We start from the raw sequence: 72,089 nt of genomic DNA, 5'->3' as shown, positions 1-72,089 counted from the left end.
ATATTTATTCTATATAGTCAGGGAAAACATTATTACATCATGAAGACGTTATCGCTCCATAGTAGCAGGAAAGTTGTCTAGGAGCCGTCCAATCATTAAGATTCTATACATATGTCTTTTATATAGTCAGGGAAAATATTGTTACATCCTGGAGACGTTATTGTTGTATACTAGCAGGAAAGCTATCTAGGAGCTGTCCAAGCATTTTTTTTATTTTATATAAAAGTGATTACTGAAATTGTTCAGTATTTATGAAATATGTCGTGGTCTCAGTTGAGAGACTGCATGTTCATGTATGCTCTGAGAGGAAATACACTCAGTCAGAGGTTCTTATGGATGATCTGAGAGGCAATACACTCAGTCAGAGATCATCATGGCATGAACTTTCATGCTTAAACGAGATACATGAGTCTCCATACTCGTCTGATTACTGGATCAGGAATATGAAAGGTTATGATTTTACGATTTTAGATTTTGTCAAAAATTAACCATCAACACTCTCGATCTAACACATAGAACTCGACACATCCACAATCCATAATTACCATTAATCTCACACATTCTCAGCTTCCCTCATACATATCGACCCTCATCCTTTTTTATGACCGAATTGACTCTGGAACGACCATTTTCTTGGTTTAGGTCGCAGTCTTACAGATTGATTTGTCGAATTCAAGCTCCCGAGCAGTATATTTGTTAAAGGTTTTAGACGACTTACTTAATCAAGGATGCGCCTATTCCACGACTTTTCACTTTTAATTAAAAATCAGTAAATCGTTTTTTCCCATCAAAAATAGGGTAGATAATTGTTTACTCCTTGTACTTTGGTACGAGTACGACCACCGTAGTTGACTGGTTTCTATCGAACCCGACGAATGATCAAGTTAGGATATAAATAGTGAGAAGATTTAATTTGATACAACGACTAAGAGCATCTCCAATAGAGGGTTATAATTTTATTTTTATATGACACGTAGAATTTTAGACTCCGATTTTAACTAAAACCATCTCGAACAGTAGATCCTATAAATCAGGAGGGGTTCCATAGTAAATAAGGAGGTCTTGAAGAAAATGTTAACTACATCTTTGGATGCACCTCCACGTCATGTTTTCTCTTTTAATAATTAATTCTAAGGAATAAAAATCTCTAGCCCTTGGAGACAGTTTTAGTAATAGAGCCCTAAATTTGCTCTTTGGATAGACCCCATAAATGAAAGAACTAAATAATAAATCCACGTAGGATTTTTTGCACCCTCCATTGGAGATGCTCTAAGGAGCAAATAAAATCAAATATAGGATTTAAAAAAATATGGAATAATAATAAAATTTATTCTTTCCAAAATTGTGTCCCGAGGTATGTGCATTTCTTTGATGTAATATCTAAAGGTTAGAAGGTGAGACCTTATCGTAGCTGAAATGAGTTTGAAACAAAAGGGTGAATCTTCGAATAACATAGCCTTCTTTTCTTGAGATTTGTATAGTATAGATATGACAAGGTTGAAAAACATAACTGGCCTGTCGAGAATATGAGTAGGTATACTTTTCCTTCTAATTCTGATGAGTATTTTAACAATGTGGTTCCTTGCATTTCTGATGAAGAGAATGATCTTTTAACTGCTATCCCCACTCATGATGAAATTAAGAATGTAGTTTTTGGTATGAAGCCTTAGACAACCCCTGGTCCAGATGGCTTTTCACCAGGATTTTACCAAAAAATGTGGCCAACTGTAGGTGAAGACATAGTAAACATGGTTCAGGCTTTTTTTTCATTCTAAACATCTGTTAAAACAGCTTAATCATAATTTTACTACTTTTAATTCCAAAAAAGAACTGCCATGTTTCTGCTGTGGACTTTAGACCTATAAGCCTTTGTAATGTGAGCTACAAAATCTTCTCTAAGATCTTAGTTACTAGGCTGAAACCCCTATTGAACAAATTCATTTCTCCCTTCCAGTCTGCATTTGTACCTGGTATTGATTCAGGATAATATTGTTATGGCTCATGAGTTAATTGATACCATGAAAAAAACAAAGAGTGTGAAAGGGTGGATGGCTCTTAAACTTGATATGAGTAAGGCTTTTGATAGAGTGGAATGGATTTTTGTCTTAAACAGTCTAAATAGCTTAAGTTTTTCTCAGGGATGGTGTGATCTCATTAGTCAATGTATAAAAACTGTTTCTACCTCTATTTTACTGAATGGTTCACCAGGAGAAGTGTACAAACCTCAAAGAGGTTTAATACAAGGAGACCCCCTGTCTCCCTATCCGTTTATTTTGTGTATGGAGTCATTTTCTAGAAGTCTTTTCACTGCGGAAAAAAAAACCTTATTCATGGTTGTACTGTTACTAAATCTTGTCCTTCTGTGAGCCATTTATTTTTTGCAGATGATTTCCTTCTTTTTGCTAGATCTAACCCTGAAGAAGCTTCTAATATTGCTACTATTATTGAGCAATTTAGTAAATACTCAGGTCAATCTGTGAACTTTGAAAAATCAGGTCTAGCTTTCAGTCCTAAGGTTCCAAACAATATAAATTGTGAAATTTCTAACATTTTACATATCCAGAAAATGGCTTTGCAGGATGAGTACTTAGGAGTACCTTTACTGCTTCAGAAGAACAAGGTGGAGTCTTTTAACCCTCTAATGGATAGATTCAGCGACAGACTTTCTCCATGGAAATCCAAGTATATTACTCAACCAGGTAAAACCACTCTTACTCAATCTGTTCTAGGAACCATAGCTAGCCATCATATGGTTGTTTTCCCCATGCCAAAAGCTATCACAGACAAGATGGATGTTGTGCAGAGAAATTTCTTTTGGAACAAAAGAAATGGTGAAAAAGGTCTGAACATCAAAAAATGGAATCATATTGCCTATCCCAAAGACCTAGGTGGCCTTAACATTAGACAATCAGCTATCCTAAATCAAGCTCTTCTTGCTAAATTATCTTGGAGAATGTTAGAGAACCCTGATGCTCCTTGGCATTCTTCTAAGCCATAAATACTTCAATAGTTTTAATCCTATAAAATGTGAACTTTCTAGACAGGGCTCTTGGGTGTGGAAAGGCATTTGTGACGGCTTAGACATCATAAATAAATAATATTGCTGGCAGATTGGTGATGGGAATGACATCTCTATTTGGAAGGGCAATGGATCCCTAGCATGAGTGCCCCCCCTAAATCCAACTTTGTCTCTTCTAGCATCAGCAAAGTCTCACATCTGATTAATCATGAAACAAAAAGTTGAAGGATAAAATTTTTAGAAGCTCTCTTTGATAATGATACTATCAGGGATATTCAAGATATAAGAATTCCAATTTCTGGTAATGATGTCATAAGATGGAAACCAGCAGCCAATGGAAAATTTTCTGTTAAAAGTGCTTATAGGGCCATTTTAGATAATGCTCAACCTATACCCCAAAACAGTGAGGAAATTGTGTGGAAAGATCTGTGGAAAACTAACCTTCCCATTAAGGTGCAATATTTTATTTGGAAAATGCTTCACAGGTGTCTACCTACTAGGGATAAACTTTCTATACATACAAAATATCATGTTACCCATTTCCCTCTTTGTAGAAATCATGATGAAAACATTCAACATCTGTTTCTAGAATGCCCTGTCTTCACTTCTGTCTTAGGAATTATTGATGCAAATTGTTTACAGGTGCTCCAAGGTAAGGATGTTCATCAGTGGTTAAATTCTTGGTTTGACAAAGAAACTAAAAATAGGCCCACTAATGTATCTCAGTTCAAATCTATTTGTTTTACAATGTGGAAAGTTTGGAAGACACGATGTTGTGTTGTTTTTGATAACATGCATGTGGGAATAAACGATGTTATTATGAGTATACAAACTCATCTAGCTGACTGGCAAAGAATTCAAGGGGTTTCTTCTGTGGTTAGGAATGTTCATATTCCTGTGACCAATTCAAAGTCTGGAAAATACCTGAACTTCATGAAACTAAAATCAACTTTGACGTTGCTTTTTGTAAGTTCAATAAACACACAGTATTAGGTCTAATCCATCGTGATTGTGTAGGTGAAAGCAATGGAGCTAGGGGATGTTGTACGAGAGCCTTAGACCCGGAGCAAGCTGAAGCTTTGGCAACCTTTGAAGCTATTCGATGGGCGAAAGTCAAGGGCGTAAGAAAGCTTCACCTAGAGGGAGATAGCCAGAGAGTGGTGAAAGCAATAAATGGTTCCAAAGGAATAGTGAATTGGACTAATGAAGGCATACTAAGAGACTCGATTTCTTCTAAGTAGTTTTAGCTCATGGACATGTACTTTTATCCATCGTGAGGGGAATAATGTCGCAGACACTATAGCGAAAAAAGCTTTATCTTTTACTAGTTCTCAAGATTGGCATTATAATTTGCCAACCTAGTTAAATGCCGCTATTGCAGCTTATGAATCTTTGTTAGCCCCAAACTCTTAAGTTCTTAATATATTCTTTCTTTCATATTAAAAAAAGTAAATATATATCCTGCCGATTTGTTGGTAGCCCCCAAACCATTAAACCATAATTGGCAGGTTTATATGCATGGACCTTGCAGATTATTGCCAGTTTTCCACAAAAGAAATTTATGTGAAAACTGGCAACAACAATCGACAGATAAAGCAACATATTCATCCACAATCGGCAAAGGATTGTCCAACGATTGCTGGTTATTGCCATTTATTGTTAACAAGAGAATTTTGGGGTAATTGCATGCAATCAAATTAAGACTACCAACCTTAATCGGCTAGCTTGTAATTCAAGTCGACCATGCCAACTGCAGATGAAACTGAAAACATCATTTTTTTGTTGGATGGAACAATTTTAAATCTTTTTAAAGCCTCTAAAGCTAATTTAATTGCAACTTGGCTCCAATTATTTCCAACATCCCCCAATTATGCGCGAGGTTTTGAATCTCCTTTGCAAGTTGCAACGTTCCTAAGAGCCATGGCACATCATCAGACGGACATTCCTATGCCACATTTTCCAACTCTTGCCCATGATCTTTTCCATGGCACAGTATTGTTTTTTAACTGGATTTCAACTTTTTTGTAAAATAAAAGAAATATATAAAAGAAGAGAACTTTATCAATTAAGATATTAGGCGTGTAAGTTTCTTAGTTAATATAGTAATAAGTAGCCCACGAAAAAGTGAATTTAAAAGCAGACAAACATCCTAACAGAAAAGAGTAAGGAAAAAGCACAAGAGACAAGAGACATGTACATGTTTATCTTTTTGGTAGAAGAATTTCCAAAGACCATCAGCACTACTCATGAAAAATTATCTTACCCATCCTCCCTGGATCCATACAGTCTTATAAATTATCACCGCAGAATTAAGCTCTGAAGTCTGGAAGGGACACTTGAACTTGAGGAAGGAATGGGTATCAACTGAGCTCGAATGGGGCAAAAATAAAAGTTGAACTTAGGAGATTGGAACGCAAAGTGTATGCTTGGTTCGAGGCTGCAATTTAAAAGCGTGCTTGAGGCCATGCTCTGTTTGAAACTTTGCCAGCCAAATTTTCCAATTAGTCAGACTCGAGAATCCTGCTGCCGGACCAAAATAAGCTTGAAAAATTTGAAAAAAATTACTGGAATTGGTTAGGTATAAGTTGGTGTAATCCCATTGTGCGACTTAAAGTGGAGGATATTATTGCAGGGTGTTTGTAAAGACAAATTTGCGGTGTGTGCCTGGGGGTGGATGCTAAAAACGTAAATGAATGAAAGATCATCATTAGTCTTATGAAAGAAAGAAAGAAGCTTTTGAGGAGTTCAAGTATTCAAGTAAAGTAGGGAAAATAAGCAGCAAAGAAGAAGCTCTCGTGACTATCAAAAAGCAAGAAAAGGTAAAAAGAAGAAACCGAAAAGAGAAGAGCAGAGTCTATAAATCTCATCATCATCGTGAGGTGTGTCCCTTGTTTAGAGGATGCATTCATCAATAATTAACTTCACCTTTGCTTTATTACAACAACAACATGCCTAGCTAGTTACATCTTCATATCGGCCTTAAACTCTCACTCTCTAGCTCTACATGCATTTTTACATACCCTTTCTCACTTTCATTCTCTATCTCCTTCTTTCTGAAACCAAATCTCTCTCTCTCTCCCTCCCTCCCTTTGTCTCTCTATCTCTTTCTCTCTCGCTAGCTAGAACCAGATTGCCAAGACATCACGCAATTGGAGCTATAATGCAGGTGAGTTTGAGTTTGTTGCGAAAACGGCCAACGGTACTGATTATTATGTTCTTCTCATTAGTACTATTGCAACTAGTTGTTGCAGAAGACAGTAATAAGAACGAGGCAAAGGCTACTACTACTGCTGCTGCTGTGAGCATTAAAAATGAAGAGATGCAAGGAATTAGAGATCATTATAAGAGCATGCTATCATATCGACGTCTTCTTCGCCGTCACGTAATTGATGATCATGAGCATGATTTGTTCTCGTCAAGCAAAAGAAGAGTTCCCAACACCGCAGATCCTCTCCACAATCGCTAACGTCACTTCAATCTCTATAAAGAAGATCAATGGAGTCATTTGCTTAGTGATTGAGAAGTGAAGATTAAGAAAATTTAGGAAACAAGTAAGAACAATTTTTTGAAGTCCATATACCTGTTAGTTACCAAAAAAACCATGCGCAGTTCTTGTTCAGTTGTTTGAGCTAAAACTCAACACCTTTTTCTCTGTGTATGTATGTAATTGAGGTGTTTTATTATCATATCTCGTAAATTGCGCTCTTGGTTTTGTTTTAGCATATTTATTCTTCTCTTTATCTTCTTTTGCAAAGTAAATATTTAGTTACAGTATCTTTATATTTTTTCTCTTTTATTTGGAGTTTTCTTTCTTCTCTATCTTTCTTGTCTTCAATTCGATTCCTTCTTCTTTTTGTATGTACTTGGTTGAACATTTCTCTAGCTAAAATCTCAGCTCTGATTTTTATATTTGTATATATACTCTGAAACAAATCTCAACTTTAGTTTGCTTTTGAGGTCAAATTTGTATGTAATGAAATATGTGTAGGAATATATCACTGTTTTGTAGTAATGAGAGTAATGACTATGATCGTGACAAGACCTTGCTTTAGTGGTTACAAGTCCTAGCTTTATTTTGTTACTTCAGGAATATTTCCTGTTAAATAGTACTGCATAGATCTCTATGTACTGCGAAATGTGTGCTTAAAATTACAACTGCGACCCTTTTTTTTTTTTTTAACCGGAACTCATTGATATCACTACTCGTTAATAGTTAGGATAAAATTGAACAAGGAGCACATGATGCATGCTTCCATTTAATTTACGTCCAGATGTGCATCATCTTCAGGTCTCCTCCATACCATGTTTTAGAGTTGGGGTCAGCCTAAGACCATCTCTCCACTTGGGGGTGGATTTGCTCATACGGCAGAGAAATGGTCCCCAAACTGCACCATTTCTGATTGCTCTTCTACCAAAAATTTTAGCTACAGGTCCTTGGCAGGTCTAAGATGTCATGTCACGTTGTAATTGTAGTTGAGGACTCGGTAGTACATTTTGCAGGGTCATGATAACTTAGCAGAAATGCCTTACCTCTCGAAAAAGGAAAACAGATATCAATTTTTGTTCCTTGGCCTTGGTCATATATCGATGAAGCCTATCTTTCTACCCTAGGGATTTACTTCGTACCCACACCTACCTGATAAGGTCCCGGACACCTATAAGCTACCACTAATGATATTCAAGTGTCAGGACTCACAATCAGATCCAGACAGTACGAAGGTATCACAGAAACCATCATGCCATACCGCTAAGTCCAGTCATTTCAGCCCGAATGCCCACATATACCTGTAGTTAATTTGTCATCTGCCACTCGCCTCTTGAAACAAACAAACGAAAAATCTGCTGAATTCATTTTGATCAAAAAACTAAACAAACAAAAAATCTACCTGAATTCATCTGATAATAAGAACATTTTTGCGATTGCAAGCCAGAAAAAAAACACTCTCGAAGTACAATTCTAAGAGCAAGCATAAAGGCTGGAAAATCTTTGTTGGATGGGCAATGGTACATGAAAAACAAGCTTAAGGAAAATGTTTTCTGATTATCTGACACCATAAACAAATATAAGGTGAATTAGACGAACCACCAGTAGTATCAGCTTTTTTTTTTTTTTTGAAAGATCATTTATTGATTAGGATTACACATTACATGTACTAATTTCTTTCGTTCTTAATCGGCCCTTACCAAAGTGCTTTTGTTCCACAAAGATCCATTCATAATAATATAGCGATTGCAGGAGAGCTATTCCACCACATAAGAACCTTCACAAACACCAAAGATCCAAAAATAGCTATGAAGCTAGATATTGAGAAAGTCTATGATAGTCTGGATTAGGGTTTCATTAAAACAACCTTTATTAAGCTGGGATTTCCTCCCATTTTTGGATTATATCATGTTATGCATTTTTCCAGTCTCCTATTCAGTCAACATCAACGGAACACCTCATGGTTTCATCACCCCAACAAGAGGCATTCGACGAGGGGATCCCAAATCATCCTACATCTTCATTAGCTGTGCAGAAATCTTATCAACAAATCTAGGCAACCTAGAGGCAAAAAAGCTGATAGGAGGGCTTCACATTTCGCAAAAAACTCCTCCGATTTTACATTTAATGTATGTCGATGACCTACTAATATCTTACAAAGCAACTCAAGATAGTAACTAACAAATATAGAAAATTCTCCAGTCTTACAGCACCTCAGCATGGCAAATTATAAATACCGCAAAATCCATAATCATACACCACCGACATCTAAATACTCAACAAATTTCTACCCTACAACAATGCTTCAACATGCCAACCACATCAACACCACCGATGTATGTAGGAGTTCAATTCAAACAAGGAAGAACATCTCGACATATTTTTGAACCACTACTTCAAAGGTTGGCTCGCAAAGCACGAGGTTGGATGACAAAATGTCTTACGCCGGCAGGCAGGTTAGTACTTATTAAAATCTCTTTAACTCCGACTTCCAATCACCTTATGCAAACTCATCTTTTTCCCACTCACATCCACAACCAAAAAGATAGAATAGCCAGGAGTTTCTTCTGGGGCCATGATTCTTCTGTTAGGAAACTTAATCCTTTAGGGTGGATCAAGCTAAACAAACCAATTGCCCAGGGAGGTCTAGGAATTAGAAAAAGTAATCACCACAATAAGGCTTTGCTCATGAAACGTATCTGGAACTTACATGAAAAGCCTAACTCAATATGTACCAAACTCTATAATGAGAAATACCTCAATCATCAACCTATTTTTCAAGGTACCATACAAGTACCGAATTCTACCAGTCCACGATGGAAACAAATGTCATCTCCCATTCCCTACTTTAAACAACAAATTTTCATCAAATAGGAAAATGATTAGAAACACTTATCCATGCGAATTGGATACCTTATTATCAAAACCTTGACCCCACCCAATGTTACCCCCTACAAACCGTGGCGGATATCCTTGACCCTATCACCCATAATTGGAACCACGATCAATTAGTCAACCTCCGGCAAACAACACTCCAACATATTATTAACATCCATATCCCTATTAAAAACATCCCAGAAAAAATTGTTTGGCCGCTTTCCAAATCAGGAAACTATATAACAGCTTCTGGATACAATAGTCTGATTCAACATGATATAAGTTCACAACAAATCCACCTACCACCAACCAAATTCATGTGGACGTTACCTTGTCCACCAAAAATTCGGCTTTTCTTGTGGAAATCTATCAACGAAGGTCTCCCAACCTTCTCTCTATTACACCATATCAACCTCGCAAATTCCAATCTGTGTCCAAGATGTAAAACAACACCAGAATCAACAAACCACATGCTATACACTGCCAAATAGCAATAGACACTTGGAATAGGCTAAAAAATCTCATAACACCAACATCAAGCATCGGCAACAACCACCCAATTACAATAACAACACATACAACAATAGCTCATATTATTCAAACTCCAACAAATACGGCTATAATCACAGCCTATTGTTATCTTTTTTGGTCACTATGGACAACCAGAAATGAACTTGTGTTCAAACAGGCCACCTCCTCACCTCAATCCATTCTTTCAAGAGAAATACAACAACAATAATAATTTGAATGGGAAAAAAATTTCTCCCCCCCCCCCCCCCGGTTCTCCCTGGAAAACAACCGATCAGGATTACCTCGGACATCTTAAGGAAAACAACAATAATTTACATAGGCTGGACCAGACCAGAACCAGACTGGATCAAGATAAATACTGACGGAGCAGCTAGAGGACACCCAGGTATAGCAGGAGCATAGATCATATGCAGGAACTCAAGCGCGTTTACGGTTCTGTCTATTGCACAACCATTAGGAATAACGAATGCAATCACCGCTGAGACGTGGGTGACGCTTCTAGCTACCATAACGACAACAGAGAGACAATGGAACAAAGTGCTTTTCGAAACGGATTCAGAAAACTCATGAGATTCATAAAGACGCCAACCGAAGCTCCATGATATATTTCAGAAATGATTGCAGAAATAATGCGCCACATCCCAGTCTGCGATATCCAACACACATATCGAGAAGGAAATCAAGCAGCAGACAGTCTAGCAAATGAAGCGGCAGAAGGAAGCCAATCAGCAAATTTTTCAACCAAAATTTGGGACCAAGCTATCCCTCCGTGCATAAATCAAATTTCTTTAAATGATGCAATGGGTATAAAATTCCCTCGTGTAATAACAGTCTAGTCGTTTTTAAATTTTGCATGCTTCAAAAAAAATAATTAATTTCTCTGTGATCGGGAGTGAAAACATTTGAGAACTCAAAACTTATAGCATTACTTCTAGCTTTTTTGGCTACCAAATCTGCCACTCCATTCTTAAGTCTATTGACCGACTGACAAGAAAAAGAACCTGGACTCTGAAGTAGATACTTAATATCTAGAATAATATTTTGATTTAACCAATGAACATAAGAAGTATCTTCATTTATTGACTTAAGAAGAACTTCACTATCTGACTCAAAGATGAGCCTCTCATAGTTCTTTGACATTTCCCATTCCATAGATTCATGTAAGGCTAGACACTCTAGCTGCTCCACTTCTTAATCTTGGATCGTTCCTCTATTGAAGAACCTTCCTTTGACACCAAGACAATTACCCGCAAAATCCCTGGCAATTAGTCATATAGCTCCAGTTAAGTTATCTTTTAAAAAGGATGCATCAATATTAATTTTGATGGCATCTTTATCTGGGGGGCCCATTCTTTCACTTGCACCTGCACCTGTAAACTGGACCATTGGAATGGTTAGTATCTCTTCTTTTACAACCATCCAACAAATTAAGAATATTATTTTTAGTGAAAGTTCTATTTGGTCTAATATCTTGAAATAAAAAAGTGCACCTATCTTTCCATATAGACCATATAGTAATCATCAGCAAGAATAACGTATGCTTATTATCAGAAGGAATGATATTGGCATTAACAACATTAGGAGAAAACTAACTGAGAACCCAGTTAAAGAGACTAACATGCAAGTTACTTACATGTCTAACATTAACATTAGCGCTAAACCAAATGGATCTAGCGTAGGGGAAATCTAAAAAAATTTGATCAGCTGTTTCTCTACAAGGGACAAAAGCTGTTTGATATGGAGAAATAAGTTTCTCAAGGTAAGGTCTGATCCTATTAGCTAAGATTTTAGAGATAATTTTATAAGAGACATAGTGGTCTAAAATCTGAGGGTTTCTTAGGATCTTTCACTTTTGGAATCAAGCATATGTAAGTTTTGTTAAGATGTTTAGGTATGAGTCCATTTTCAAAAAATTGTTGGACAACATTAATAACAAACATCATTTCATACAATTGATATTGGTAAAATCCAGCTTGGAAACCATTAGGACATGGTGAGCTCCAAGCTGACATAGATTTAACAACACTAACAATTTTCTCAGTAGATGGGACAACATTCAAACCAAAATTTTCATCATCATTAGTAACAACAGGGATAATATCAAAAGCATGATAATTCAAAATAGGTTTACTAGCGCAAGCAATACAGCTATAATGATCTGTGAGAATATTACTAATAGAATCTCTATCTTTATACCAATTACCATCATTATCAAGCAAAGCAGTAATGTTATTTCTGTTAAGTCTCTTGTTTACTAAGGAGTGAAAATAGTTGGTATTATTATCCATATCATGGATATGTTTATCTCTAGATTTCTCTTTATAGAATTTATAGCGCCGTTTCCAGTTTCTGGTAATGGATACCCATTGACATCCCTAGTCCTAATGTTAATGTAAATGAGTGAGTTTGGTTCTGTTGACCTGGTCAAATGTCTGTTTGGTGCCTTTTGCTTTTTATATTACAGTTTGGTCCAAAAATTATTGTTTGGTCCTAGGTTGGACATTACATAATACCCTTTTGATTCCATATATATGATTTATAAAAGAGAAAAAATCATTTGCAGATCTACTTTCTCTCTCCTATATGGTTTTTTGTTCTCTGTGACTGCATTTTACAGATGATGAAAACAACGAAGATTATTTTTTTAAGAAGAAGATTTATTTACAGATTAAGGAGATTGATTTTAAGAGATTAGGAAGTTAATTAGATGATTGAATAGATTATAGATATTACGATATTGATTTGGGGATTTAATTTTAACTTTCTTTGTTGTTGTCAAAGAAGATGAAGATTGATACCGAAGATTTATTTACAGAGAAAAAAATTTGAAGATTGATTTGAAGATCATGAAGATTTGATTTACAGAGATTGAATTGATTTTCTGGTGAGTTTCATTTAATCTCTGTAAATCATCTTTTTGTTCTTCGATTTTTTCAGTAGATTTGTGTTTTTGATTAGTTGTTCATTCGGAAGAATGAACTCTGTTTTATATTCATAATAACGAAGTTTTTTTGTGTGTTCATTTTAAAAGAATGAACTCTGTTCTAGGTTTGAATTACATTGTTTTTGATCCGGTGTTCATTTGAAAAAATGAACTTTGTTTTTTTCTTTTTGTAAGAGCACTGCTTGGTCGAACTCGCAAGCATTGCTATCTCAAGCTTGTTTGCAATTTTAGTTGCCAAAACTATAAGTCTTGATTTCTTGCCTACTTATAGCTAAGTCTCAGATTAGGATAGAAAGTGTAGTTGAGCTTTAAACTTCACAGGGTTCATCGAGTGAAGACAAAGAACTACTCAAGAGAACTTGTGGAACTTCATCAACAAAAGGTATGTGGAGACTTGAACTCATCTATTACTCAAAAGTCTATCTACTCTATCTCCTATTTGAGACAAAAAATCATATTTCTATATACACTTTTGGTATTTCGAGCCGAGGTTATCTCGCTTATCTATTTCTCGAAATGTGTGTTGGTAAGATTTTGATTTAACCAAGTTCATCTTTTATTCTTGACGAAAGTCAAAAGATGATCATGTGAAATCGCTTTGTAACATCTTATATGATTTGTGTGAGACAGTCATTTGATGTAGACTCGGAATGTTTCGTATTGATCATTCGATCACTTGAAAATTGCTTTGAAGCTAATAGTTTGTGTGAGGCAGCTATTGTCGTCTTCCAAGAATGTTTCAATGATTGAAATGAGGGCTTAGAACACATAACCATGATTGGATATAAACATAGTGTGTGTATTCACATTTGTGTAAAGTCCAAAGTTCGTGAACATTGGTATGCGTACCTGTACGCGTACTGGCTGGTTATGGAAGTCCGGGAACCAAGTATGCGTACCCGTACGCATACCGGCGGAAGTTCATGTTCCGCGAATATCTGCTGGAGTTTGAAAGTGTACAAGTATGCGTACTCTTTCCCATACTGGCGCAACCAAACTCAGTCTGGCTACTTAGGTATGCGTACCCGTTTGCATACTTAAGTAGGTTATGTTCTAAAATCGGTTTTTTCATGAACTAATACATTTATATAATAAGGAATGCAATCTTTTGCAAACCATAGTTATAATATTCATGAAATGATTTGAGTGAATCAAAATCGATTTTGCTTCAATTGTGTCTTGTATACTTCTATGAGAATATAGACAATCGAACAACTCTCTAACTAGTTTCATTTAAGCCATTTGAACTAGTTATGATAAAGATGAAACAGGTTAATATGAAAGTGCTCATATGGATAACCATTGGTTAACTATTGTTGAACCAACTAAGTGTACACGTGGTACGGTTACCTTTATCTAAACTAGTATAATACGCATGTGCGATGCGTTTGCCATTCGGCTCAATAATTTTTGAGTCAAAATTATTCTTTTAAACGACAAAATATGCTTCTTATGCATATTTTTACATGATATATTTGAATAGCTTATAATTCATTCAGAATACTTCACAACACGAAGCCTTAGAAAAAACCAAGAAGAGGAAGATATATTCTGACAGCAACTTCAAAACATTTAGTTAAATATAATCCCAACACAACGGCATCTATTATGTTTACTGCATGGTCAATCCTCTCAATTTCATCATCTTTGCATTTCTTAACCACTTGGTTTCATGGCAGTTTTACTGCATGGTCAATCCTCTCAATTTCATCATCTTTGCATTTCTTAACCACTTGGTTTCATGGCAGTGGGGAAAAGGTGTACATCACCTTTCCTTCCTCTGCATGTTCCTACAATGAAAGATATTTTCTTAGTGTTACGCCGATAAAAAAATATTAGGGCAGTTAATATATGAAGGTAACTTCTAACTAAATTCTGCCAAACATAAAATCCAGCATATAATGAAATAAAGAGATCAAATTAAAATAAAAGAATAGTAGCACAACCATTAAACATTGACATATCAAGAGAACCAAAAGTCAATACTCTAAATTCTTGCGAAACAGAGTATTTCCCTTCAAGAAATGCACCGAGAAGCAAGTGTTTTTTATTTATCTAAAATCCCCTATAATTTGGTCGGGTTAACCATCGTTTTCTACACAGATGATTATGTTGGTCACTTGATTGATAGTAAAGATGTGCTCATCTCCAGGTTCAGGAATCATTCTTGGGGGATAATATTGCCCCTTGGTAGTAATGGTAGCTCCAGTGCATTCAGATATTAAACAATAACACAATCATATGACTTCAACGTACCAAGGTCAAGAAATGACTCTGTGCAGCAACCCAATGATCCCATTTCTTTTATTGCTTGTCGGTCTTTAGCTTCTCGGGGTCAGAGTTAGAGTCCTATTTGCACTCCATTGAAACATATTACTTCAGTTTCTGGAAGAAAAAAAAGGTACTATCCCTTTCATTTTATCCTAAAAATAAGCCAAATTGAAAAAGTGATAGTAACACTTTTGAGAACTGAGGGAGTAAATAACTGCTGGACTTTCGGAAAGTCTCTCCCTCGAGGCATGGTTGGTATAACGCCCCCTAAGCTAGCATCTGACTAGTCCAAGAGATTAACTATAAACTGAGGCACTAAGAATCTAAAACATCTAATTAAATACTAAGAAAGAAGTTTCAAACAAAGATTAACTCGAATCTAAACCCTCTCTGAAATAAATACAAGAACTCCTCTCAAGTGGATACATATTTAATAATGAATTGGTTTACAAATAGGATATAAACACAAAAATAAACATAGCGGAGGCTCACCAACTAATGATACCAACTCCTCGAAGCTTTAATCTCCACGCGCACATCTTGATCTGTCTCTGAAACTGAAAGTGGGAATGGGTGAGCCACATCATCCCGAAGGGTGCCCAGTAGAAATAACAACTAACTTTCGAGTAATCACTAGAATGATTTAAAGAAAATGCAGGTTTTGCTAAAAACGATAAAACGCGGAAAAACAGATAAAGCATATTAAAATAATAAGTTGTACTAAAATATAAAGTTCTACCAACCATTAAACCGGCACACGTTCACAACATAAATAATAGTTGAGTGACGTCTTCCTTCGGAGTAGCAATGCATGAATGTTGCGGATTCTTCAATGATCATTAAAGCGCCCATGAGGTTTCCGTCCTCAAGTCATAAACAATATGTACCTTACCAGTACCTTATTCTACACGCACTCTATATATCAAGTATCTAAAGAGATCTGATGGTGACAATATTATATCCGACAGAAGAACTTAATCATGAAGAACCCTATACCTCTCGCAAGACAAGTTCAACAATCATATATAAGATTCTCAACATCATTCTCTCCAAATACCAAAGCATAATATAATATCTTTTGAATGTAATTTAAAAGAACAATAAACATTCATGTATGAGACATGCGTTGTCCGTACAGAAATAGGGAAAATAATATTCAGTGACACGAGTACACACCTAAATAGTTTATTAGTTGGCAACAATTTTCACTCCTTTAGCGCATAAATATAGATATAACTTTTTGGTAACCACATCACACACCAATCAAAAGGAAACCTTCTCCCTTTCATGCTAACAATAAATAAATAATGTAACCACTTTCCAGTCAATGGAAAGAATCACTTTTTGAAAATAAGTAAAAACTCCCAAAACACATATATTAGTTGTTTCTAAAGATCCAATCTCATCCCAAAATGTAAAAAAAACTAGTTTTTATTACACACATATAATACATTCATACACTATCATATAGTAACAAAGATATGCATGGATTTCACAAAAGATAGATTTGTAAAACAATATTGAATACAAGAGAGTTCGTTATCGATTCCCACCTCTTTTGATGACAAACCTCGCATACCTGGAGATCCATAATCCATTGGTTCATCCTTTGAATCGATCTTTGTTAATACAGACTAATTGTTAATCACACAAGCACTCTAAAGATTAGCCAAAAGGCTCATACAAGGCTTATAACACAATCTCATACAATTTTCTAGTTATAATCTAAGTGAACTATTTAATGGTTCTAAGTCCATTTATGGTTATACCCTTTTTCAGTATCTATCTTTAGCATATCCAACATTTACTAATTCAATTAGATTGGTACTATAGTTCATTAGATATGTCTTATGAATATCTACAACTTTGTAGAAAGAACCAAAGTCTAGTTCTGTCCATAAGGGTCCAAAGCATCAAACTAAGAAAACATGGCACTAATCCCAAGTCCACTAAACAAGCCCATTAACTTCAGATCCAATCCATCTGAGTCGACTAACGGTCAAACTGACGGTTACAGGTCAACTAACAGTCAATGTATATAGTTAAGTCAAAGTCAGGTCAATAGTCAAGGTCAGGTCAACTGAGACCAAGGTTCACTGAGTCAAATAGGAAATGGGTGAGTTAACTCAGTCAGCAAAACTGGTTCAGATTACACATGCCAAGACTAAAGCATAGAGCAAGACAGAACATACCAAAACTCAAATACATACTTCATTCATTTATTAGTCTGTACAACATCTAAAATTCTCATTACACTAACAAAGCCATCACCACAACTAATACCAGTTCCATTCATCATACTAATGATACCATCTGAGCATCTATAATTTCATTTCTGCTCCATTAACACCAATAAATGGTTTATAATCTTCACAGGTAACTTGAACTACATCCGTGACAATCCAAATCAACTTCTTTACTCTATCCCCAATTCCAGAAATCTTCTACAATTAATTCATACTACTTTAACCACACTTCCATATTCACTGCAATACTTTAGTTCAATTTGGTTCTTCATTGACTAACACACAATCATTCTCATAAAATCCATACTAATAGCTTCAACACGTCTTTACATATCGTTTCAATTCTGCACAACCTCTGTTACCAATTCAGCACCACTAAGATTGCACCACTACCATAACTTCATTAGCTGAACCTCAACACAACACCCTGACTTATTCTCATTTACATTTCCTGTAAACTTCAACTACAGTTCCAACTGAATCAACACTATTAAGTCCTTGCTCTTAATTGAAGATACAAATCCAACTCCTATACTTTATTCATACTCTTCTCTTCTGCAACTCAACCTCAGTAATCAAACATTACTCCTCAACTGCATACACTAATTCACAAACAATACAATCTCTAGCAACAACACCTTTTGATCAACCCAACCGGCACCACTAGTTCATCTCAATCAACTATTCTACCATGTCATGCACCAGCAATCAATTTAATATCAACATCATCTCCAAAATCCCGTGCTTTACCAAACCACACTACCACCAACAATTCCAACATCACTAGTAAAATCTCCCAGACCACCACTAATCATACCATGACCCCTGTAATTCAATATTACTCTGACCTACAGCCACAATCACAATTCTTCTACTCATACATCATCTTCATCTACATCAAGTTCAATCAATATCAACTTATGTACACAAAATTAATAATTTGTACTTCAATACCTTCATCTGTTTCCAATTCTTCCATCACCAACCCAAAATTACAGTAAACAAACCCTAACCTGATAAGAACTGAAAAAGCGGGGGTCTAACAGCACCACCCAATATTTCGCTTAGCAATCTGTATGGACTAACTCCAATATACTTTGCTAGAGAATCAACTAGACAGTCAGACTCAGTCTAGATTAAAGTATATCGAGGAGTTAATATCTCTCTATTGATTTGATCTTTACTCAAGCTAATAACAATCAGCGAGTCTTTATCAAATATAAGGAATAACTTGGATGGTACCAAAGACCAATATCCAAGGATCAATCAATATCAGTCAACAACCAAAGGTCGGATTTCCAATTGATTGATTCAAACGCACAACCTGTATTATTTCAACTATAAAGATAAAACAATATAATGCGGAAATTGAAATAACACAGACACTAGAAATTTTGTTAACGAGGAAACTGCAAATGCAGAAAAACCCCGGGACCTAGTCCAGATTGAACACACACTGTATTAAGCCGCTACAGACACTAGACTACTCCAAGCTAACTTCGGACTAGACTGTAGTTGAACCCCAATCAATCTCCCACCGATCCAAGGTATAGTTATGCTCCTACGCCTCTGATCCCAGCAGGATACTGCGCACTTGATTTCCTTAGCTGATCTCACCCACAACTAAGAGTTGCTACGACCCAAAATTGCAGGCTTTGACAATAAACAAATATATCTCACACATACAAGTCTATCAAAGTATCAATATATCTCCCACAGATAAACCCTAAAGGTCTTGTTCCGTCTTTTGATAATAATCAAGGTGAACAGGAACCAACTGATAATCCGGTCATATATTCCCGAAAAAAACCTAGATTACTCAATCACCTCACAACAATCTTAATCGTATGGTAGCGAAACAAGATGTTGCGGAATCACAAACGATGAGACGAAGACGTTTGTGATTACTTTTTATATCTTGCCTATCGGAGATATCAATCTCAATCCAATCAATCTGATTGTACTCGTACGATAGAAGATGCAATATCAGATCACACAACTACGATAAAACTAGTATCGGTCTGGCTTCACAATCCCAATGAAGTCTTTAAGTCGTTAACCTGGTTTGAGAAAAGAAAACTAGAGGTTAAAGGAGAATCGACTCTAGTATGTAAACTATTATCACACGTAAGATGTGGGGATCAGTTTTGCACAATACTAGATATATCCTTTATATAGTCTTTCAAATCAGGGTTTTTTCTTGGTCACAAAGCAAACAATATCCACCGTTAGATGAAAACCTGATTTAGATTCAAGCTAATATTTCTCAACCGTTAAATCGAAAACTTAGCTTGTTATACACGCTTGACAATGCATGTTTCTAGGTTTGTTAACCGTACCCAAACGTATGCACTTGTTGGTTCAATAATAGTTAACCAAAAGGTTAGCCTTATGAGCATCTCATATCAACCATATTCTTATTCACCATAACTAGTTCAAATGACTCAAATGAACTAGTTAGAGAGTTGTTCAATTGCAAGGAAATCTCATGTACTACACAAGACAGAATTGAAGCAAAGATGATTTGATTCACTCGAATCGGTTCATGAAATTTATAGCCACGGTTTGCAAACTGCATTCCTTAGTCTTTATAAGTTTTATGTTCAGAAATCATCTTCAGATATATAACCGTCTTAAGTTCGCAGACTAGGTTCACGGATTTAAGCAACCGGTAGAGTTTACAAGCTTCAGCAGAAAATCTCGGCAAAGACCTTCCGCCAGTTCGCGGACTGGGTTCGCGGACTAGCCTAGTTTTTCAACTCCAGCAGAATTTCTAGGGATGAGAAGTTCGGAAGTTCACGGACTGAGTTCGCGAACTTGGCTCACGCCATTCCCCGGTTTCTCTTGATCAACAAAGTTCGCAAACTTTGGTTCAAGGAATAGAACTTATACATAAATGTGTTCCCACAACAATGTTTATGTCCACCATTGGTTATGTAATCTAAACTCTCATTTCAATCATTGAAACATTCTTAGAGGACGTTATATAGTTGTTATTCACAAACCATTTCTCGTCAAAGCAATTTTCAAAGTGATTGAAACATATCATGACTTTCGTCACTAGGTAAAGATAAACTTGATTGAAGCGAAACGCTTACCAATACATATTTAGAGATGTAGATAGGAGAGGTATACTTGGCTCGAAATACCAAATGTGTATAATCCATTCTATATATATATAGCATACGACTTCTTGTCTCAAAGAGTAGGAGATAGAGTAGATAGACTTTTGAGTGACAGATAAGTTCAAGTCCTCACATACCTTTTTGTCGAGAAGTTCCACCGGTTCCTTGAGTAGTTCTTCTTCTTGTATGATGAATCGCCATGAAGTCCTTGAGCTCAACTACACTTTCTATCCTAGTCTGAGACTTAGCTATAATAGACTATAAATCAAGACTTATAGTTTTGATCACTAACATTGACAAACATGCTTGAGATAGCAACGCATGCGAGTTCGACCGAGCAATGCTCTAACAAGAACCCTAATTCCTAAAGAAACTCAAATTAAACTCTATAGAATTATTTATACTTCAATCAAACACAAACCCATCTATAATCTAACAAATCATAACAATTTCATAAAGGAATTTCATTAAATTAGAAATCCTAAATTACCTTGCATGAGATTCTTCACCGGAATAGCTTTATCTCAACAATTAAGTAATAACCCTTCAATTCTTCATCCATTAACAACGCTATGCATCATCCGTTCTACACGGATCCTAATTCCAGAAGCCTTAACTTCAAATCAAAATCAACAACACCTTATTCTTCTTCTGGAGCTCAAACAACCTCAATTATAACTTCATCTTCTTCGATTCATTAAACTAACTAAGTTTCTATGAATAACTCACATAAAAACAACTTAATTCTTAGAGAAATTCCTATGGGAATGAACAAACTCATTCGTTTGTTGGGCCAGGTGGATGGCCAAACTAGGTTTTCCACTATGGTAAAACATTGAGCATTAGATCAATAGGCGTGCGGTCTAGGTAAAAACGCTAGCGTTCGTAGATCGAACGCTGGCGTTGGAAGGGAAAACGCTTGCGTCAGAAGAACCAACGCGGCGTCATAAGATATGACGCCAGCGTTTTTGCTTCTAACGCCAATGGGTAGTTTTTAAAATTCGAATTTCACTTTTTACCTCTATAAATTACCACCATCTTCAAACAATTCACTCACACCAAAATTCACTTGAATTTTCTCTTCTAAAATGGCTGAAAAGGAGATCACACTTTTTTGCGATGCAAAACTTGAAGCTGTTGTTTCTAATATATGTGGGAGTTTTAAAAAGATTGAAAATTGTAAAAGGAAAGTGCAAGTTTTAGAAGTTGCTCCAAGAAAATGTTCCGCTAAAAGGCAAAGAAGAGCTCCAGTTTTGAAAATTAACAACATAAAATTCAAAAAAAAAAGGTGAAACTGTCGAAGAGCGCGTTGAATAGAAAATACGTCAAATAAAGATAAATAGGAGCCCAAAACTTGTACTTGATTTTTATTGAAGTTTTTATTATTGTCTAAGTTTATATCATGTACAATAATTAGCAGTAATATCAATGAATGAAAATGTTTATATTTTAAAATAGATTTCCACTTCAGATTAAGTGAAATTTATTACAATTTAAACTTGCAAATAACATCAAACTACATTTTAATAAACCACAACAAAAACATCAGACTACATCAAATCTGTTAGAGCATTGCTCGGTCGAACTCGCATGTGTTGCTATCTCAAGCATGTTTGTCAATGTTAATGATCAAAACTATAAGTCTTGATTTCTAGTCTACTATAGCTAAGGTCTCGGACTATGATAAAAAGTGTAGTTAAGCTCAAGAACTCTATGGCGATCATCATACAAGACGAAGAACTACTCAAGGAACCGGTGAAACTTCATCCACTAAAATGTATGTGGGGACTTGAACTTATCTATCACTCAAAAGTCTATTTATCTCCTATATTGAGACAAAAGTCGTTTTGCTATATAGACTTAGATTATACACATTTGATATTTCGAGCCGAGTTTATCTCGCCTATCTATTTCTCGAAATATGTGTTAGTAAGCTTTCACTTTAACCAAGTTCATCTTTACCTAGTGACGAAAGTCATGTTATGTTTCGATCACTTTGAAAATTGCTCTAACGAAAAATAGTTTGTGAATAAAAACTATATAACGTTCTCTGAGAATGTTTCAATGACTGAAATGAGAGTTTAGATTATATAACCATTTATGAATATAAGCATTGTTGTGGAAACAAATATATATATAAGTCCTTGAACCAAAGTTTGTGAACTTTGTTGAACCAAAGTTTACAAAGTTTGCGAACTCAGTCCGCGAACTGGCGGAAGTTCTCGACCCGAGAATATCTGCTGGAGTTTGAGAACTCACTCAGCAAATTCAGTCCGCAAACCCGGTCCGCGAATTGACGATATTTCTCGACCCGAGAATATCTACTAGAGTTTTAAAACTCTTTCCGCGAACACAGTCCGCGAACTTGAGTAGGTTATATCTAAAAACGATTGTTCTTGAACTCATCTTTATATTGATTAAGGAATACTTTTGCAAGTTGTGGCTATAAGGTTCATGAACCGATTCGAGTGAATCAAATCGTTTTTGCTTCGATTGTGTCTTGTGAAGTTACATAAGATCTAAGCAATTGAACAACTCTCTAACTAGTTCATTTGAGTCATTTGAACTAGTTATGGTGAAGAAGAATATGGTTGATATGAAAGTGATCATATGGCTAACCATTTGGTTAACTATTGTTGAACCAACTAATGTACAAGTTTGGGTACGGTTACACGAGCCTAGAAACGTGCATTTCATTTGTGTATAACAAGCTATGTTTTCGATCAAACGGTTGATAAATATTAGCTTGAATATAATCAGGTTTTCATCTAACGGTGAATATTGAATGCTTTGTTACTAAGCTAACATTGATTGCAAACCCTGATTTGAAAGAATATACAAGGGAAAACTCTAGTAACTGGGAAACCTAATCCCCACACCTTACGTGTGATACTAGTTGTAAGCTAGAGTCGATTCTCCTTAACCTATGGTTTTCTTTTCTCAAACCGGGTTAACAACTTAAAGACTTCATTGGGATTGTGAAGCCAGACCGATACTACTTTCTTGTAGTTGTGTGATCTGATCTTGATGTTTCTATCGTACGAGTACAATTGTAATAATTGGCTTGAGATTTCTATCTCCCATAGGCAAGATAAAAAGTAATCACAAACATTGTTTGTGATTCCACAACATCTTGTTTCGTTACCATACGATTAAGATTGTTATGAGGTGATTGATAATACTAGGATGTCTTCGGGAATATAAGTCCGGATTATCAATTGGTTCTTGTTCACATTGATTTATCAAAAGACGGAACAAAAATCATAGGTATATTCGTGGGAGAAGGATTTATCTATCACCGTAGAATTTTTTGTGTGATACAGATTTGTTTATTCAAGTCTTCGACTTTGGGTCGTAGCAACTCTTAGTTGTGGGTGAGATCAGCTAAGGGAACCAAGTACGTAGCATTCTTCTTGGATCAGAGACGTAGGAGCATAACTGTACCTTGGATCAGTGTGAGATTGGTTGGGGTTCAACTACAGTCCAGGCTGGAGTTAGTTTGTAGTAGGCTAGTGTATGTAGCGGCTTAATACAGTGTGTGTTCAATCTGGACTAGGTCCCGGGGTTTTTTCTGAATTTGCGGTTTCCTCGTTAACAAAATTCTGGTGTCTGTGTTATTTCTATTCTGCATTATATTTTGTTATATAATTGAAATATCACATGTTGTGCGTTGTTCAATCAATTAGAATATCCGACCTTTTGGGTTGTTGATTTAAATTGATTGACACTTGGATATTGGTCTTTGGTACCACCCAAGTGATGAGTGCTAAAAAGTGCATATTTCTATATCTTTTTCTTGGCAATTAACTCATCTTTTGTGCTCTAATTCTCCATTTTATCCCATATTCTGTATTTTCATTGTTTTCAAGAATAAATACTTTTCTTAATTAATTTTTTATTTTTAGGTTCTAAATAAAGTTTGGATGGAATTGCGGAGCGAAAAGAGCAGAAAAGTAGTGAAAAGTCGGGAGGAGTTACACAAGGAAGCCGCGAAAAATGTTGTGCACAAGACCAAAAGGCTAGAAGTGGGCTTGAAGAGGAAGAATTGTTCTTAAAGAAGATATGGGCTTGGCATACCCAAGGCCCAAAACCCTCACCCAAACCCATTTCCAATATCCATACCCGCCTTCATCTTCAGCCGTCAGATTATATCATCTCAGCATCCTACGGTCTCTTCATCGTCGTGCATCGAGGTCTGAAGATCCTGTCAAACACTACAGCACCTAACTCCATCTTGAGCCGTCAGTTTCGTTGTATCGGGCATCCAACGGTCGCTTTCCGATTCCTTCCATCTAGTCGTTAGATCGATCCATCATCTTCGCATCCAACGTCTCATCCTCGCTGTTCATCAACAATTGATAAACCCACTCAACACCCTAGTACATAACACCTATACCCGTAAAACAAACACACCCTTCTTCCCAAAACCATCGACTCCATCTTCTCCATTCCTCTACAGACGCCATACCACCACCATCTCCACCACCTGCTCCGTCATCACCACCATAATCATCATAACTTCAAACAATGATAACCCATCATTGTTCCCCTCTCCCTAGTCCATCTATTTTACCTATTTCACACATCCTTCACCTAAACCCTAGGTGTGAAGTGGGTAAATTAGGTCGAGCTAGAGTCAAATTGGCGGTATGGGAAGCAAGAGAAGACCAATTACAAGCATGAATCGAAGTTTGATTTGATTCAGAGATTAGGTAAGATTTTAATTTCAATTTTTAAAACCCTAATTTTTCTGACATTGGGGATTTTTTTGGGGAAATCGATTACATGTCTAATTGAAGTATGGGTTAGTATATTAGGGTTGTTATCAGAGTTAGGTAGGATTTTTTTGATTTAATTTGTATTTTCACCAAACCCTAATTGGACTGAAGTGGTCATGTTTTGGGGAAAGTTGGTTTGTGTATAAATAGGGATGATGGGTATGTGTTAGAAGGCATGCCTGGATTAGCCAGAGCACCACCTTAGAGGCCTGGACTAGCCAGTGCTCTCTACTGTTACTTCTTGTTTAATTTCAATTGTATTTGTTCACCATGTCTAGTATGTTCTAATTACTCTTGCTAGGGTGTAGATGAAACCCTTAGTCATATGTTGAGAAAAATTCTGTTCAGTTTAATGTTCTTATGATGTTCACTGTTGTAGGATGATTACTAGCTAAAGCATTCAAATGCACTTGTGATGAGTTGTACTGTGAGAAGACAGTTCATGCTAGGAGTGAATTAGATAACATAGCTAGAATTATTATCCATTTTATCCTGTTAGGGATGATAGTTAGCTAAATTGATCAAATGAACCTGTGATAGGCTGTACTGTAAGAAGACAGTTTATGATAGGGGTGAGTTAGTGAGAATGGTTGGCATATTATCCATTTTATCCTTCCCTGGAAAGGAACAAGAACATAAGTTGAATAGGTATTGCCTTAGATTAGGATTATTAGGTGGATTCAAATGCCCTAGTGCTTTTAGTCACTGTCACTAGAAATAGTTAGGAAACTTAGAAATCAGTAGAAAGATTTAGAAAACAACACCAGCTCCCTCCTTGTCCCTGTGGACTTCCCCTTATTTGCTCACTCACTACTTTAGATCCTGTATACTTGCAGGTATAAGTTGTAGGTTCTTTCAAAACCCTACCAAGTTTTTGGCGCCGCTGCCGGGGACTGGCGCTGTGTAGTTGAAAAAAAAAAATTGCTCTTGCTTTTCTGTTTTCAACCTGCTGTAACTTAGTGTAACTTAGTGTAGATTAGTATAGCTGTAGTTTTGTATCTTAGTACCACCTGTAGTGTATCTTAGTGTAGCTTTAATGTTGCTATTTTAGTGTAGCTGTAATTTTGTATCTTTAGCTGTAACTTAGTCTAACTGTAACTTAGAGCATCTGCATCTGCATATTAGTGTAATCATAAGCATCTTAGTTTAAGCATTTTTTCATTTCTTGCATCATCCTGCATTCTTTGCTTTCTTCCCTGTTCACTGCCTCTGCTGAGCTGCTGTGCTTGTGCTGCTGTGGTGCTCTTGCTTGTGCCAGGCCAAGACTGCTGCTGAGCTGCTGTGGCTGCTGTTGCAGCCTGTTGCTGCTGAACTACCCCCGTTGCTGCCTGTTGCTGTTGTTGAACTGTATTGCTGCTGCTGCATAGTCCCTGCTTCTCTGCTGCGCTTGCTGCTGCTGTGCAATTGTTGCTTTGAACCAGGCTCTTGCACTGAATTGTAGCTGCTGGCTAGCCCTTGCTTGCTAGCTAGCTAGCTAGCTGAATCTGCCCCTGGTGCTGCCTTAAAGCCCCTGCTGCTGGTGCAAAGCCCTGAACTGGTGAAGCTGCTGAGCCTTGATTGCTGGTGAAGCTGCTACCTGCTGTTGCAAAGCCCTTGCTTGCTTGCTTTGTCATATTTGGGCTTCACCATTTTGAACCTGAACTGGTGCTCCTGCTGCTACTGAAGCTGCTGCAGCTGGTGTAAGATAAAGCCCAACTGGGCTTGTGAAGTAAACTGATTTGAACCAAGCCCAACTGGGATGAAGCTGCAGAAGGAGAGGAAATTGAACCAAGCCCAACTGGGCCTTGAGTGTTAAAGCCAAAGCTTAGGATGATCCAAAGCCCAACTGGGCTTTTGCAACCAAACTGAACAGCTGGGCTGTGCTTCACAGGTAAGCCTAAACCCATTAAGAGAACCCAAACTGTGGGCTTCCATTTTTCTTGTGGGCTTGTAATATTAAACCCAACATTTGGGCTTATATTTTCTGTTGGGTTTGTAATTAATTTCTTGTGGGCTTGTTTGTTTAATTTCTTGTGGGCTTGTGGTTTTAGATTGATTTGGGCCTGTTGTTTTAATTAAAGAAAACTGAACTTTTGAAAGCCCAGTTGGGCCTCATATTTTAGTTAGTAGCTAGCCAAAGCCCAACTAAATTTCTGGGACTGTGGGCTTAACATCCATTTGAAAACTAAACATTTACACTGTGGGCTTGACCCAAAAACAGAAAACGTTTTCAAAGCCCAGTTGGGCCTCGACCTTTGGCTATTTAAGAGCCCAAATTTCAAATTGTTATCTGGGCTTGTTTCTGAACTGTGGGCCTGAACCAAAGTTCGAGTGGGCCAAAATTTCAAAATTCCAAAAACCAACAGTGAGCTTTACTCACCAGTAGTGGGCCTGTTTTTCAAAAACGTAGCTGGGCTTCGCAAAACCGAACAGTGGGCTTGGTCTTCTTATCCCATTAAAAACCAAATGTTTTTCTCCCATAAAAACCAAAGTTTTCCAAATGTTTCCCTAAAAACCAAAATTTTTCTTTTTTCCATCAAAACCAAATGTCTCCCGACAAAACCAAAATTTTCCCAAAAAGTCCAATCCCATTAAAAACCAAATTTTCTTGTATAAAATCTAGTAGATAGTTTCTTAGTTAAATCTTTTGTTTCTTTTGTATATATAGTGCTAATCCAATATGATCTCGGCTAAAAAAATGTTGGATTTTTTCCTTGAATAATGGAGTTCTAATCTTGCTTTCGCCGAAATCGGGTATTCTCTTTCCTTTTTCTCTACTCAGCATAATCCTCTCCATATGTTGTATTATAATTCTTTACATCTTTTGAAACATTGAGGACAATGTTTAGTTTAGGTTTGGGGGTATAGAGTAGATACCACGATCACATGCCATAATTGAAAACAAGAACTCCTTCTTTTTGAATTCTTTTTGAAAAAATTGAAAAAAAAAAAATTAATCAAAAAATTAAAAAAAACAAAAAAATGGAGCTCATTTACCTTGAAATGTTGACTCTTGTGCAAATATGTATTTTTATTAGGATTCTTAGTCTAGATATTTAGGCACCCTGATTCTAGCACAATTTACATAGTGATAAGAAACTTGCACGCGCACGATCTACCAATACATGTATAGCCTCATCCTTGAGGTGTTCTATCGGAAGTTTTAGTTGCCAATCACTTTAGAATACTGAACGAAACTTGACTAGCTTGTTCTTTGGTTGGTTGGGATAGAAGGTGGAGGTTACATTAAGAAAAACAACCATCGAATTTAACTGGGTGCATCAAAAAGGGCTACCTCTTGCTAAGAGTCATGTAATTTTTTTGTTTCCTTCTGTATATGTATCAAAAGTGTTACCATGTTAAAAAAAAAGAAAAAAATAAAATAAAATGATATATTTATTCAGAAAAAAGAAAAAAAAAAAAAAAAAAAAAAAAAAAAAAAAAGAAAAAAAAAAAGGAAAAAAGAATCAAGTATTTATCAATTCCATCCTCTCTTGTTCCAAAAATAAAAGAGAGTAGTCAATGTAAATAAGAGTCATGTAAAGAGTCATGTTTTGTGTTTTTGTGTTATAAGCAAGGAAGGGTGTATGCCATTGATGTACAACGCGAGTAATTGTGAAATACCTCCAACTCATTCACAATTCTCGTAAAGTCCGGACAGCTAGCTAGATTTCGACCTCGGTTCTTAGCCTGAGAAACTATCTCTTGGTGATTAGTAGTCATAACATCCGATCTTTCTTTACACATGTGTAGATACACTTTACACTCTTATCACATGTCTTTATTTGTTATCAGTGCTAGGATTGTGCCTTTGATATCTAGATTGACATATCCATTTTGCTGTGAGCTTAAACTGTCTTGCACATTTCACATTTCATGGAATCTGAGCTTATATTTTGTCCAAGAACTTTGTAGGTACGTTCTAAGCAAACCTTCACGAGACTTCACTCGTCCACTAGGGACACTTAGTGGTTTAAAAGGCTTAGTGCATACGCTAAATGCATTCGAGAGACCAGCGACAGTGGTATTGGTAGGATTTCCATAGTTTTGTTTTACTTGAGGACAAGTAAAATTCAGGTTTGGGGGTATTTGATGAGTGCTAAAAAGTGCATATTTCTATATCTTTTTCTTGGCAATTAACTCATCTTTTGTGCTCTAATTCTCCATTTTATCCCATATTCTGTATTTTCATTGTTTTCAAGAATAAATACTTTTCTTAATTAATTTTGTATTTTTAGGTTCTAAATAAAGTTTGGATGGAATTGCGGAGCGAAAAGAACAGAAAAGTAGTGAAAAGTCGGGAGAAGTTACACAAGGAAGCCGCGAAGAATGTTGTGCACAAGACCAAAAGGCTAGAAGTAGGCTTGAAGAGGAAGAATTGTTCTTAAAGAAGATATGGGCTTGGCATACCCAAGGCCCAAAACCCTCACCCAAACCCATTTCCAATATCCATACCCGCCTTCATCTTCAGCCGTCAGATTATATCATCTCAGCATCCTACGGTCTCTTCATCGTCGTGCATCGAAGTCTGAAGATCCTGTCAAACACTACAGCACCTAACTCCATCTTGAGCCGTCAGTTTCGTTGTATCGGGCATCCAACGGTCGCTTTCCGATTCCTTCCATCTATCCGTTAGATCGATCCATCATCTTCGCATCCAACGTCTCATCCTCGCTGTTCATCAACAATTGCTAAACCCACTCAACACCCTAGTACATAACACCTATACCCGCAAAACAAACGCACCCTTCTTCCCAAAACCATCGACTCCATCTTCTCCATTCCTCTACAGACGCCATACCACCACCATCTCCACCACCTGCTCCGTCATCACCACCATAATCATCATAACTTCAAACAATGATAACCCATCATTGTTCCCCTCTCCCTAGTCCATCTATTTTACCTATTTCACACATCCTTCACCGAAACCCTAGGTGTGAAGTGGGTAAATTAGGTCGAGCTAGAGTCAAATTGGTGGTATGGGAAGCAAGAGAAGACCAATTACAAGCATGAATCGAAGTTTGATTGGATTCAGAGATTAGGTAAGATTTTAATTTCAATTTTTAAAACCCTAATTTTTCTGACATTGGGGATTTTTTTGGGGAAATCGATTACATGTCTAATTGAAGTATGGGTTAGTATATTAGGGTTGTTATCAGAGTTAGGTAGGATTTTTTTGATTTAATTTGTATTTTCACCAAACCCTAATTGGACTGAAGTGGTCCTGTTTTGGGGAAAGTTGGTTTGTGTATAAATAGGGATGATGGGTATGTGTTAGAAGGCATGCCTGGATTAGCCAGAGCACCACCTTAGAGGCCTGGACTAGCCAGTGCTCTCTACTGTTACTTCTTGTTTAATTTCAATTGTATTTGTTCACCATGTCTAGTATGTTCTAATTACTCTTGCTAGGGTGTAGATGAAACCCTTAGTCATATGTTGAGAAAATTTCTGTTCAGTTTAATGTTCTTATGATGTTCACTGTTGTAGGATGATTACTAGCTAAAGCATTCAAATGAACTTGTGATGAGTTGTACTGTGAGAAGACAATTCATGCTAGGAGTGAATTAGATAACATAGCTAGAATTATTATCCATTTTATCCTGTTAGGGATGATAGTTAGCTAAATTGATCAAATGAACCTGTGATAGGCTGTACTGTAAGAAGACAGTTTATGCTAGGGGTGAGTTAGTGAGAATGGTTGGCATATTATCCATTTTATCCTTCCCTGGAAAGGAACAAGAACATAAGTTGAATAGGTATTGCCTTAGCTTAGGATTATTAGGTGGATTCAAATGCCCTAGTGCTTTTAGTCACTGTCACTAGAAATAGTTAGGAAACTTAGAAATCAGTAGAAAGATTTAGAAAACAACACCAGCTCCCTCCTTGTCCCTGTGGACTTCCCCTTATTTGCTCACTCACTACTTTAGATCCTGTATATTTGCAGGTTTAGATTAAAACATAGTTTTAGGACTTATTCCTTTTGCTATCACCAAGTTATCTTTCTTTGATAAAGACTCACAGATTTCTATTTGCTTGAGTATAGATCAAATTGAGAGATTGAGATATAAACTCTTTGATATACTTTTATCTAGATTGAGTCTGACTGTCTAGTTGATTCTCTAGAAAGTATATTGGAGTTTGTCCATACAGATTGCTAATCGAAATATTGGGTGTGGTTGTTATACCCCCTTTTTTTCAATTGGTATCAGAGCAGGCAAACACGTTCAAGACCTTACAAGTATGTGTTTGTGGCAATCTGAGTCTGAGGACAGTATCTCCGATATACGCGTATATCAAGATGACATCTAAAGCTTTTAACTATGCCAAATGTCTTGAGAACACCTCAAAGGATTACTCCTTAGATGATTCTTCCGAATCCCGAGGTAGGAAGGTTATTAATACTTCTCTCACCGATGAGACATTGAGCACTATGGAAAAACCTGAAATAGAGCTCACCATAATTTCAAAAAACTCTGCCGAGATTATTGATTTCCAGGATCATGATCAGCTGATTGATGAATTTGAAAAGTCTCTTGATCGAGAACAAGATCTCTATAACATCATTGAGTCCTTCTCTAAGATATTGAAAAACTTCTCCAAGAAACTACTCTACAGCATGAAAAGATTAGTGTTCTTGAGAATATTGTTAAGGAAGACTCAATTAGAGAAAAACTTTTGATCGAGACGCATTCATCAGATCTTAACAAACTTCGTGTTGAGAAAGAGAAACTGAGCGCATCTCTTATTCTAGCCCATGAACAGTGTGGATCCTTGGAAAAGGAAAACTCTGTCTTAAGGAGAAATTCTTATGTACAAACTAATTCTCGTGAATTACATCACATGAAGAAATGCTCTCCAGAAGAAGGTTGTGTCAATAAAAGTTTACATAACTTACAATCTTCTCATATGGCTATGGACTTAAAACAGATGCCATTTATTGCATCTCCTCCACGAACCTGTACATTCTGTGGGAAAAATAATCACTATGTTATCCATTGTTTTTCCATGAGGAAACAAATTTCTAAACTTCACAATTTGATTTTTTCCACTGTCAATGGAACAAATAGTCAGTCGACTACTGCAGTGAATCGCATGCCCACAGAAAATCATAAATCTTATAAATATGAACTTCCTCCTAGAAGACATCACAGGGTTCAAGTGCATTCTAGTGGTAAAAATTCTTGTGCTGCTGATAAAAGCATTCCCTATGTTTATAAGATTGTTTATGATAAATCTAAGTCTAGAAAATGAATTCCTATCTATTCTGATCCTGTTGAACCAGTTGCAAGAGGTCCTAGATTTAGTCCCCGGAGAAAACCTTCTGACGGTACTATTAATCAAGTTGTATCTTTTTCTTCTGGGAGGAATGTCAAGCAAAGAAAGGCGAAAAATACAAGGATCAAGCTGTCAGATGATATGTACAACTCAATTCTCAATGATCATAGTGAGATTTTTCCCTCTACCACCTGATTCCAAGTATTCCTTTTCTTGTTCCTAACTTGAGAGGTACAAGGACAATAATTGAGAATTACTCAAGTATGTTTTATATTTTTCTTTTCAAGTTTTTTCTTTTTGTGTGCTGACGGTCCACAAACGTTCACGTCCTCCTCTTGTGAGTTCATAAGGTTTCCAAAAACAAGAGTTTCTTGCTCATGTCTGCACACACACACACACACACACACACACACACATATATATATCAATCTATATTGTGTTTTTTCCATCCCTAACAAAATTTATATGGAGAACTCTGCAAAATCTCAAGAGATTGTGCATCTTGATATGGAGGAAGACGTTCAAGGACGTGAGTCTATTCAGGAGCTGGTTCTAAAGAAGATGCTTGAAAGAAAGGATCACAACTCCTGGATTGATGATTCCATCGAGGATTCAATTTGTTTTCAGAACGATTCAAAGGTCGAGTTTGTAAATATTTAACTGCAAATAAACCAACTCTTAGATGGTCAGGCCAGAATCCTTGCTAATCAGAATATTCTGATACGAAATCAAAAGAATCTCATCATGGACTGTGTCAAGGCTATACATCTTGCTCCGGTTGTTAATCGTAAAGTTGGTGTTCTAACTCACGAACATGGTGTATCTACGGTCAAGAAAGTAAAGGAAATCAGTGACACCTTCTTTGATGGATTCATTGAAAGATATGAGGTTCTAAACGAACTCTGATTTTCTTATTTTTTTCCTAGTAAATCTTCTCTTTTCTTGTTTTATTTAGAAGAATAACTAGAGTTTGGAATAGCCATGATTGTGTTTACACATAGCTATGTCCAACGTTTTTCATCTTCACGTTTTTAGGTTTATTTGTTTAAATTCTAAAAAATTGTTTGGAAGATGATTATTTTTGCAGTATTAATCTTTATGGTTTTATATATTGCAATATTGTTATGGGACATGTGTGTTTACGTCCGTGAACTGTGATTGTCCCATACCTTGTCAAAAGTAAAGTCTTTCGTATGTCGATATGCATGTATTGATAAAAGAATGAATGAACTTTTGACAAATACAAAAGTTAAGCCTATTATGTCAATTATTGATGGAGGATAGGTTAAAATATTTTGTTTACAAGGATTATGTCTATTGTATGTCGTTATGCAAATAGTGATGGAAAATAGAATGAATCCTTGTGTATTCCGCAATATTGATCTTCCCTGATCCATAATCTTTTATGTATTACTGTGTTATTCCATAAAGTGTCTTATGTTGAGCTCTATCGACTGAGTTATTTTTTTAGCTTAGTTGTTGTTCCGTGAGGTACTTTATGTCGAGCAGTTTCAACTAAATTAATCATCTTGTTTGGTTAATTAGTTATGGCTCCGTAAGTTTTCTTATGATGAGCATTGTTGACTGAGTTGATCATTTCTTATGATTAACTTAGTAATCACTCCATAGATTCTCCTATGCCGAGCATTATAATTGAATTGATTACTTTTTGTGGTTAATTTGGTTTTATTTCCAAGTAGATTATTTATGAATTCTCTTGTGATTAATCTAATTGAGTAATTTTGAGTCTCCATAAGTTTTCTTATGTCGAGCATGATCAATTAAATTGATTAATTTTGTGATTAGTTTGATTGTGTATTCCGATTAAATAAACCATGGGTTCTCTTGTGGTTAATTTAATTGAGTATTTTGGATTCAAATTCATACTTGTATGTGATTTGTTATGTCCAAAGAAATCCTTCTTTTCTTTTGAAATTAAGGTCGCTCTTGTTGTTCTTTCGGGAATGACATTTCATGGGGGAGAGTTATTTTGAACTTGCGCTTAATTGCCAAATCTTTGTGGGGAGTGCGGATGTGGAATATTATAGGGGTTATCTTGTATCTTTAAACTCCTTGATGAATGCGTTTAGCTTCGGCTTTATGATTGAATCTAAAGAACAAGTTGATATATGCTTTCTTTTGGTCATGAAATGTCTCTTTCGGAAATTTCATTAGGATCCCGTTCTTGTACCTTTGCCAATTTTATTGACAAAAAGGGGGAGAATTAATATGTAGTTCACACTACAAATACATATGGTTTTCTTATCATTATGTAAGGGGGAGTGGTTTCCATGTGAGATGGAGTATTGACTAAGGGGGAGCGATACATATCACCATAGTATTATTGTCAAAGTTGTGATACAATTGAACTTTGATACTGTGTAACGATACTATGTCACTGTATAACAATGACCGAGAACTCTGTTTTCTTATTGTTATAGCTACGGATTTTCAACAACGATGATGCTAAACTTACAACCTTTGGGATCATTGGAATACTTGGAAGTGACGAAGATTTCGAGTAATGTTGAAGATTAGGCATGTGGAATAGGAGCTTCAAAAATGTATTTGTCTTTTTTGTATTCCATATGTATTAATAGTTTTGCCACTAAAATTGACAAAGGGGAAGATTGTTAGAGCATTGCTCGATCGAACTCGCATGCATTGCTATCTCAAGCATGTTTGTCAATGTTAGTGATCAAAACTATAAGTCTTGATTTCTAGTCTACTATAGCTAAGGTCTCGGACTAGGATAGAAAGTGTAGTTAAGCTCAAGAACTCCATGGAGATCATCATACAAGACGAAGAACTACTCAAGGATCCGGTGGAACTTCATCGACTAAAAGGTATGTGGAGGCTTGAACTTATCTATCACTCAAAAGTCGTTTATCTCCTATATTGAGACAAAAGTCGTTTTGTTATACAGACTTAGATTATACACATTTGATATTTCAAGTCGAGTTTATCTCGCCTATCTAATTCTCGAAATATGTGTTGGTAAGCTTTCGCTTTAACCAAGTTCATTTTTACCTAGTGATGAAAGTCATGTTATGTTTCAATTACTTTGAAAATTTCTCTGACGAAAAATAGTTTGTGAATAACAACTATATAACGTTCTCTGAAAATTTCTTGAACTCATCTTTATATTGATTAAGAAATTCTTTTGCAAACGTGTCTATAAGGTTCATGAACCGATTCAAGTGAATCAAATCGTTTTTTGCTTCGATTGTGTCTTGTGAAGTTACATAAGATCTAAGCAATTAAACAACTCTCTAACTAGTTCATTTGAGTCATTTGAACTAGTTACGGTGAAGAAGAATATGGTTGATATGAAAGTGATCATATGGATAACCATTTGGTTAACTATTGTTGAACCAACTAATATACAAGTTTGGGTACGGTTACACGAGCCTAGAAACGTGCATTTCATTTGTGTATAACAAGATATGTTTTCGATCTAACGGTTGATAAATATTAGCTTGAATCTAATCAGGTTTTCATCTAACGGTGAATATTGAATGATTTGTTACTAAGCTAACATTGATTGCAAACCCTGATTTGGAAGACTATATAAGGGAGAACTCTATAAACTGGGAAACCTAATCCCCACACCTTACGTGTGATACTAGTTGTAAGCTAGATTCGATTCTCCTTTAACCTCTGTTTTTCTTTTCTCAAACCGGCTTAACGACTTAAAGACTTCATTGGGATTGTGAAGCCAGACCGATACTAATTTCTTGTAGTTGTGTGATCTGATCTTGTTGTTTCTATCGTAAGATTACAGTTGTAATAATTGGCTTGAGATTTCTATCTCCGATACGCAAGATAAAAAGTAATCACAAACATCTTCGTCTCATCGTCCGCAACATCTTGTTTCGCTACCATACGATTAAGATTGTTGTGAGGTGATTGATAATACTAGGCTGTTCTTATGGAATATAAGTACGGATTATCAATTGGTTCCTGTTCACCCTGATTTATCAAAAGATGGAATAAAACTCATAGGTATATTCGTGGGAGACAGATTTATCTATCACCGTAGAATTTTCTGTGTGATACATATTTGTTTATTCAAGTCTTCGACTTTGGATCGTAGCAACTCTTAGTTGTGGGTGAGATCAGCTAAGGGAATCAAGTACGTAACATCATGCTGGGATCAGAGACGTAGGAGCATAACTGTACCTTGGATCAGTGTGAAATTTGTTAGGGCTCAACTACAGTCCATACCGAAGTTAGTTTGTAGTAGGCTAGTGTCTGTAGCGGCTTAATACAGTGTGTGTTCAATCTGGACTAGGTCCCGGGGTTTTTTCTGCATTTGCGGTTTCCTTGTTAACAAAATTCTGGTGTCTGTGTTATTTCTATTCCGCATTATATTTTGTTATATAATTGAAATATCACAGGTTGTGCGTTGTTCAATCAATTAGAATATCCGACCTTTTGGGTTGTTGATTTAAATTGATTGACACTTGGATATTAGTCTTTGGTACCATCCAAGTTATCTTTCTTTGATAAAGACTCGCAGATTTCTATTTGCTTGAGTATAGATCAAATTGAGACATTGAGATATAAACTCTTTGATATACTTTTATCTAGATTGAGTCTGACTGTCTAGTTGATTCTGTAGAAAGTATATTGGAGTTTGTCCATACAAATTGCTAATCGAAATATTGGGTGTGGTTGTTATACCCCCGCTTTTTCAAATTCCAGCGATATTCTCTCTGTAAAGTTCATAGCATTCAAAATGCCTAAACTCTCTCCCTAAACTCTCTCCCGCTTTCTTCGGTAAACTTGGTCTGAGCGATGGTCTCCAGTTCTTCGTTGGATAATCTAGAATTTCTACGATGCACCATCCACAATACTTCCGTATAATGTTTGACTTCATTAGTGATGAATGCAATTCTTAATTCTAGGCTCTTACTGTTTCTTATGGCTTCGTTCCGCGATGCTACAAAATGTCTTAATACTGTTTGCCATAAATTGTTATTGTTCGTTGGTCTCACCATACGATGTAACCAACATCGAACAAGAGCAACATCTTCTTCAATTGTAAATTCCGGCAGCGACATTCGAGTGCAGTAACGATGTGCTTGAGATGGACCATCTTTTAGAATTCTGAAACACGCTTCGTACCGAAAAGGTTTACCGTGAGCTTCCTCCCAATTATCAAGAGTTGTTTGGATCACTTCATCTTCAGTTACACCGCTGAACTTTTCTCGATCAATTTCCATTACCAGAACAACAAATGGCTGGAAAACAAGCCCAACAGATTGAAAACGAGCACGCAATCGACGAGCATCTCGGTTTCCTGGATTTCCCGTAAGTGAGACGAACATTGAAAAACGTTCTCCCAAAAAGAACCGTCATGAGAAATAACAACACCAGTGATTACCCTATGAAAGAAATATGCTTTGCATAGAGTTATATCCTCTTCTTGAGTAAACTTGGGACCACGATTTCTAACAGACATTTCTTCAAAGGGGGAGAGATTTAGGAAAGAAGAAGAAGATGTGATTTTGGAGATGGGAGGAATGAAATTTATAGGTCGAGAAAGAAAAGTTTGCCCTTGGAAATGGAAATTTAGCCGTTGGCGTTTGTAGTAAAACCGCCCGCGACTTTCCTTTGAGCGCCTGTTTGAATTACCAACGCCTATTTTCTATTATAAATACATCACTAGATTTTATTATAAACCAAACCAACCGATTTCTTTCTCATCATCCACCATGTTTTCTAAAGGCAAAGCGAAGCAAATATTATGTGTCGAAGCAAAAGAGGTTTGTCCATTATGTTTCATGGATAACCACAGTCTTATGCAATGTCCTTGGATGTATTCAAAGTATTCGCGAGAAGGTTGTTCACGCATCAGAATTGTGATTGAATCACAACCGGAAAAGCTCAGGTATTTACAATGTCAAGATCCCAATTGTCCAGAGGAACCGCATATGCTAGATGATGCTATGAAGATTAAAAAAGAAGAAGAAGAAAAGATTGCAACACTGTGCAAAAGCTTCAAACTTAAAACCAAATTGAAGAAGGAGTTATTACACTGCAAGCATTGTGGATATGGAGATCACGAATACAAACATTGTCCACAGAGAATCAGTTCATGCTCAAAGCTCGGTTGCAGGACTTTTATGCATTTGCGGACTTCTTCTGAAGAAGACACATATGGAAGGAATTTATGGGAATGTCCAATGTGTTTTTTGGTGGAGTGGGCTGATTGAAGTTGAAGGACAAATCGATTCACTATGGTATTATGTTATTTAAGTTGTTTTTTATTTTGTGTTATTTATGATTATCTAAAACCATCAAGTAATTTAAATTTTTCCTCGATTAAACATTGCACCATCAATTTCATAAATAAAAACATACTGCATTGAACAACCACATCATACATGAGAATAAAAAAAATACATTAAATTTAAACAACTACATAGGTGTCAATTCTCGGCGGGGGTGTGGGTGGTGGAATTCCTAGGGCGATATAGGGATTGTATTTGATGAGCACCCTACGAATGTTGAAACAAGCATGGAAGTCTAAAGGACGACCGGGGTGAGATGCTGGCCACATTGCTAGAGTTCTGGGTTCCACTTCATGTTCAGCTTCATCGTTGAGCTTATTTTTGTGATTCTCCATTAGTTGAGAGATGAACTCCGATATATTACAACTAATTACACTAAAACGATGCGCCAATCCGTGCAACGAACATTTCAAACACTTTCTTCCAGAACGTCGATTGTGATACATTCCTACCGGTAGCAACATCAGCGGCAACATCTTGTGTTTGAAAAACGTAGGCTCTGCAAATAGCTAAATCCACTTGTTGAGTGAATCTAACAAAACGAACTCTGGGAGGCATTTTTGTAGATGATTTGAGAGGGAAGAATGTGTAGAATGTGTGAATTAAGAGTTGAAATGAGGAGTATTTATAGATTTCAAAAAATGTAGCCGTTGGATCACAAGATTTTTCATCCGTTCAGATTGAGCCGTTAGCGCCATTGGGTTTGACGCTGGAATTTTTGATACGGACGCGGGAGTTATAAGTTAAAACGCGCGTTTGAAGTACATACGCTGGCGTTATTTCTTCAGACGCTAGCATTGGTAGAAATCTCGCCCGTCGTTACTACAGACGCGTGCTGGTTATTCCATCTCGATGTTCAAATCAACAGAGAAATGATTTTCTCTCGACACGTTTTGGTGATGATAAGGCCAAAAGAAAATGATAACGGCACCCAAATAAGGGATAAGGGCAGCCAGGCGGTTTAGATGCAAAAATGATTATTTTACCCTTCTAATTAATCTGATATCTTCTTCGTCCGGTATCCGATTGACACGTTCGAGCAGTCTATCTCACATAACTTTTCGAGACCTATTTAGTGATACTAATTTCGTAACTATATCGTTGTTAGATTAATTTCTATTAATTAACGTTCATCTCTAATTAATCGGGTCAATAACAGTTTTGTCGTCTCATGACTGGTATAATAGCGTTGACGAGCTTGAGGCTCGTTACAGTTGGATCAGACCTGTAATCAAATTCGAGTACATATATTTTTACCAATGTGTAAAACATTCTCTAAAAACTAAGCATATTTTGAACATGAAACCCTATTACCACCTAAAATCTTCTCTAAAATGGATCAAACATATACTGGAAGTGGCAGAAGTTCGCAGCACTAATAGGCTAAACCAAATAGAACTATAAAAAATACAACAATGAAAAGACTGAAGTGAAGCAGAAAAACAGATACACCAACCAAGTTGCAGAAAAACACAATACTTATCCCTTAGGAGATAAAGACGTGGTGCGTGCAATAAAAGTTTCTACCGTAGTTACTAACCACCTAGCAACAATCAATATGAAGCCGAAATCTAAAGGGTGGTTTCAAAGTTTTTTACCAAAGTTATGTCATTTATGAAGATTCCGTGTAGAGCTCAGTGGTCTTATGGTCGAACTTAAAGTGGTGGTGGGAAGATACTAATGTTGATGCAAACTAAAATTAAACAATGATGACATTCTCTTGGGAAATTAAACAATCAGCTAATGTTCAAAAACTTGACCATTTCATACTACCAGGTGTAAAACGTGCCAGCCCGGCACAACCGAGCCCACAAAATCACGTGCTTAGCGTGCTGTGCTGGGCTGTGGCAGAGATTCAGATGTGCTGTGTTGTGCTAAATGGTGTGCCGTGCTGTGCTGTGCCAGAAAAATAAACGTATTGTGCTGTGCTAGCACACTTATTTTATATTTCCCAAAATAAATGTTTTTGAGATATTTTAGTTTGTACATGATTTATTACAGAAATAAATTAGCATAACGAAAATTAAATGTCAGAAATTGGCTAAAACAATGATTTTTTTTTGTGAAATATTCATCAAATGTGATGTATTGTGTAGTATTTTACACATGACGTGGCGTGCTTTCTTCGCGTGCCGTGTTGTGCTGTGTCGCTGTGCCTATTTGTCTGGCACAACACATCACATTAAACAAACATGTTGTGCCCGTGCTGAGCCGGTCGCGTGCTGTGCCGTGCTGGGCTCGAATTTTAACGTCCTTTGCTGTGCCCTAAACATGCTGACCCGTCCCAATTTACACCACAGTCTAAACTATATTTCTATCGCCATTGTATCTAAACTGTGTGCTACGATTTAGAATGATGGATAAGAATTCAGGGAAATTAGAAATTGAAAAAGAACACAATTTAGAACTAAAACCAACGTAATTACTAACACCTGAATGATACTGATTTTAATCAAAATCACTAAAGAAAATCAAATTATTATATGCAATCACAATTACCCAGAAAAAGATGAAAAGAATTTTCTAAGTTGAAATCCTAAGAATTGAAATGAGGTTGGTTCGAAAGATTTCAATTAAATGATTTGATTTCGGCGATTTTTCTTTGTTGTTCGTTGGGTTTCTGTTCAATAAGAAGAAGAACATAAAGAAAAGTAGAAAGATGAGAATGAAAGACCGTATTTACCCTTGCTATGTTTCGTATTAACGAAAAGGCAAGCGAGCGGAATAAAAAATGGAAGGGTAACTTAGTGAATTCACTGGGAACGGGAGAAAAATCTTAGATGGTCGAAAAAAGGGTTTTTTCTTTATATTAGTTATTAGATGATGATACATTTGATTTTTGTATAACGGTGAATATTGAATGCTTGAATCTAATCAGGTTTTCATCTAACGGTGAATATTGAATGCTTTGTTACCAAGGTAACATTGATTGCAAACCCTGATTTGAAGACTATATAAAGGAGAACTCTAGCAACTGGGAAACCTAATCCCCACATCTCATGTGTGATAGTAGTTGCGACTAGAGTCGTTTATCCTTTAACCTTAGGTTTTTCACGAAACCCTGTAGGTTAACGACTTAAATACTTTATTGGGATTGTGGAGCCAGACCCAACTATTTTCTCTGTAGTTGCATGTTCTGATCTTGCTGTTTCTATCATGATTGAGTACTATCTTCTTTAAGATTTGCTCGAGATTTATTCTCCGATATGAAAGATTGAAAAAGTAGTCACAAACATCTTCGTCTAATCGTTTGTGATTCACCAATATCTTGTTTCGTTAATCGATTAAGATTATTGTGAGGTGATTGATAATACTAGGTTGTTCTTCGGAAATATAAGTCTGGTTTATCAATTGGTTCCTGTTCACCTTGATTTATCAAAAGACGGAACAAAACTCATAGGTATATCTGTGGGAGACAGATTTATCTATACAGTAGACTTTTCTGTATGCTACAGATTTGTTTATCAAGTCTTCGACTTTGGGTCGTAACAACTCTTAGTTGTGGGTGAGATCAGCTAAGGGAATCAAGTGCATAGAGTCCTGTTGGGATTCAGAGACGCAAGGAGCGCAACTGTACCTTGATCAATGTGAGATTGATTATGGCTCAACTACATTCCAGACCGAAATTAACTTGGAGTAGACTAGTATCTGTAGCTGCTTAATACATTGTGGTGTTCAAATCTGGACTAGGTCCCGGGGTTTTTCTGCATTTGCGGTTTCCTCATTAACAAAACTTCTGGTGTCTGTGTTATTTCTTTTCCGCATTATATTTTGTTATATACTTGAAATATCACAGGTTTTGCGTTGAATCGATCAATCGCTAAATCCAACATTTGGTTGTTGATTGAAATTGATTGATCCTTGAACTTTGGTTTTTGGTACCGTTCAAGTTATTTCTCTTATATTCAATCGGGTTCGCAAATTCCTATTTGCTTGATTGCGGATTGAAATTGAGATACAACTCTTGGATATACTTTTCTTGAGATTGAGTCTGACTGTCTAGTTGATTCTCTCGAAAGTATATTAGAGTTTGTCCATACAGATTGCTAAGTGAAATATTGGGTGTGGTTGTTAGACCCCGACTTTTTCACTTTTCATAGTAATGAAGGTTTTGTTGTGTGTTCCTTTTAAAAAATGAACTCTGTTTTTTCATATTTTATTTTAGTTTTGTTTTTGATAAGGTGTTCATTCGAAAGAATGAATTCTGTTTTTTGTTATATATTTATTCTTAAGAATGAACTCTATTGTACTTTTGATTTTGTTTATTTTGATTAAGTGTTCATTTGAAAGAATGAACTTTGATTAGGTGTTCATTTAAAAGAATGAACTCTATTCTAGTTTTGGTTTGATTAAGTGTATAAGTTTTGTTGTATATTCATTTTAAAGAACAAACTCTGTTCTAATTTTGGTTTGATTAGGTTCCATTTGAAAGAATGAGCTATGTTTTTTACGTGTTCATCAAATAGAGTGAACTCATGTACGGAAATAAGTAGGAAGTTCAGAGTTTATCAGAGAGCATGAACTAAAATAATTACGGGAATAAAAGAGTTAAGAAAATTAATGCTGAAACAGTATGAAAGAGTATTCTGGTCTATTTAATATCTTCAAATAATTATAGACCAAATAAAAAACGATTTTTACCGCTGGACCAAACTGTTGTGGTCCCAGTTATAAATGGACCAAACAATAAGTTCCCCTATAATACGAACGAGCAATGGGATATATCGGAAATAACTGCGGTATATGTACTGTTCATGTCAGCATGGTATTTCAATGCCGGCAATACTTCGGTACCGGTATGAACAATAAAATATTTTTACAGTATACCCCAATTACCTTGTTCTATAAAACATGCGTTTTATCGAACAAAAAAAACCTGATGGTGTTGGGCACCAACTAATAAAATACCAGGGTGCCCCATTAAAATACCAGGACAGAACTGGAACGAGTCCAGAGTTTGTTTGAGCGTACCGACACTTTGACGATCTGGGAGAAATCTCAGTAGAATGAAGAAAGCTTTAAGCGTTTACGGTGAGATTTTAAGGTTGGTCAGGAAATTACCAAAAGATTCCAGACCTTACTATTCCAAATATGCAAGAGAGAATTTCGTCAATTACAGAGAAGTTGACACAATTACTGATCCAAATATCCTCGACGAACTCTTCAATAGAGCTTATAATCATGCCATCTGGGTTCTCAAAAAGGTAAACTTAAACCCATTTTCTTTCTTTCTTTCTCCCTCTCTCATTCCCAAATTTGAACTAACTTTTGTTCTGCCCTTGCAGTACTCGGTGGATCAATCTGCAGCTGAGAAACTGAAGAAGATCTGTAGCAATTGAATAGATATCTGAATTTTGCGTGGTAACTGTTTGTTAAAATTCTCCAATGAGTGTCACTTCTGAAATGTTTTGTGTGTTGTATTAGTCTTCTTTGTTAATAATGTGATGTAGTGATTTGTCTGTGAAACTTTGTTATCTGCTTCTAAGGCATTTGATATTTTACACAAAGAACACAATTTGGTAAATTTTATTTTCATGAATTTTAGATATGATTGTCTGAGTTATGCCTTTTTCTTAATTGCGAAGATTGATACCTCTTATGGTGCCTAGAGTTTTTTCTGTAGTTCTCACACCACTGGTGACAGAAACGTATTTGTTCAAAATGTCATGTAATGTACCCTACAAAGGCTGAGGTTCAGTCACCATCATGGATAACTAATTAACTAGTATTCCTTTACTATATTTGAGGTAACCTGTGTAATAAAAGAGGTTTTGTTAATTGCTTTGCACTGCATCCTGTCCTGCTCTTGATAGAGTCTGGAGTTATGTAGTAAAGCGATATTACTCTACATCTTACTGATACTGATTCTAATGGAAGTTTATAGAGTATAAGAACAATGAACTCTTTTGTGACAAACAAACATTATTTAGAACAACAAGGTTGCCTCAGGTAGTTCAGCTATGAGTTAATTGGAATCTCATGTTAGTGTAGTTATAGGTTAAATCAGTCGTCTAGTCATTGTAGGTTATGGTTTAGGACAACTATGGCTTACTCTATGGTAGTATTTAGATTGTAGGTAAGTTATCTTGTAAGATACAAGAGGAACGATTTATAGTAAATAGTGGTATTTCATACCATTTTTTTCTTTCAAAAAATCCATTTTGCCTTTAAATCCTCGCATTGAATGTACCTTTCACATACTCTGAATAACTGCCATAGATCATTAAACCCAGTGTGTAGATGGCATGATGAGCTCAATGCACTTAGCCACTGGTCAAATGCCACTACATACAGCAGTAAACATTGTAGGAATAAAAGTAAAACTGATTGAGCAAGGAGCACTCCTTATCAATAATCCCAATCTGCCTCAGAGGTTAAACAGGTCAACTCGTTGCACAATGGAGATCTGCTTCACAAACTGCTAGTCCTTCTATTCATTTTGTTCCTAGTCTGCATTGATATTCTCTTCGGGAGAATACATTTCAGCATCCCCTCTTGCTCGGTAAAATTATGAACTGCATGGCAAAGTTTATGGTGGCTTTTCTTTCTGAAGTCTGACCAGTCATTGTCAGATAATTGCATGTTGTAGCTCGTTTAAGTAATATAATCACGATTCTCGATCACTTTAAGTTAACTATATCTCCATGAGAGCAACAAAGATAAAATAGAAGAGTTGCCATATCATGATTAGATAGACACACTTTGAATTATGTGGTTGAGTTTTTAGATATAGACATTGTTATGTGGAGTCGTTCAACAATTACTGATTGATGTCAGGCATTGAACCATTCCTGTCATTCTTCAGGTATGTATAACTGATCACAATTTTCTATATTTCAAGCTAATAAGCTAAGGATTCATGTTGTCTCAGTGACCATGCAGTCACATTCTTCATTTGGGAAATACACTTTTTATCTGCCTTTGATATGGCTTTTCTAATTTTTTTTCTAAGATGATCTAGTTTGGCTCCATACGAGTTTTCCTCGATTCACTTTCCATTTACTGTTGCAGCTTAGTACACCAGTCTAAAGGAACTGTGGAGAGCTCTTATGATGATTATTATTCCAGTCATATTATTAGGACACTACCCAAATTAGGAAATGGCATGTGGTTATTGTTCGATAAATTAGCTAGCAGTCAGACTGTACTGTCTTTGGAACTTGGAATACATTTGATTTAACATAGCAAAGCTTAGATGTGATACTATTCAGCAAGAAAAAACGAAGAAAATTCAGTTAGAACATTGGATTCCAGCAATATGTTACCTAAAGGGAAATAAATGAAGTTCAAGTTACTAATCTAAAGACAGGTTCCTGCATGATGCTTGCAGGGTCTCTTGGTGATGACCTCCAGGATACAACGGTTTACCAATCAGTTGTATTCTTGAGGTAATCATCAAGGATCTTGATAGCATTGTGTAAATGCGAAGTTGGTCAGAGATGTCAGTATTTTATTTCTTTGGCAGCAACAGATGAACTGGTCATGATTTGAGATATGTATCACACTTGATGTTTGCTAATTGAAGCTTTACTTAAGTGAGAAGTGGAATCTTCGCAGCTGAACAAAATTACAATTGCTGTTACATCAATGTTACCTCTAGTATCCAGAAGCATTGTCAAAGTTAAGAGCAAGTTAGACCTTAGTGATGAAGAAGATTGTGTTTAGGTAAGTCCGATCTAACTGAGTGGCCTTACCTCAAATGCATCATAAATGAGGCGCTTGGAATACCCGAACTGGCTCCCTAACGACATGTCCCCATGTCTGTCAAAGTTCCAAGGAATCTTACACATATACGACTGGGTTTGACTCAAAAGAAACACTAGTTTTCTTCAATAGTCCTCTGGTCTTATGGGCCTTCCAAACAATGTAATCAACTACATGCTGCTATATTCACTTTTCACATTAAGCACTAAACCTTTCTATTAATGTTTTCTATTAGCTTGTTAGGGACTTTGAATTGCAACCTGAAAATTAGGCTTCTAGATGAATTTCCATTTAATAGTTGTTCTTTATCTTGACGTAATCTGTTTTAAAAATTGAATGGATTTATGTTTGACGTAATTAAAGTTGTAGTTCAGATAATCTTTTTCAGTTGATCTATATTAACTCAAAGATTAAACAAATGAATCATCACTGTACCCCTAAGGGCCGTGACTAGATACTAACGATATCTTCATTACATGCATACTCCAAATCTCCATTTTTTGATACAAATGCAATGCTCCAAACTGGTTAAAAATACTAAATGAAAAGAAATTAAGACGCCGTTTTTAAGTGAAGCAGTGCCAAACTTTCAAATTTAAATACCGTGTAATCTAGTGAGAGTTAGGTTTTGCTTTTTTTGCTTTAAACATGATTAAGTGTTAACATGAGAAACACAGCTAAAGACGTACAATTATCGTTTTCGAGAGTGGTTATCGACATTGTACGGCGGGGATTTCTTTTTGTGATGGAAAGCTAGTGCGCAAGTCAAGTAGGACCAGTAAAGTCAAACTACAACTGTGCTATGACGCCATAAACTCGGCTTTTGTGTTCTGTATAGCAGTGATGTCCTCCATGGCCCCATCGGCGAGCTTATGTATGTAATTAAGATGCCCTACAATGGTTCCATTTTCTAACTTCTAGATCTTATTCTTGTGTGATTTTCATTGGCTTAGATCTAGTACGAGGAAAACCGTGAATTTTCGAGAACACTGTGTTCTGTGTATATATAGACTATTGATCAACAACCATCAAGTTTTGACTAGGAAAATGTCTGTGGTTATATCGAATCCAGACTTTTAAACCATCATGTAGATATCGACTAGAGCACATGTTGGGTAAATGTCCCAAAAAATTTAGTTGCAAGTTTTTGTCGGTATAGCCATCGCAACAATTGTTGAATTTTCTTGCAACGATTGTACCGAAACTTGTTGATTTTCTTCCGACTCAAAGTCGAGAAGGAATGTATACAAATCAAGAGTGACAACTGCCCCCGATATGTCAAACAAAATTTGTCAACCTAGGCTCATAGCTAGTTAGGCACAGTTCTCTTTTTGAATTGAAACTGCTTGCATTTTTTTCTTTCTTCCAACTTATTTGGTGAATCATTCCTAGTCTAGTGTCTCCTTCTATTATCTAGAAGCACCAACACAAATGGACACATCTGAGGTCTTCTTTTTCTAATTGACTTCTTAGACGTAACAAGACCAATTTGCAGTTACTCTTGTATACACGAAAATTTGAACTGTATTCCAATTTCATAACAACACAATGAATATGTACTGTTAAGCCGTGAGATTTTACATCTTTCTGTAATTCTGTATGCGTCTCTAAAATAGCAAATTTGAAAGCTTGAAAACTAGTTTTAGTTCTGAATCCTGATGGTGCACCTAAGGCTGAGCTCGTGATGATACGTCAAAAACAAAATAATAAAGCGATTCTACAAACGAAATGCATAAGCTAAAAACTAATTGAACGATTTTTATTGTTAATATAAACGCAGCATACTGCTGCGTTTAAGTATGTATGTCCTTTTTCTTTTTCTTAAAGTTTTTGCCTTTTTCATTCTTTTTCCGTACGGACAGTTTTGCCTTGCGACTTCTTGAAAAGAAACAAAGGGTTTCGAGTATATGATGATATGAAGGTAGACACTTCAATTCCCCACGTTTCCTGCTAATACTTTCTATTATAATTTCCCTCCTTTTCCTTTTAAGTTTTGAACTGTAACTAACTATTGTTTAAAGATTAAGATTTTCATTAAGGAATCTTCAAGAGGATTTCAAGGTTTTGATTATTTGTCTCTTGGTACCGTCAATTGCAAGAATGCTGACAATTGATAACAATCTTAGATTTTGACTATGTCTGTGGTTCACTTTGTAAAGATCAACTAGAGGTCTACATGCAGCACATGTTGGGTTCCATGGAGTTAGTACGTTTTCAACAATCTCTTGCAACGATGTTGAATTTTAGTTAATACCTTATATTGCTACTGTGTTGAATTTTCTTGCATTTGAATTATGTGTTTAATAGCCGTTGCATGTTGGAACAATGTGTTCGTTCGGTGGAGTATCTTTATAGTTATTTCTGGCAGGTGCATTTTTCCAATTTCCCGCTCTTGATATAACGGTCTGCATTGTGAAGACACTTGGCAATAACTGAGGAGTCGAACAATTCACCGGATCTTCTCTGAGGGTCCAACACAATAATCAAGATACCTACGTTTAAATTTGAAACAGGAGTCCAGACACTAAATGCTACTAACAGAGTATGTGCGAAGTGATCGGAAGAGCAGAACGGTGAGGGTCTCGACAGGTGAAGACTTGCAAGATACTCAAAGTTCGGTTCCGGGCAACCAATACATCGGGAGGCATAGAAAGGCTATCGGGGATAACACATCGGGAGATCGGGACACACCACTCGATGAAGGTTTAGCAACATCGATACATCCGATAAACACTTTAATATGGTTGTATGAGCATTTCTCCTATAGATACCAGGCTTGGATATGTAGAGTAGACACGTTCCTGAAGTTTTCCTTATTTTTTTCATCGGCAAATGAGAGAGCGAGGAGAAACAGACTAAGAAGTGAGCTTGAGAGAACCATAGATTAACTTATCAACCTGTAATCTTCGTAAACTCAAATAAGAACAACTATTTGACCTCCGTGGACGTAGGTAATCATACTGAACCACGTTTATTTTTATGTCTTAATATTATGTTTATATTCATCATTATTTTGATTTGGTTCTTTGTTAGTCTTTTGGAATGTTAGATTTTTTATAATTACAAAGGGAAAGTATTGTCGTAAGTTGTTGCGTTTGGCAATGACAAATCGTGATGAACAATATCATTTTTTATTTATTTTATTGCTTTGTCCACTTTTTTGTATTATAGAACCAAATTATCATCAGAAAATTTACGAAATACACCCTATATATAAAAAGGAACTCATTCAAGGAATACACATATATTTCATGCAACCATCAACTCATTGACAACTATAACAAAACGAGGATAAGACTGGCACGAAAACTCAAGGCACATCAAAAATGGTGGTCTACACGGAAACAATAGACTCTCTCCTCTAAGTAAATTAACACCTTGTTTGGATAACCACTACACCAAATCTGGTGTTTAACAACATACATTAGCTATTGCTAAACAGGGTTGTAACAGGGAGCTGCCGTTGCTAAACACCATGTTGCATATTTTAGCAACGATATTATCTCTGTTGCAAATATCGGTCAGCAAATGCGCTAGTTTTTTTGTTCGAATTAGATTCAAGTTGCTGCTAAACATTTCGTTATGTTGCTAATTAGAAGTATATCCATATCCGCTCTAGATACCATTAGTTCTGGTTCTAATTTATTGGTTTTGGTTCTAATCTAGCAATAAATAACCACTACTGCTAAATTTTTGCAACGATAAAAGAAAAAGGCCAAGTCTTCGTTGACCTACTTAATGACAACTAACAAAAAAAAAACATAGGACTGACGTGGAAACTCAAGACACAAAAAATGGTAGTCTAGACAGAAACATTAGACTCTCTCCTCTAGGTAAACTAACAATTTGTTTGGATAACCTATTAACCAGAAAAAGACTTTCTCTATATCTATGTACAAAAGGCTAGTTCGACTGACCTACACACTTTATTTCACCTTATTATTGCAAACCAAGGTAATTTTCCAAAGTTGAATACGAAAATTACATCCATAGACTCGTATCCGAAGTAGACATGGAGAAAATTATTATTCACAGCCCATTCACATGCACGCAGAACCACAATAACTTCTGCAAAGTAGTTTGTAACCATACCTAAGTTGGAGGCGTGGGAATACAGACAGAACTAGGTGAACTATAGGTTTAGTTGCTTGGTCTCAACTATACGAAGTTGGTTTGACTTTGTATAACGGCTTCATTCTGAGAGTATTCAATTTTGGACAAGGTCCCGGGGTTTTTCTGCATTTGCGGTTTCCTCGTTAACAAAATCTTGCTGTATCATTTACTTTTATTTTCAGCAATTATAATTGTTGTTATTATAATTTAAAGTAAATCACACAAACGTTAATTCCTATTTACTTGATAGTAATCCTATTGTGTTTCGTTAAGTCCGAACCATTTATCAAGTATACATACTTTTGTTTGAAGATGAAAACAGTGTCTGTTGATTTTGGTAATTTCGAGTGTGTGGGTGAGAAACGAGTCTAAACCCTAAACAATGTACTGCAAGGGAGTACTTTGATTCGAGAGATCAATTTATACAAATCCCTCCTAAACCAAAAAATGTCCGTTCTAGACTTGTTTCGGTCACAAAGTGAAGGAGAAGGGTTGTTCTAGGGAGGGAAGCGAAGAGAGTGTTGAGACCAGAATAGTTGATTCGGGAAGAATAGTTGTTTGACAACTTGTATCAGAAAGGGGAAAGCTAACAGATGAGACATCTAACAAGTGATTTCTGAGTGTTGTATTCTCCTGACCCAAACTTGACCTTTGATGGAAATAGGTGAGACCTATTTATACAAGTCGCAACAAAAACGTACCCTGGTATCATAAGAATTGGAAACGGTTGAGTAAATGCAAGAAAGAAGTAACGGGTAACGCCTGGAATTGATGTTTACATAATGAAGGAAACGTTTCACCATTACTTACTGTATTTAATAACCGCCTCACTCTAATGACACTTTCTTGTAACGGGCGTAGTGTACGCCGCACGTTGTAAACCGCCAAACCAATACCCTGATGAGCATCCCCCAGCTTGTGACATGTTTTGATGTCTCGAGTGTTTTCGTGAAAAACGTGTAGCATGTTGCTTTTGTTTGGCAAGTTAAGATTGAGAGGCTTGCCGGTTCGGTGGTGACTTTCGACGGACGGGATTTCGCATCTTGAGAGGAAGGTTAGCCGTTGATTGTGGTTACCTTCCGTGGTAGCCAGTGGCGTGGCCACGGTGCTGGGATGGCTTGCGCATGCTCTTGGCGTGGCTAATTAGGGTTTGGTGCCGTGACCAAAGAATTGGCATAGCTAAGTATGTGCTGTGGCCAAAGAGTTGGCAGCATAGCCAAAGGATGCCACAAGTCTTTTGGTGGCAAATTTGTACGGCTAAAATCTGCATCTCAGGAGGAAGGATAGTCGTTGATTGTTGCAACCTTCCGTTTGGCAGCCAGTGGCATGGAGGCATGGTCGACATGGCTTTGGCGTGGCCAAATTAGGTCTTTGGCACTGTGGCCAAGAGTTGGCATCCTAGCCAAGAGATTGCCACAAGTCGTTTGGTGGCAAGTTTGTACGACTGAGAATCTGCATCTCAGGAGGAAGGACAGCCGTTGATTGTTGCAACCTTCCGTTTGGCAGCCAGCGACATGGAGGCATGGCCAACTTAGGGCTTTGGCACCGTGGTCAAATTAGGGTTTTGGCATCGTGGCCAAGAGTTGGCACCGTAGCCAAGAGATTGCCATTTTGGTGGCAAGTTTGTACGGCTGAGATCTACATCTCGGGAGGAAGGAAAACCGTTGATTGTTGCAACCTTCTGTTTGGCAGCCAGTGGCATGGAGGCATAGCCGGCATGACTTTGGCGTGGCAAAATTAGGGCTTTGGCACCGTGGCCAAGAGTAGGAATCGTAACCAAGAGATTGCCACAAATCTTTTGGTGACAAGTTTGTACGGCTGAGATCTGCATCTCGGGAGGGAAGGGTGGCCGTTGATTGTTGCAACCCTTCATTTTGGCAGCCAGCGGCATGGAAGCAGTGCCAAACTTTCAAATTTAAATACTGTGTAATCTAGTGAGAGTTAGGTTTTGCTTTTTTGCTTTAAACATGATTAAGTGTTAACATGAGAAACACATCTAAAGACGTACAATTATCGTTTTCGAGAGTGGTTATCGACATGGTACGGCGGGGATCTCTTTTTGTGATGGAAAGCTAGTGCGCAAGTCAAGCAGGACCAGAAAAGTCAAACTACAACTGTGCTATGACGCCATAAACTCGGCTTTTGTGTTCTGTATAGCAGTGATGTCCTCCATGGCCCCATCGGCGAGCTTATGTATGTAATTAAGATGCCCTGCAATGGTTCCATTTTCTAACTTTCAGATCTTATCACTACACCAAAACCAGGATTTTGTAACAGTGTAACCTGTCACAGTTTATTTTTTAGTCACAGAGACACCTGTGATAAGTCCTGCAACAGTTATAAATGTTATTAAATTTTGTATTCGTGATAATAATTAGGAATATTAAATTTTTTTATTAGTCACAATAATATTTGTTGATAATTTTACAGACAATCACAATTATAATTCAAAGTGATGATTCCACCCAAATATTTCACCACATCTAAAACAACCCCAAAATTATAACACTTTGAATTTTACTTGTCACTAATTTTCCCACATTTATACAAACTAACAATTATATTTCATTTCTATAAATCAAAATACAATTTTCTTTTTCTTTTTAATTTTCTTAATATTAGAAAACAGGATCAAGACCAAGTCAACAAGTCATGACTTTATAGAAATTTGACTTTGACATATCTGCTTCTTCCGAAGACGGTGAAAATTACCAAACTACCCTTATCGGAATAAGTGCAATAAAAATTCCGAAGATTGTGAAAATGACCAGACTACCCTTATCGGAAATCAGTAAAGTAAATATTACAGACTGTGAAATGACTATTTTACCATATTACCCTTAATGGAAAAAAAGTGCAACAAAATATTATGCAGAATGTGAAAATTACCAAACTACCCTTATCAGAAATAAGTGAAGTAAGTATTACAGACTGTGAAAATAACCATATTACCCTTAATGGAAATTAGTGCAATAAATATTATGAAAACTGTGAAAATGACCAGACTACCCTTATCGGAAATAAGTAAAGTAAATATTACAAACTGTGAAAATAACCATACAACCCTTGTAAGAAATAAGTAAAGAAAATATTACAGACTGTGAAAATGACCATTTTACCCTTACTGGAAATAAGTGCAATAAATATTATGGAGACTGTGAAAATGACCAGACTACCCTTATTGGAAATAAGTAAAGGAAATATTACACATTTTGGAAACGACCATATTACCCTTACTATGAAAATGACCATATTACCCTTACTAGAAATAAGTGCAATAAATATCATGGAGACTATGAAAATGACTATATTACCCATACTAGAAATAAGTGCAATAAATATCACGGAGACTATGAAAATGACCAAACTACCCTTATCAGAAATAAGTAAAGTAAATATTACAGACTATGAAAATGACTATTTTACCCTTATTCGAAACATATGCAATAAATACTATGGAGACTATGAAAATGACCAGACTACCTTTATCAGAAATAAGTAAAGTAAATATTACAGACTGTGAAAATGACCATATTACCCTTACTGGAAATAAATGCAATAAATATCATGGAGACTATGAAAATTACCAAACTACCCTTATCAAAAATAAGTAAAGTAAATATTACAGACTATGAAAATGACCACTTTACCCTTATTCGAAACATATGCAATAAATATTATGGAGACTGTGAAAATGACCATATTACCCTTACTGGAAACTAGTGCAATAAATATTATTAAGAGTGTGAAAATGATCAGACTACCCTAATTAAAAATAAGTAAAGTTAATATTTCAGACTGTGAAAATGACTATATTACCCTTACTAGAAATTAATGCAATAAACGTCATGGAGACTATAAAATGACCAAACTTCCCTTATCAGAAATAAGTAAACTAAATATTACAAACTATAGGTTTAGTTGCTTGGTCTCAACTATACGAAGTTGGTTTGACTTTGTATAACGGCTTAATTCTGAGAGTATTCAATTCTGGACAAGGTCCCGCGGTTTTTATGCATTTGAAATTTCCTCGTTAACAAAATCTTGCTGTGTCATTTACTTTTATTTTCCGCAATTATAATTGTTGTTATTAAAATTTAAAGTAAATCACACAAACGTTAATTCCTATTTACTTGATAGTAATCCTATTGTGTTTGGTTAAGTCCGAACCATTTACCAAGTAAACATACTTCTGTTTGAAGGTGAAAACAGTTTCTGTTGATTTTGGTAATTTCGAGTGTGTGGGTGAGAAACGAGTCTAAACCCTAAAAAATGTACTGCAAGGGAGTACATTGATTCGAGAGATCAATTTGTACAAATCCGTCCCAAACCAAAAAATGTCCGTTCTAGACTTGCTTCGGTCACAAAGTGTAGGAGAAGGGTTGGTCTAGGGAGGGAAGCGAAGACAGTGTTGAGACCAGAATGGTTGATTCGGGAAGAGTAGTTGTTTGACAACTTGTATCAGAAAGTGGAAAGCTAACAGATGGGACAACTAACAAGTGATTTCTGAGTGTTGTATTTTCTTGACCCAAACTTGACCTTTGATGGAAATAGGTGAGACCTATTTATACAAGTCGCAAAAAAACGTACCCTGGTATCGTAAGAAGTGGAAACGGTTGAGTAAATGGAAGAAAGAAGTAACGGGTAACGCCTGGAATTGATGTTTACATAATGAAGGAAACGTTTCACCATTACTTACTGTATTTACTAACCGCCTCACTCTTATGACACTTTCTTGTAACGGGCGTAAACCAATACCCTGATGAGCATCCCCCAATTTGTGACATGTTTTGATGTCTCGAGTGTTTTCGTGAAAAACGTGTAGCATGTTGCTTTTTTTTGGCAAGTAAAGATTGAGAGGCTTGCCGGTTCGGTGGTAACTTTCGACGGACGGGATTTCGCATCTTGAGAGGAAGGTTAGCCGTTGATTGTGGTTACCTTCCGTGGTAGCCAGTGGCGTGGCCACGGTGCTGGCATGGCTTGCGCATGCTCTTGGCGTGGCTAATTATGGTTTGGTGACGTGACCAAAGAATTGGCATAGCTAAGTATGTGCCGTGGCCAAAGAATTGGCTGCGTAGCCAAAGGTTTCCACAAGTCGTTTGGTGGCAAATTTGTACGGCTAAAATTTGCATCTCAGGAGGAAGGATAGTCGTTGATTGTTGCAACCTTCCGTTTGGCATCCAGTGGCATGGAGGCATGGTCGACATGGCTTTGGCGTGGCCAAATTAGGTCTTTGGCACCGTGGCCAAGAGTTGGCATCCTAGCCAAGAGATTGCCACAAGTCGTTTGGTGGCAAGTTTGTACGACTGAGAATCTGCATCTCAGGAGGAAGGACAGTCGTTGATTGTTGCAACCTTCCGTTTGGCAGCCAGCTACATGGAGGCATGGCCAACTTAGGGCTTTGGCACCGTGGCCAAATTAGGGTTTTGGCACCGTGGCCAAGAGTTGGGACCGTAGCCAAGAGATTTCCATTTTGATGGCAAGTTTGTACGGCTGAGATGTACATCTCGGGAGGAAGGAAAACCGTTGATTGTTGTAACCTTCTGTTTGGCAGCCAGTGGCATGGAGGCATAACCGGCATGACTTTGGCGTGGCAAAATTAGGGCTTTGGCACCGTGGCCAAGAGTTGGCATCGTAGCCAAGAGATTGCCACAAGTCTTTTGGTGGAAAGTTTGTACGGCTGACATCTGCATCTCGGGAGGGAAGGTTGGCCGTTGATTGTTGCAACCCTTCGTTTTGGCAGCCAGCGGCATGGAGGCATGGCCAGCACAGCTTTGGCATGGTTTAGGCGCGGCTAAGCTAGGATTTTGGCATAGTTTTAGGCGCGGCCAAAATTAGGGTTTTGGCATAGTTCAGGAAATTAGGGCTTGGCATTGGGCCAAAAGTTGCCACGCGTTTGGTGGCGAACTTGGACGGCCGAGATTTGCATCTCAGAGGGAAGGGTGGCCGTTGATTGTTGCAACCCTTCGTTTGGAAGCCAGCGGCATGGAGGCATGGTCGGCATGGCTTTGATGCGGAGATGTGGCTGGCATGACATGCCATTGGCACGGTGGTGCGGCTGGCATGGTTGGCATGCCTTTGGAACGGAGATGTGGCTGGTATGTCATGCCATTGGTACGGTGGTGCGGTTGGCATGGTTGGCATGCCTTTGACACGGAGATATGGCTGGCAACGCAAGCGATTGGCATGGTGGTGCGGCTGGCATGGTTGGCATGCCTTTGGCGCGGAGATGTGGCTGGCATGGCATGCCATTGGCACGGTGGTGCGGATGGCATGGTCGGCATGCCTTTGGCGCGGAGATGTGGCTGGCATGGCATGCCATTGGCAAGATTATGCGGTTGGCATATGTAGAGATGACGCCAGTCAGTACCGAGGGCTCTGCCGTGGAGCATGGCATATACATAAAAAAGGTACCCCGGTAATTTTACGCAGACATGTTGAATGGTTCAATAAATGTGCTAGTGGCGACATTATTACTCAAGCGTGACGTCACTGTTTGACTAAGGTTTTACGATTTTAACCCTAAGCTAAAAACCACCATCAACATTAAGTCCCCTGCTTAGCTCAAAACATGGGCTTTGTTGCGAGGTAAGCATAAGATGGTGACAGACAAGGACAAAATCGAAACGAAAAGTCATGAAGAGATGGTTAGGAAGATCCGTCTAACCTTTTTCGGGAGATAAGGAGAATTAGTGATTCTTGTGTTGGTATCTTTGCGTAGATTTTGCTCGTGGTGCTGCTAGCTAGGCCGCAGAGTGGTTGGATTGCTGGATTGTCTTGGAAAGCCGTTGGCATGGTGTGGCTTAAAACAGAGCCGCCGGCATTGGTCGGCTTCGAATGGGAGCCGCAGGTATTGTGCAGCTTGGAATGGAGCCGCATGAATTGTATTGGCTCGGAATGGAGCCGCCAGCGTAGTATTGGCTTGGAACAGGGCCGTTAGCGTAAACTCGGCGTGAACGCTGGCTTGGGCTTGGAATGGCGTGAACGTTGGCATGGCGTGAGCGTTGGAATGGGCTTGGCATAGAGTGAGCGTTGGCATGGGCTTGGCACTGGCTTGGTGTGGCGTGGGTACTGGTACGACATGGTGTGGGTGCTGGCATGGCGCGGCGCTGGCTTGGCGTGCGCGGATTGTTGGAACTGTGGAGTTTGTTCTTACGGGCCCAATTTCCTTTTTCCATACATAGCTCAAATAGGAAATCCTTTCCTTATTCAAATTCCAAAAGTGTCACGCCTATAAAAGGGTTTGCTCTCCTTTTATCTTGTATCTTGTTTTCATGTCCTTGTGCTAGCGGTAGAGTGGTAGCAATAAAGCGGGCAAGCATATTCCAGGTATGTATTCCAGCGTTTCTCTTTCAATCTTTTTTTTTGTACTGGTGCAAACCCTAGCCATAGTTGTATTTTCCATGAACTTGTAGAAATATTCAAAGCGTGAACACCGCAGTAATGTTATCCACCTCAATTATTACGCAAAATAGGCATGCGCGGGCAGGTGACTGCCACCAATTCCTTTCCCACGAAAACCTAGTTTTTAGGGTTTCCTCCTTTTCCTTGGGGTGACCGTGTGCATAGTTTCCGCGGTGGGGGCGCGCTTTCTTGGTCGGGTGCGTACTTTCCGCTACAAGGTACGACTTTGGAAAGGGGCGTGCTTTCCGCCGCAACGTAGGGTTTGCTAGTCCCCCATTTCTTCGGTTATGAGCGTTATAACTTTCAATTTAAAACAGATTGGTTCGTGTCCAAAATGGATTCTCCGTTGTTGATAAAGTAGTTTTCATGCACTTTGTAGCAACTTCTCTTCGTACCCCTTTCTTTGTTGTAGTTGAAAGCCTAAGTAGCTTAAAAAGATTTCGTTAGGATGTCGCCTGAGAAAATCCCTGCCGCGGCTTTGAAAAATATTGGAAGCTCTAGGCCAAACATGGATGATGAATTTTTCACAATCTCCGCCACAGCTAGGAGAAATCATCATAAGTTTGTGCCCGTCCTTCTGACCGGTTCAGAGGGTGAAGGAGACACCCAGTCGGTTCGACCAGGTTGTGTAATACGATTTTTCCTTCAGAGGCAAGAGTATCCTGCTTCTTCCATTGATTTCAGAATCTGTCAGAATCCGTTGCGTTCTTTCAAAAATTGGATGCAATTCATGATAAGTCAGGACTGTGTAAAAGCAAATTTGATCAAAGGGAAAATCATTGGCGCTGTCACAGCTTCTGCAGCGCTTCAAATCAGGAAAGATATCCCAAGCTTAGTTTTTTTCTTCTCTCGATGGTGTCCAGACACTCACACAGCCATATGCAGGTGGGGTGAAATGACTGTCTCTTTGGAAAGTGTGGTTGTCTTGCTGAACCTTCCCATAACATGGAATCTTGATATCACCTTGTCTGAAGATGAAGAACAAATACATGCTGCTCTCGTTGTGAAGTCGAAAGGTTTTGTTCGGAAGGAAAACGATACGAGGTGTTTCTATAGCTGGTGGGTGTCTTAATGGTTCCGAGATGAGTCAGAGCCGGATCAAAAGAATAGTACGCTTCATGTCGCGACATTCTTGGTTCTTTGATTATCTAGGGACTTTTTTGACGACGGCTCTGGTAAGAAGGAAATAAGAAGGGTCTCATTAACTTTTCCATCAGATTAGCGAAAGGTGTTTTTCTCCCCATTGGAGGCTTGTTTCTCGGTTCTCTGTACACATATTTGGATCATCTAATTGCGTACATGCGTGCTTCAAATGGCTACATGAAAGTGGACTCGTAAGTACATGTTGCTTTTCTTCAAGCGTGGTTGTGGAAGCATTTCGAGAAGTGCGCTCCCAGACCACTGGCTTTACTTCCCGAGTCTTGGGGTGGTTCTAGGATACTTCGCTGGGTGAACAGGCTCCCAAGATCTGGCTCGAACCTGGTTGACTTCCTTGACAACTCCTACACAATCAACTTTCGTCCATGGGCTCCGGTGCACGGCTCCATAGTTCAAATAAAAACTTTTTCCTCTGTTCCGAATACATCTTTGCTTTCTGAAAAGAATACGAGCATTGACGAGGTTGTGTTCATGCGAAGTTCCACGCCTGGTTATGTACTGTCTTTCTTTCGAGGATCTTGTCAGGCAGTCTCTTACAACATTGACAGGGCGGCTCGACATATGTGATTTGACCAAGGGATCCCTCTTTTTCGTCAGTCGGTCGTTCCAGAAAACTTGTTGCCAGCTGCTCTTGATGCTAGTGCTCTTGCGCCTGGTATAAGTCTTTCCTTCTTGCTCTCGGCACGAAATCCGACAAAAACTTTCAAGTATAACATATTCTGGCAGGACGAGTTCCTCGCCATTCATGGATTCGTGAATGACGTAGTGAAGAATACCTGTGGTAAGCCTTCTGCTGCAACTTTAACAAGACATCCATTGTTAAGGGATCCTTCCTCGCCCAAACAGAAATCTCCTAACACGGACACGGACAGTCCCCAAAAGAAGGATCGAAGGTCGAAAGATCGCGCCGATGGTTTTCGATCATATTCAACGGCCCTTATGACTTCCATATCTTCAAACGTCCGGGTATGTATTCTTTTTCTTGCCCACTCAGTCGGATTGCGCAGTTCTTTCGTTACTGAAAATCTTTCCTTATTCCTTAACCAGGGCGTGAACGCTTTTGCCCAGCTTGCACGTAGTCAGAAAACGGTAGCTCTCGCAGTAGAGGGTGGCAATGAGCCTCAGAGAACGGCGGCTCTCGCGACAGAGGGTGACAATGCCTAGACTTCTTGCGGTGAAGAAGAGCTCGAAAAGGAGGAAAGCTCGGAATCTAGTGATGATGAAAATAACTCTTCCAACAGCAGCGGAGTCTTCTCTAGTCAGTCTGAAAGTGAATCCGTGAGTCTTCCACACGTTCTTCTTCTTCTTTTTTTTTTTTTAAAAATGTCTAAACCACGATATCGCAGGGAGATCCCGCTCCTGAATATGGCACCGAGGCGGAAAACCGTGGAGATATAACTTTATCTCCAACCGTGGAAGCTGCGCCTGGCGGCACAGAAATGGAGGTCGATCAAGATGAAGATGTTGTTGCGTCTCAAGTAGCGGAGAGTACTCCAGCGATCGCTGGCGTCATTGTAGTTAGGAATCCCTTGCCAGTTGCCGGTTCGGTTGCGGGTGCCGTTTTCGCTCCTTCATACTTAGTTCTTTATCCAGATCATGTGTTGATCGGCGGCTTCAGCGTGCCATCCAAATACGAGACGTTATATACCAAGATATGGGAAAGGTATGGACACATCGCCACAACCAAAAAGGCTACTAGTCGGTTTGCATTGGTCAAGCGTGTGGAGGAAGCTTTATCTTCGATTGAGGACATGTGCAAAGTGACTGGCCATACCATTTCTGAGGACGTGGTCTCAAGATGAAAGTTCCATCTTGATGTTTGCGTAGACCACGGGTTCAACGTTCCCTGGTTTGTTGAAGGTTTCTCTGAGATCGAAAAGTTGCAGACCACGGTGGCTGAAGGCCCTTCCGCGGATGAGGTCGCACAACAGGAAGCGAAAATAGAAAGGTTGTCCACGGAGCTGAAGCTGAAACGGGAGTCTCTCGAAAGCACGAAGGAGGCTTTCTTCAAGAAGAACAAGCCATTACTAGATGGTTTTCCTTGAATGTACTCTTATCTTTTGAACTTCTTTATTTAGGCTTTTTTTTTTTGAAAGGTGAACAGAGCGCCTAGTTTATGGTTTGGTTTTCTGGATTCTTGGGTTGATAGATAATTGTTACCTATGAGGGTTTTGGATTATTCTTTTGGAATGATTTTTTTTTTTAGAATAATGTTGTTTTTGGTTATGACTATATGTGGCATAAATACCACAGGAGAGTCATGGAGTTGCGAATTTTGTATTGTCAGTAGAAAGTATGGGATGAAATATGGGGATAATATGGCTGTCGATTTCTACTATCTATATGAAAATCCTAGGTAGTAGAACATGAAACTTCTCTGACGAGACTTACTTGCTTTTTAGAGTCTCCCAAAAAAATGGATCTCCCTGATGTAAATCTGAGTTTTTGTGGGCAGCGGCGCCGTGACTGTGAAAAGTCCCCAATCATTCCTAAGTCGTCTGATAACGAGCCGGCGGCTAGTCTGCTTCCATCATCTCGATATCTGGGTTGAAAGAATGGAATCAGAAATCAGGAATTGATATTGTGACCGATTGATTAATCTCCCACTATGGTCGCCAATTGTTTGAGGGTGAAAACAGTTTCTGTTGATTTTGCTAATTTCGAATGTGTGGGTGAGAAACGAGTCTAAACCCTAAACAATGTACTGCAAGGGAGTACTTTGATTCGAGAGATAAATCTGTACAAATCCGGCCTGAATAAAGAAATGGTCGTTCCAGACTTGCTTCGGTCACAAAGTGAAGGAAGGAGAAGGGTTGGTCTAGGGAGGGAAGCGAAGAGAGTGTTGAGACCAGAATGGTTGATTCGGGAAGAGTAGTTATTTGACGACTTGTATCAGAAAGTGGAAAGCTAACAGATGGGAAAGCTAACAAGTGATTTCTGAATGTTGTATTCTCCTGACATAAACTTGACCTTTCGTGGAAATAGGTGAGACCTATTTATATAAGTCGCAACAAAAACGTACCCTGTTCTCGTAAGAAGTGGAAACGGTTGAGTATATGGAAGAAAGCGGTAACGGGTAACGCTTGAAATTGATGTTTCCTTAATGAAGTAAACGTTTCACCATTACTTCCTGTATTTACTAATCGCCTCACTCTTATGACACTTTCTTGTAACGGGCGTAGTGTACGCCACACGCTTTAAACCGCCAGACCAATACCCTAATGAGCATCCCCCAATTTGTGACATGTTTTGATTCTCGAGTGTTCTCGTGGAAAACGTGTAGCATGTTGCTTTTTTTTAACAAGTTAAGATTGAGAGGCTTGCCGGTTCGGTGGTGACTTTCGACGGCCGAGATTTTGCATCTTGAGAGGAAGGTTAGCCGTTAATCGTGGTTATCTTCCGTTGGTATCCAGTGGCGTGGCCACGATGCTGGCATGGCTTGCGCATGCTCTTGGCGTGGCTAATTAGGGTTTGGTTCCGTGACCAAAGAATTGGCATAGCTAAGTATGTGCCATGGCCAAAGAGTTGGCAACGTAGCCAAAGGTTTCCACAAGTCGTTTGGTGGAAAGTTTATACGGCTAAAATCTGCATCCCAGGAGGAAGGATAGCCGTTGATTGTTGCAACCTTCCGTTTGGAAGCCAGTGGCATGGAGGCATGGCCAAAATGGCTTTGGCGTGGCCAAATTAGGGCTTTGGCACTGTGGCCAAGAGTTTTCATCGTAGCCAAGAGATTGCTACAAGTCGTTTGGTGGCAAGTTTGTACGACTGAGATCTGCATCTTAGGAGGAAGGACATCTGTTGATTGTTGCAACCTTCCGTTTGGCAGCCAGCGGCATGTAGGCATGGACGACATGTCTTTGGCATGGCCTAATTATTTCTTTGGCACCGTGGCTAAATTAGGGTTTTGGTACCATGGCCAAGAGATTGCCACAAGTATTTTGGTGGCAAGTTTGTACGGCTGAGATCTGCATCTCGAGAGGAAGGACAGCCGTTGATCGTTGCAACCTTCCGTTTGGCAGCCAGCGACATGGAGGCATGGCCAGCATGGCTTTGGCGTGGCCAAATTAGGGCTTTGGCACTGTGGCCAAGAGTTGGCATCATAGCCAAGAGATTGCCACAAGTCGTTTGGTGGCAAGTTTATACGGCTGAGATCTACATCTTGGGAGGGAAGGGTGGATGTTGATTGTTGCAACCCTTCGTTTTGGAAACCAGCGGCATGGAGGCATGGCCGACACGGCTTTGACATGGTTTAGGCGCGACCAAGCTAGGATTTTGGCATAGTTTTAGGCGCAGCCAAAATTAGGGTTTTGGCATAAATTATGGCTTGGCATTGGGCCAAATATTTCCATGCGTTTGGTGGAGAACTTGGACGGCCGAGATTTGCATCTCAGAGGGAAGGGTAGCCGTTGATTGTTGCAACCCTTCGTTTGGCAGCCAGCGACATGGAGGCATGGCCGACATGGATTTGATGTGGAGATGTGGCACGGTGGTGCGGCTGGCATAGTTGGCATGCCTTTGGCGCGGAGATGTGGCTGACATGGTTGGCATGCCTTTGGCGCGGAGATGTGGCTGGCATGCCATTGGCGCGGAGATGTGGCTGGCATGGCAGGCCATTGGCATGGTGGTGCGGCTGGCATGGTCGGCATGCCTTTGGCGCGGAGATGTGGCTGGCATGGTCGGCATGCCTTTGGCGTGGAAATATGGCTGGCATGGCATGCCATTGGCACGATGATGCGGTTGGCATGTGTAGTGATGACACCAATTAGTACCGAGGGCTCTGCCGTGGAGCATGGCATATACGTAAAAAAAGGTACCCCGGTAATTTTACGCAGACATGTTGAATGGTTCAATAAATGTGCTAGTGGCGACATTATTACTCAAGTGTGACGTCACTGTTTGACTAAGATTTTACGATTTTAACGCTAAGCTAAAAACCACCATCAACAACTTCGTTGTTGTATTTTCTCGATCTTGTATCCAAAGTCAATCGCACAAGTTATCTTGTTGTTGTATTGTCTCGATCTCTATCCATAGACGATCACACGAAGTGTGAACCGATTAGTTGTATGGTCTCGACTCGGTCTATAGACAATCACTTTCGGAAAAATGACTTATGGGTGGAAAATTTTTAGATTGAGGTTTATTTCGATACCCTCGTCTTTTCATAAGGACCTATAGAAAGTAGACAAATCTTGTAATAATTATTTCTACTTCATTCTTGCGTTTTACTGATTATGGAAGCAACTCAATATTCTTGATATTCTTTTTTGTTGGTTCTTTTATTTATCATGAACAAATCGGCAATAATTGAAGGCGTGTGATCCTATCTACATAACTATTCCAACAGACCTTCTTCGTCATGGGGGGTCGAAGAAATTTAGAAACTTTCCTCCATGGATTTATTGCTACAAAGAAAACATGCAATGTAAAATTAAGTAGTTTGACAAACCATAAACCTAAATTAAATGAAGAGACACCAGCCCCAATTTGTCAAACAAAATATGTCTCCGTAGCTAGTTAATCCGACGCATTCTTTGACTTGAAATTTATAGGGGTTTCTCCGAGCCATTTCCTTCATCCTTGTCTTCTGCCGCTAGGACCCCAACATAAATTGGCATTATCCTAGAAGATTCTAAATGAGTTCTTAGACGTAACACGACATCTGGTGGCTCATGTAATGACACAGAACCATATGGTTGGTGCAAATTCGCTGACACAATTAGATGTAGGTAAGTACTATATCCTACTTGTCAAGACATTGCATCTCCCACGGAATTACATGAAAATCTAGTTAAACTACTACTTAAAACATACTAGAACACGTACTTGTTAATGTAAACGCAGGCAGCATGCTGCTGCCTTTGAGGCTTTACCCCATTCTTTTATATATATTTTCCTCTTAAGAAATCTGATTGTTAATGCAAGCGGGAAGCGGGGTAGCATTTATTTAAGTTTTTGCCTTTTGCTTTTGTATTTTCATTTGATGTACGGATCTTTTTTCTTTAGAGTTCACGAAAAGATTTCGAGCAGGTAGACACTCCCTTAAGACTCCCCACGTTTCCTGTTAATGTTAGAATACTTTCCATTATAATTTTTTTTCTTCTTTTTTTCGTACTCAAACGCAATTTTGGAAGCTTCTAAAGAATATCAAAACATTTCTAACATAGAATTTGCTCAATAGTAAACTTGACATTATTCTGACATGTTCATGCTATTTTTTTCGTGGCGTCCGAATGAAAAGTAAATCAACAAACTTCACCCATTTTTGGTAGAAAGTGTTGCACAGTGAAAAGAAATTGAGAAATTTTCTATTTAGTCCACTAAATCCGATCCAGGTTATTATGTAGTCCAGCTGCAAAAAAAAAATATCCGGAGGTCCAAAAAACATTTAAAAAGTTAAAAGTACTTGACTGCCCTCACCACTCACGTGTGTACATTTATTCCTCGTTCTTCTTCTTTATTTTTCAGACGAAATGCATCTTCTTCTTCATTGTTTTCATCTACAGACGAGCACTTTTTCCTTCTTCTCAATCAACAACACCAAAAACAAAAATCAACCTAAACCCATGCTTAATCATCACTAAAAATCGATCATTATAGGCAACAAAAACCAAAAATCTCTAATCAATCTTCTTCAGCAAACCCTAACTCCATTTTCAGCAACCCTAACCGTTACAATAATTTTCAATCTGAGAAAATGGTTACCAAAAGGGAGATTAAACGAAAAATTAGAGAAGTAATTGTAGAAGAAACTCCTTCACCAGCAAAAACCAGAAGGAAAAATTGTCGTTAATTAATCAACAACAAAAACCAAGGAAAAACCCGCTGCAAATTTACCAACAACGAGAAGTATGACAACAGCTTCTGAATCTGATATTCCTTCATCAACAAAAATGAATGAAAACGACGGTACTCCTTCACCAGAAGTTAAAGTAAAGAAATCAAATTTAATAATGAAAAAAGGTAAACATCTATTCAAACTTTTAGACTACATACCAATATGTAGTGTTCGTAGATTTGCAAAATGTAGAAATTCTTTTTCATCTGGAAAATCTGTTATGTTTTGTTGTGTTTGATATGATATGTACTGATACATATTAATATGTAGTGATTTTTTGCATTGGTGTGTTTGTTATCAATATTATGTAGTGAATTACATATCAATATGTAGTGATTTTTTGCATTGATCTGTTTGTTATCAATATGTAGTGATTTATTGAATATGAATATGTAGTAATTCCTTAATTATCATGGCAGTAGCATTGTTGTGTTTGTTATGAATATGTAGTGATTTATTGAATATCATATGTAGTAATTCTTAATAACTAGGGGATGTTGCCCCCCTCGACCCCCATAAATGGTGATTACTTTCATATCAATGATATGTAGTGATATTGCATTCTGTTACTTTGTTTATGGGAGTAGCATTGTGTGTTGTTATGAATATGTAATGATGCATTGTGTTACTTTGTCAAGTAGCAATATGATTGATATTACATATCAGTGGACAGTTACTTGTTATGTAGTGTATATTCCTATCTAGATATGTAGGTTATTGTACGATATGAACCAATACTTATTGACATGTAATATTATGAAACAGTACATATTGACATGTACTAATGTGAAAAACATATTTTATGCTTAATAAGAATCAATACATTTGATAGGTACAGTTGGTACTTTATCTTACATAGTTATTAGGTACATATCACTGCATTGTTGAAGCCCAGCGAGAGAATTATCGAATTTGACCTTCCACATGGTGGGCATCTTTCTTCTTACGGTATCAGGTGCGTCTAGTTATTCTCACTCAATCGTTCCAATTTAACTTGGTGTCAAAATATTGATATGTACTATTGGATATCTAGTAGGACATATGACATGTGTTTGTAGGATTTGAGAGATTAGGTACATATATGTATTGTTGGATATCTAGTAGAACATGTTGATATGTGGTGTAGGAACTTGAGAGATTTAGGTACATATTTATGTATTTGGATATCAAGTAGGTACAAAGTTATATGTACTACCCTGCAAAGTGTAAAAATGTACTACTAATATGTACTAATGAACCCAGTACTTAGATCCAACAATATATGGTAGTATTTACTAGGTAAAATACCTAGTTATTCACCTAGTACATATTGATATAAAAATGCAGGAGACTTATTCTTAGTTGACAGTACAAGAGAGCCTAGTTAATTTTGTGGACGTCATTTTATTTTTGATTTTGGCTTACTTTCAATTATGGTATATACTGTTTGAAAAAAACACTATTATCTGTGGATATTGATATGTAATAGGTGAATAATACATGTTTTCAGTATCATTTCGACCACCCGTAAGACTTCATTGGAGGACAAGAGACTTACATTCTTAAACCTATCAGGGAGATGGAGAAAAGGAAGTAAACATCTAAGAATTCAACATTCACCTAGTGTGGAACACCTCAACAAGGGACATCGCCAATCACGTGTGGTACGTATATCTCATTCTTCTTCTTTATTTTTTCGAAGTTGTTCTTTTTCGGACGAAAACTTCATCTACTTTCTCAGACGAAAACTTCTATTCTTGTCAATCAACAACATCAACAACTAATTCAACCTAGAAACATGCTTTAGGTAGAAAGTTAGTTTATCCATGTGGGATATGTTACAGTACATATCAATATTTAGATGTACTGTGGGTCTTTATGTAGATTTAGGTACATATTTAGATGTACTGCGAGTTTTGTTCACTAATACCTTTAGGTAGATATTTAAAATATATTAATAGAATCCAGTAAATATTTAAATGTACTGAGAGTCTTTGCGGAAATCAGTGTATAAACACATACTGTACCTGACGGTACATATTGATAAGTACTGATTGGAAAACTGACTATTGATATGTATTAAATGATAGGTACATATTGATATGTACTAATGGATACTTAGATTACATATGTATTAGGTACATATATCAATATGTATTACCTTGCAAAAGTAAAAGTAAAAATGTTCTTGTGCTTTGTCACTTTGGTCCATCAATATCTTGGGTTCTTGTCATGTATTTTCATCGTTTTTTAATACATATGTATTAAGTACACAATATATGTTATTTTGCAAATTTATGTAAGAATATATTGATGTGCAACTGATGAAAAAACTGTCTTACAGTACATATCCATCAGTACATCCTGATATGTACCTAGAAATTCATATTACACATGTACTTGTGATTTTTTACTTAGGTCGAATGATATATTTGGTTTTGTCGGTAAATATATTCTCATCATTTGTAGTATGTTTTGTAGTCATTTCCCATAAAAAGATTCGTGAAGAAGAGTTAGGATCCGCATTGCTCGCAAGAGGAAAGATGATGAAGATGCAAAGGAAGATCTCTACTCACTTATAATTGTAGCATAAACTTTTGCAGAAGGTCTCAAGGGTTTGGGCACTAACGTCGTTGAAGAAGCTGATGATTAGAGTTGATGTTAAAGATTGGTGTTTATTTTTTTTAGCTAGAACCGAAATAAAGTTAGATTAATATTAATATTTTAGTTCTTTTTCAGATCGTTTTTTTTTCTGATTGAATTCTTAGTTTTGAAAACAACATCCTTTAGGATAAATATACACTTCTTTTTTGTCGACAATAATGTTCGCAGTCATAATGTCCAACAGAGAAACCGTACTTGTCAAGTAAGATCAAGCTTGTTTTGTATAACACGCACTTCATTAGTGTCTACCAGGGATGGAATCAGTAATATAAATATATATAAAACTCTTAAGAATTCCGAGAAAATCAATACAATGAAAATATTGTATTGTTTAGTTATTAATTGGGTTTGTTTACAAAGATATCATCCCTTTTGAGATGCGAGAATCATCTACATCCAACTGATATTTCTTGTCGTCTTCTTCTTTGCACCTGTATATTTTCTATAATCTTCAATGACTTCACTCACATTCCTGAACCTAAAAGAAATGATTCCGTAAAATCCCTAATACTGATTTCTGAAACATGAAAAGAAATTTCTTGACCAATTGTCTGCCAAATCTGCCTGAAGACATGGGAATAAAACATACATATTAGATTACTTAACCTAAAAGAGATCAATAACAGAATATCAAGAGGCTAGTCATCCACATCAATGTTCCTAAAAATTAGATTAACCGAACTGCGAAAAGTTAAGGACAACATTAAGTGAAATCCCAGTACATATTGATATGTACTGAGTGAAACCCAATGCAAGGAAACGCCGCTTTTCAGCTCACGATAATATAAGTCATTATATTCCATATACATGTTCTTATGAAAGTACATTAAAAATACATTGTACATATATATACGTTTCTCTTTCTTTCACAACCTATAGTATACACACTGATCCAAGGATTGTGGTGCTGCTTTTGAGGCAACCCCATATAAAAACATCTTCAGAATTTGTGTATGGCTTTAATGAGTGGCTACACTAGTCACTCGGTTAAAATTTTCTTGTTTACACCACACACCAATTGTTTTTTTTTTATATTCATTATAAAAATTAGAGTGCATAGACAAACGTACTGAAAAAAGTTAGTAGGTATTGATATGTACTGTGAAAACCTTGTACATATTGATATGTACCGAGTAAAAACTAGTAGATATCAATATGTACTCCAAAAAACAATTGTGGTTAGTTCTAAAATACATGTTAATACTGTCAAAATAGAGTTAAAAAGTTGACCTCCATTACATAAGTATGTTGAATTAATATTAGAAACCATGAAAAATCAGATGCATTTAGATTTTAGAAAAAAGATATATCAGCATGTCTCCTAAAGGTTTGCACCTATTTGTTATTATTAATAAAGAGGAATACAGTTTTACCTGATCAAAAAGGAATATAATCTATCATGATCATTGAGTCTACAAGTCCAACTCCATCAGAAACCCAAGCTCCACAAGTGCAGACCCTTGAATCAGCAGCACCGCGAAACGATGAATGGAAGCAAAACCTTTAAAAATCTCGATTTACATATAACATCTAAAACAAAACTAGTAAGTTATGGAAATAATATTTACCCGAATAGAATGAATGAAGAAGCATGCCTCTTTAGCTTATTTCTACTACACTAGTTTCACCCTTTATCTTATTTTTCTTTTGTTGGTTCTCTTTTGTTTTCTGCAATTTGCGAAGCTTTTTAAGGGAATGAATCTCATACAATATAGCAGATTATAAAAATTGGAAACCAATAAATTTCTAAAGAGATTCAAAATGAAAAAAAAAACAGTGCATCTATATATATGTATTGAAAAAAACAAGAACTGAAAACCCATTACATATTGATGTGTACCAAGTGAAAACCCAATACATATTGGTACATTCTGAGTGAAAACACAGTACATATTCATAAGTAGTGAGTAAAAACCTGACTACTTGACTCCATCAACATCAAACTTGACTACTAGAGTACTGGGAAACGAATCAAAAGAAAACCCAAGAACCATCATAAGGATACCAATTAACTGTTGCATCAAAAAACTGCTTTCACTTTCTGGAAAATACAGCTAGTAAAATATGTATAATACCACTAACTTTGTCAAGCTAAGACCAATCAGTATTGATCAACGAAGAAGAATGCCAACTAAATTAGACATACCCGTAGGAAGAGAAATAACTTCTTTTGCACTTATTCCTTTTCTGACATCATCCATTCTTCTTTTTTTTTTCTCATCAATTCATTTATGATGCAAATATGATCATCACGGATCTAAACAAAAATCTATTCCCTGAATCATGAAATTGACTAATGCTTTTACTAACATAATAAACAACACTCAATTTTCTCACTTTACGTGTAAATGAATTGTTTAGAAAACTGAAAACTAATTAATCTTCATGAGCAGAAGAAACAACAGATCTTTAAATCCAATGAAATTAATTCTGCATAAAATATTTTATCATCAAAAAAGCTCCAGAAAATCAAATTGATCAACATAAACTAACCGCTCCATCAAATAAAAGGTTAAAATTAACCACATTTAAATCAAAATTAAACACGGATTGAAGATAACCTAACGTCAAATCAGAAAAAATAAATTTCATTCACCTACCATAGAACAACCAAAAGATAAACTTTGAAAATCCTAAAAATGATTTCTCCTTTTTAAACAACACTAAAAGATGTTTAAGATCAAGATTAGAAGAATTATAAGAAGACTTAGCTTTTGGAAAAGCAACAATTGTCCATCATCATCGCGATTTTGAAAAAACCTAGTCTTCATGAATATCCAGAGCTGCTTTGATGTACGAAATTGAAACGAAGAAATGAAGTTTTCTGTATTCAAGGCTGCCTCAAATAATATTTCTATACGTAGGAATGTTTTGGGAATTTACCAAAAAAAAAATAATAAGTCCGCACGTGTGCCGGATTAGAGAGTAAAAGACCAGCGATTAAATTTTTTCTGGTGCTGGACTACACATTAACGGGTTCTCTTATAACTGGATTAACCAGTAATTCCTAGAAAGAAATTTGTACGGAAAAAGTAACTTCAAACTATCTTCTTTTACATGCATCATAAGAAAATTTGAGATAAGATATCAAGACAACATCAGTTTAGCTTGAACTAGTTGTTGATTACGATATCATCAACTTTAATCTTTGTCATTTCGCTACTTGTCCATAGTTAGTGGACTATAGTTTCTCACGTCTTAAGCTTATCCATTTTATCCCCTGCCTTTGCATTTTGAACTACGTCGGAATGAGATCAAAGCAGTAAAGACACATCCGAAGAGGAAGAAAATATATCGCACTAGAATAATGGATCATATCATAGCTTGCATTACTCTAATCTCTAAATCTTTAAATCCATCCTCAGTGTCTGTCATCAAAAAATTTAATAGAAAATTTA

The 72,089-nt window shown here is 37.2% G+C and overlaps 2 protein-coding genes across 2 annotated transcripts; both read left to right on the top strand.

Moving 5' to 3' along the window:
* Positions 1-1,526: 1,526 nt before the first annotated feature.
* LOC113291450 lies at positions 1,527-4,260 on the top strand. The gene is made up of 6 exons (XM_026540983.1): positions 1,527-1,646; positions 1,983-2,232; positions 2,385-2,955; positions 3,289-3,472; positions 3,662-3,671; positions 4,037-4,260. The coding sequence occupies exons 1-6, from the start codon at positions 1,527-1,529 to the stop codon at positions 4,258-4,260; spliced, it is 1,359 nt and encodes a 452-aa protein (XP_026396768.1).
* A 39,495-nt stretch (positions 4,261-43,755) lies between these two features.
* Positions 43,756-44,382, top strand: LOC113286145 (LYR motif-containing protein At3g19508). The gene is made up of 2 exons (XM_026534844.1): positions 43,756-44,035; positions 44,117-44,382. The coding sequence occupies exons 1-2, from the start codon at positions 43,838-43,840 to the stop codon at positions 44,168-44,170; spliced, it is 252 nt and encodes an 83-aa protein (XP_026390629.1). The 5' UTR covers positions 43,756-43,837; the 3' UTR covers positions 44,171-44,382.
* Positions 44,383-72,089: the final 27,707 nt, after the last annotated feature.

This window comes from Papaver somniferum, chromosome 6, assembly GCF_003573695.1.
Source record: "Papaver somniferum cultivar HN1 chromosome 6, ASM357369v1, whole genome shotgun sequence".
In the NCBI taxonomy this organism is placed as follows: domain Eukaryota; kingdom Viridiplantae; phylum Streptophyta; class Magnoliopsida; order Ranunculales; family Papaveraceae; genus Papaver; species Papaver somniferum.
Note: the sequence above shows the minus strand (reverse complement) of the source record. Positions and strands in the feature narration are given on the sequence as shown.

Excerpts from the sequence above, each read along its gene's own strand:
- LOC113291450 (XM_026540983.1), top strand. The coding sequence starts at position 1,527 with ATGAGTAGGTATACTTTTCCTTCTAATTCTGATGAGTATTTTAACAAT. Across the intron at positions 1,647-1,982 it reads CTCATGATGAAATTAAGAAT|GATAATATTGTTATGGCTCA; the intron begins GTAGTTTTTGGT and ends GTATTGATTCAG. Across the intron at positions 2,956-3,288 it reads GCTAAATTATCTTGGAGAAT|GGATATTCAAGATATAAGAA; the intron begins GTTAGAGAACCC and ends TGATACTATCAG.
- LOC113286145 (XM_026534844.1), top strand. The coding sequence starts at position 43,838 with ATGAAGAAAGCTTTAAGCGTTTACGGTGAGATTTTAAGGTTGGTCAGG. Across the intron at positions 44,036-44,116 it reads CCATCTGGGTTCTCAAAAAG|TACTCGGTGGATCAATCTGC; the intron begins GTAAACTTAAAC and ends CTGCCCTTGCAG.